The 72089-nt window shown below is 36.6% G+C and overlaps 4 protein-coding genes, 1 long non-coding RNA gene and 1 pseudogene across 17 annotated transcripts in view; 3 read left to right on the top strand and 3 right to left on the bottom strand.

The window, feature by feature from the left end:
* The window catches only part of LOC145160017 (cytochrome P450 CYP72A219-like), a 12967-nt gene extending 12224 nt beyond the window's left edge, over positions 1–743 (top strand). Inside the window, exon 5 of the mRNA XM_079079074.1 lies at positions 119–743. Within this exon, the coding sequence (XP_078935200.1) occupies positions 119–544 (426 nt within the window). The 3' untranslated portion in view covers positions 545–743. The remainder of the gene's footprint in view (positions 1–118) is intronic.
* A 36935-nt stretch (positions 744–37678) lies between these two features.
* Positions 37679–40359, bottom strand: LOC145158140 (uncharacterized). The gene is made up of 7 exons (XM_079077074.1): positions 40344–40359; positions 40134–40239; positions 39854–40048; positions 39458–39752; positions 39263–39357; positions 38283–38799; positions 37679–38176 (listed from the first exon to the last, which is right to left on the bottom strand). Exons 1-7 carry the CDS (start codon positions 40357–40359, stop codon positions 37679–37681), a joined length of 1722 nt encoding a protein of 573 aa, XP_078933200.1.
* Positions 40360–42541: 2182 nt separating this feature from the next.
* On the top strand, positions 42542–43851 carry LOC145160015 (putative oxidoreductase At4g09670). Its single transcript, XM_079079073.1, has 2 exons — positions 42542–43078; positions 43196–43851. The coding sequence occupies exons 1-2, from the start codon at positions 42611–42613 to the stop codon at positions 43811–43813; spliced, it is 1086 nt and encodes a 361-aa protein (XP_078935199.1). The 5' UTR covers positions 42542–42610; the 3' UTR covers positions 43814–43851.
* Positions 43852–43894: 43 nt separating this feature from the next.
* LOC145160014 (cysteine-rich receptor-like protein kinase 3) lies at positions 43895–57503 on the bottom strand. The gene is made up of 8 exons (XM_079079071.1): positions 56907–57503; positions 46189–46607; positions 45967–46086; positions 45479–45594; positions 45016–45226; positions 44682–44913; positions 44435–44588; positions 43895–44345 (listed from the first exon to the last, which is right to left on the bottom strand). Exons 1-8 carry the CDS (start codon positions 57320–57322, stop codon positions 44076–44078), a joined length of 1938 nt encoding a protein of 645 aa, XP_078935197.1. The 5' UTR covers positions 57323–57503; the 3' UTR covers positions 43895–44075.
* Positions 49361–52409, top strand: LOC145160016 (uncharacterized). Of its 13 annotated transcripts, none has more exons than XR_013737992.1 (9): positions 49361–49779; positions 49951–50020; positions 50151–50230; positions 50343–50536; positions 50642–50841; positions 51027–51394; positions 51719–51800; positions 52040–52114; positions 52202–52409. It is a non-coding gene; the product is annotated as an uncharacterized LOC145160016 (long non-coding RNA). The 13 variants fall into 13 exon arrangements; XR_013737991.1 differs by having other exon boundaries at positions 49362–49779; positions 50362–50536; XR_013737995.1 differs by having other exon boundaries at positions 49362–49779; positions 50122–50230; positions 50425–50536; positions 50642–50831.
* A 13383-nt stretch (positions 57504–70886) lies between the features above and the next one.
* The window catches only part of LOC145156725 (syntaxin-81-like), a 1480-nt pseudogene continuing 277 nt past the window's right edge, over positions 70887–72089 (bottom strand).

Raw genomic sequence — 72089 nt, 5'->3', positions numbered from 1 at the left:
ATTGAAATCTCTAAACAACATGTAATTTATGGGTTGGCTTTGAGTTGTTAGGTGTTAGTTATTTCTCAAAATTTAAACTAGTCTTTTAAATCATCATTTTTTTTTTCTTTCCACATAGGTAAATATGATTTTCCATGAAGTATTGAGGCTATATCCTCCTATTGTTGGGCTAGCCCGTAAAGTTGAAAAAGATCTCAAATTGGGAGGATTTTTACTACCATCTGGAACTCAGATTGGAATACCTGTCATGAATATTCATTATGATGAGGAATTTTGGGGTGATGATGCCAAGAAATTCAAACCCGATAGGTTTTCTGAAGGAATCTCAAAAGCAACAAAAAATCAAGTCATTTACTTTCCCTTTGGTTGGGGACCTCGAATATGTGTTGGACAAAATTTTGCATTGATGGAAGCTAAAGTTGCCCTGGCAATGATCTTACAAAGGTTCTCTTTCGAACTTTCACCATCCTATGTCCATGCTCCTCATATGGTTATCACCGTTCAACCCCAGCATGGGGCTCATTTGATTTTGCATAAACTCTAGCATATATTCGCTTCTTTTGGATAAGGAATTGTCATTTTCGGTTCAATAATGTGTGCCCATATATATTACTAAACTAGTTTTGTATGAAAGAGAAATATGTAATTTATTTTATATTAAAACAATTATATTTGTAAAGTAGCTACAAGACCTTTGTATTTGTAGAGTACAGGTGTGATTGTTATATTGTTTGATTCACCAATTTGTTTTTTTTTTCATTAGGAATGTGATTAGCTTTTTATTTTTTTTTCTTTTTATTTATTTTTTTTTTTTTTGAAATCGTCATATTTGGCAAGCTAAAAAGTAAGTTATAACCTAACTTTTTAATAAGCTACTTACACTAGCTTTTCAAAAAAAACATTTAATATTTCAAATATATCCTTAATTATTTATAGAAAACTTATTATCCTATATGTGTTTTTATGTTATTTTTTTTTATATTCCAAATACTTTATCTGCTAGTTTTTATCAAACGTAATTTTCTTTTTCAGCTAGATTTTAATCTAGTATGTCAAACATAGTTTAAGTCACATGCCCGAACCTAATATGGTGTAGGGTGTGTAGTCGTACATGACTCGAAATAAAGAATCAAGGTTGTGTTGACTTTTTGCAGTCCTAAAAACGGAGAACGAAGAAATCGGAAAAAATGAAACTGCCCTTCTTACCAGTTCTCAACATTCACACCCTTTTGACTAGGTGTGTAAGAAGGGTAGTTTCATTTTTTCCGGTTTCTTCGTTCTCCATTTTTAGGACTGCAAAAAGTCAACACAACCATGGTTCTTTGTTTTTTTCTTGTTATCTTCATTTTTTCAATGTCGGTTTGTTGAGATTAAAAAAATTATTTAACAAGAAGCAAACGTTAGGAATTTCAATAGGATCTAACTGACTAGAGCAGATTTCATTAACTCTTATGCTTAAAGACTATCATATCATTAAATTTCTAACAAAAAATGGATATATACACTAAAGTCCCAATATTTTCAACGATTTGACAAGAAAGTCCTAAAATTTATTTTTTTGACAGTAAAGTCCTAATTTACAATTTGACAAGAAAGTCCTTAAATTTATTTTTTTGACAATGAAGTCCTAATTACCGGGTAACCGGAAAAAAGGGTAAAAGTGTCAAAATCTGTCGGTAGTTTGGACTTTACTGTCAAAAAAATAAAGTTTAGGACTTTATTGTCAAATTGATGAAAATATTGGGACTTTAGTGTATATATCCCTTTAAAAATATACCAAGTTATAACCATATGATCCAAATACAAAATATAATGTCATCTAAATGTAAACTATGATATCTTAACAAGAAAAAATTTGATAACAATTACTAAATAAGTTTCTAAAAGATTTTACAAGATACAAATTACACATGGACCTTGGAGTGGTGAAAGTACTTTGCACAATAAAAACTTTACAAAATGTAGACATAGTCATGCAACACCTGTTTTCCTATGTAGGCCAGTTGAGAGCTTGAAAGCATCAAAGGGAGGATTGGTGGGTTGAATGCATGCCACGATGTCACACCCCCAAACCAGAACGGCGGAAATGTTCGGGGGCGGAGGACGTCATGTACAGTATCACAACAATGCATAATAGTAAAACAAGCAACAACATCATCCATTGCATTAATAATATAATTCAATAAAAGTGTGTTCTGTATAGTTTATAAGATACCAAAATATGCATCAAAATAAAAGACGAGTCTTGAACGTGCTCCGTCTTCTCAAAACCTGGTCATCGGTACCTGTCTACTTGTGACCTGAGAATACAAGTTATTTTGAAAGCGTAGATCAACATTAAAGCTGGTGAGTTCATAAGTGTTTAATGTCATTGTTTGTATAAGTTTGATGAAATTGTTTGTAAATGTTTAATGTAAACGTTTGTAAGTGTTTGAATGTAAATGTTTGAATACTTCCTAGAAAATCCTATATTTTCTACTAAAGTAGTCTTCTACCAAGACTCGACTGTTTTGTAAGTTTGTTCTTATGTAAAAGTGAGTATTTTTCCCAAGTATGACTATCATTACCAAAATATAGTTTTCATTACCGTTTATGTGAGAAGATCACAATGTGAATGAAATGGGAAAAATAAAGAAGTACTGTAGCTTTATATATAAGTAACTACCAATGTAATAACTACTTTAAACCTGTTTGTTTAATTAACGTAAAATGTGATATGATTATAACCATACTTGATTGACTAGTAATGCACGACGTTCGAGACATCGAAATGGTATGACATTCGTCACCCGTAGACCTGCAGGTCCCACTGTAGCTAGCAGCAAGGTGTAGGATGGTCAATCCCGTATAGATCTATACACAAATTCACGCTCTCCCCCCAGGAGACTCTGGTTACAAAACGTGGCACAGCATTATATTACCATGTCATGAAGTAGTGGCTCACATTAATGTTATAGTGTTCTTGTATTTGTATAGTATGTTCTAGTGTAGTGTATGTTCTCTCTGTTCTAGTGTATTGTATGTTCTCTATGTTCTAGTGTATAGTATATTCCTCTTTGTTTCTCATTATAGTATGTTCTCTCCGTTTCTCATTATAGTATGTTTGAACTGACTTATGTATGAACTGACTCTTGTATGTTACATTGTTCTAGAATTAGTGAGTAGTAATCCTCTAAACTATACCTATTATAGTTTACTAGTAATGTTGTTTGAATGACTGAGCATGTTTGTACACCTTTGCTACCCAAAGGTGTTGAATTGATGTAAGAACTTTTATGTCTATACACATATACATAATATATAACTAAGATTCAAATGACACTCGGTCAAACAACCAGTACCCTAAGTCCACAACCAAACAAGGAACAGGAAATAAGGCGAGTTATCAGTCCTAAGCCCTTTCAACCTTATTTATATAACTATATCTATATAGACATGATTTTGACAATATATGAGTTTAAAAAGAGTTTTGTAACATGATAAAGAGTTTAACATATAAAAGAGTTTATAAAACGATTTGAAGCAGTTTGATTGCTAACACAGTTTTGAAATATAAAAAATCCACTTGTTTGATAGTTATTAATCACATGTGATTGATATAATAACTATAATGTTTCTACTTGCATCCCCCCATAAAAGCATTTAAAATCATTTAAAAGATAAGTTAAGGGGTATGAACTCACCTGAAGTGAGTGATACGAATGTAAGTTCGATAAAGGATACTAAGTGTCAAGTGAAGCCTCGAGCACAAACGGATCCTATTAAGCATATAATGACACATATATGTATATAATTAGTGTATAAACAACTAATCATGCAAGGAAACCACCTTAGGGGACTAGGAAACACTTAGGTTGGAGTGTTACAATCACATATGATTGCATCAAAGGGGTTTACGGTCACACAAGTGTGTTTACGGCCTTGGTGTTTACGGTCATGGGAGTTTACGGCCATGGGAGTTTACGGCCATGAGAGTTTACGGCCATGAGAGTTTACGGCCAACACAAGAAGAAGCTAGGGTTTACGGCCCTAGATGTTCACGGCCATTGGTGTTCTTGAGAAGGGTTTACGGCCAAAGGAGATGCTATGGCCATAAACTCTTGATTAACAAGCTAAAGTGGTTGATTTCAAGGGTGTGATTCAAGAGCTTCTAATGGGAAACTAGTATATGGAAAGGATACTTACGTTTTGAAGCTTGAAGGGGTGTTCACGGTCCAAAGAGCTAGTGTGTGTTCTTGGTGTTCTTGAAGATCTAACCCAAAAGAGGTGATTTCACGGATGAAATCAAGGGATTTTACTAGATTATGAAAGGTATCAACTAATAAACGGAAGAATCACTTACAAATTTGTCGAGAAATCGAAGTGATCTTGATGATATTTGAGAGAGAAATGAAAGTTCTTGAGTTGAAAGTGTAAGAAATGAAGAATAATGAAGGAATATCCTACATAAGGGAGGAGTTCACGGCCACCTTGAGTTTACCGTCGTACACTCATGTTTACGGCCGTAAACTCCTCTTGATGGAGCTTTTGGCTCGAATGCAACAAGAAGGGACACACCGCCCGCAGCTGTAGGACCCCAGTCGAGTTCATCACTACGACTACCAAAGTGGGGACTAGTCCAACATGTCACCTCTGTGGTGGGGTAGGACATTTCAAAAGAGATTGCCCAACAGAGAAGAACGACGGGGAAGCAGGAGGAGTCTGACCTCAGAGAATGGGGAAGCATCAAAGAACTCTGCTATATTTTGGTAAGCTTTCGAAACCCCAATAATCGATTATAATTATGATTACTTTCTCGTCCACATTAAATCACGACATTCCTATAAAATTTAAGCCCTAATGGGTAAATTATGATGGCTTAGTGTATACATTAGAGTCAGTTGTAGTTATACATGACTTGTATACACCAAGCGATTATAGAGAGATCTAGTAAGAACCATTTCATAAAGAGTTCATAATTTCAAAGTATCAGAACCCTCGTATTAGTAGTACCCGCCAATTTCGAATCAAAAACAGAAAACACCAGAAACATTCACCCAGGGGCACCAATGTGCTAACAAAATGATCCTTCCGGACTAACTCAACGCGCGATCCTACGACGTCATCCTGCTTAGTACGAATGAGTCTACGTCATACCGAAACCACTTGTACCCACGAAGACCATTTTGTCTTAAATCGCTAGATCGCAAAACTCTCGTCACTTGTTACGACAAACTGGATGCTAACTTCAAAAATCGTCTCTCTTCGAAACCCGAGAGTATTCATGCGAAGAGTATGAATCGGAACATCGGATACAGCAGCGGAAATCCACTGAAACATCCACCGAGAGTCCGAATACAAAATTGAGAGACTCACCCGAGTATACCTTCGAGAAGTAATCCGTTTTCATGAAGTACCTGTATCCATTAACTCCGACCGGGTTAGAAGGTTTACCTCGGGAACTTTGCAATGTCCATCCCGTCTTCCATGTGTCGAACCTAAAGAAGTGTCCGTCCGGTGAGACACTTGTGATTCCCCTCAACGATGGGAAGCTAGACGAGAGCCTACACTTCATGGAGGAATCATTTGAAATCATGGATCAGGAAGTCCAGCGCACAAAACAAACGTCGTATCCGGATAGTGAAGGTTCACTGGAATACCAAGCGAGGACCTAAATTCACTTGGAAGCGCGAGGATATATGAAACATAAATGTCCTCATCTTTTTCCCGAACCCATAATTCGTATTCTATGTTTGAATTTCGGGATGAAATTCCCTCTAACGGGGGGATGATGTGACAACCCGAAACATCTAACGTGTACATCTAGTCAATTTAATCAATGTTAAACTCGTTTCTGTTAACTTGTAGCACTGTTTAAGGGTTCATTTAAGCGTTCTAAGCTTGAGTACAACCAAAGTCGAGATTAGGAATGCGTCAGCAAGTCATATAGTGACAAAATCAGGCCATACACCCCTTTTGGAGGAGTGTGCGGTCGCACACATGGGTGTACGACTGTACACACCCCTCATGGTCACACACCCACCACTATATAAAGGGTAGACCCCTTTCCCTTCATTCCTTTCACTCATTGGCTGCACACTACTTCTTCTCTCTCAAGTTCTTCAACCGTGAACCCTCCAAAGCTTCAAGAACGTCAGTAATTCATCCTCTAACTTGATATCCTTGAAATACCACTCTATCTAAGCCTTGAGACTGCAATATTCGTCATGTTCTTCATTTTTAGAAGAGAGTGCGGCCGCACACCCCCATAAGATGGCCGCACACTCCTAAAAGACCCTCCAAAGTGAGAGTTTGACCCCCATCTTCAAGTTGGACATGACCCTAGCCTTATTGCATCTTAAAGTCGACCTTTTGGGCATAAACATGAAGGGTGTATGTCCGCACACTCCTATGTACGGCCGCACACACACCCTAGGGCCACAAACCCACTTCCATGGCCCTTATTGACCTCAAACTTGCACCACAACTAAGCATGGACCTAGAACACTTCATGGATGCAAGTATGAACCTTGAAAACACCTCAAAGACACCTTCCATCATGAGTGTACGACCGCACACCCATGGCCACACACACCTATAAGGTGGCCATACTAATGGGTTTCGACCAATACATCATTCATATGGTGTACATGCAAACCCTAATAGCTTTTGGATCTAGTTTGTCTAATGAACATGAAATTGAATATCCAAAGCTATAAACCCTAGATCTATCATATAAGAACTAAAATAAGGGTTTAGTAATTACCTTTAATTGTTATATAATAATAACAATCAATTCCTTGCTTTGATTGGCTTGAGAAAGCTTAGTGCCTCAAGTGTTGCACCTCTAATGGAGTCACAAACACCACTAAGCAATTGGATGAATGAGAGAAGAGAGGGGAGGCACCAAAAACGGCTAGAAACCCTAAAGGAACACTTCACCACGTTTTTGGGGCATAGGGGTCCTTTATATACATGTAGGCTATTAGGGTTTGCAGCTAGGAAACCCTAATCTGACTGCTTAGGCCCTAAGCAGCCCATGGACTCCTTTAACATATCCCTTGGACGAATTCCTTATGGGCTTCCCATAGAATTTGTCCAACCTATATATTATTAGGTGATCCATAGCCCAATTGTAATTATCTTATAATTACAACTCCAGTCCCCTAAGTTTAATTAATCTCTTTTAGTCACAAAATTAATTCTTAATTAATTCTTGACTAATATTATTTAAACAATATGATTTCTCCTTTAATATATTATTCTTATAATATATTAATAAATCATAATTAAACCTTTCTCTCCTTAATTCATCCTACATATTGCTATGGTGAAGGCAACCCAAAAGGACCATGCTCATAATCGGGTCAAGTACATACCAAAATAGTTATGGACTTAGACACTAATCCAACAGTCTCCCACTTGGATAAGTATAATAACTATTTTGCATAACTTCAGAACCTGATCAGCGATCGTAGCTTTCAAAAGCCGCTGTCAACTCTGATCTTATCAGATACGCGTGTCCTTTAGATAAGGGATCATATATTTCTCCATTCTCAAGATATCGTATAGACATGAGACATGGATTTAAATCATTCTCTCTGTCTAACTATAGTTTCCCGACATCTGATTTATGACGAATGACAACAGACTACAATTGAACACATCAACTTAGTCCCGGCTTGGCCAAGCGCTTAGGGTGTCATCACTAAATCATCGAGGGGCCCACAGATATCGCTTTTATCCAACTTTGGGTAAAAGGAATGGATAAACTTCGACTCAAATGCTCGCTTGCATTTACTGATCGAATCACACACAACAATAAGTTTTATAACACCAAGTTACTGGTGCGTTTACTTATCATCAATGTGCAACCGACCAGCAAATAACAACTCACATGTCTCGGTTTCAAGAATATACAATGTTATCGTCTCACTAATCACCCGTGATAAATCCATGAAGTGATTCAAGTGAGCGTGAGTTTAATCCAATACTTTAATCTTATCAAAGCACTCATGAACTCTGCAGCAAACTTGTGCTATGTCTAAACACTTTAGACAATCTGCAGACAGATTCATGACAGTCTTCCTTCATACCTACTTCCAACGTATGACCGACTGTGGAGGTTCGAATAACCCAGTTATTCTGGAAGTCAAAACATGCAAAGTGAAACGCAATAATAATATTAATCCTATATGGCCCCAAAACTTTTGAGCGTAAATAAAACACTTTTATTTAAACACCATATTGATTACTCATTATTCATTGCTTACTGTTTCAGAAAATCAACTTATTACTCGAATTATAACCACAATTGTCCCATGCTCCAAGCATGCACACTTTGGTTTCCTATGGTCCATACTTTGTGAAATAGATCAATTGACATTTTTTTTCCAATGAAACTCATTTCACAATCCCCAATCCTTATTATTAGTATAAGAATACCAAATTCTTGCCACTTTTGAATATGTCAGATTCTAACATTTTATGCAATGATTCTTTCGTAATGTCACAGCACAAAAGTCACCAACACCCGGCTAATGAAATTACAATGTATTCTATCGGAAATTGTTACAAGACAATTCCATAGACGTGAAGTCTCACATTCAAAGTACATTCCTTTGAACATCCTTCTCGCATAAAAGTTTCTAATCTAGACATATTTCTTAATATCCAACTCCCATTAATGGAAAATTTTCCATATTTGCCATATGACAACTCATTCTTAATAGAATCTTATCTATTCATAATAATGTCAATATAGTCCATCCAGTACTATACTTCCAACTACTCACAAGCGACAAATCCTCAGTGAACCTCAGATCGTCCTTTGATAGTTGTTTAATTATTTTAGTCAAATCCAGTTCTAGTCCTTTTTCCCTCTTAATGCCCTAGGCATTTGGAAAATTTTAGAATGGTCAAATATTATAGCATATGCAATCGATCCTATACCCGAAGCGTATTGGACACGATGCATAATGTCTCACACAAAGACATGATACTTTATCAGTCTTTTGCCATAATATTTTGTTAGCCATGTTCTCACAATTCGAACTATGAAGATGGATGTCGTAATCATAATCGAATTTTGATAACGTGCTATGTATCCTTGACTAAATTTTATTAACATTTCTTGATCTAAGCTTTTAGATTTTGAAATGAAGTATAATATTCTCTCCCTTAATTATAGCAAAACAACTTTTCAACCCCTACAACTTTGCAAAGTTAATCTTTGTTTTCTATAATTAATATTGCTAACTCGCAATACTTGAAATAATAATCATGCTCCCACTAACACAATGATTATTTCCATACAAGCATAACACTTATGCTCCCACTAGCTTTGACATGTATTCAGAAAACACTTGAACTTCTAGAAAACAATGCTTATTGAATTCCTTAAGTTCATATTTCTAATACCTAATGCTTTGATAAGCCTTTATCTAAGCTTTTTAAGCTCATACACCTTTCCTTAGAAAGCTCACATGTGTGTCTAAACAATTCAGAATTTATGTTACTAAGTCCCAGATGTTCAGACTAATTGCCAAATCTCACAATTCGAACTATGAAGAGGGATGCCGTAATCATAATCGAATTTGAGAATACAATTATCACAATTGCTATCTTCTTAAAATCTCTCTTAGTGAAAGCATTTCCTCACAATCATTTTCATGAAGGAGGGAAACCTCATGACACTTAGATTTTAAAGTGTATGTGTTCCTATCCATGTGAATTTGCCAAAACCAAAGTTTGCGACAAATCCAAACTCATATGGACCGAACGTGCTCAATCTCGATTTCTTGCCTCATGGTAACATGAATGCCCACCATATCTTCCAAGCAACTCACCCTTTCATATCAATGTACTTTCCATTGATCAAGGTGCTTTGTCTTTATGCATTCAAATGAGAACTCATAGAACTCACATGCATAATTAACTCAATTGGAATGGCACAGAAAAAGAGTATGTCATCCATGATAGGCTTTAAACCTCAAGTCGTGTCCTAGTGATGATCAACTAGGTTTAACTCTTGATTTGTTCTTGAAACCTTTCAAGACCATTAAGACTCCCTCTGACTTCTTGACATATAAGATTCTCTTGTCAAGAAACATTCCTTGACAAAACAAATATTCAAGAGTTAGTGTAGTTTTTATCAAGACTATCACTTCACATAATTGGTTCTAGTTGGTCTTTGTCTTATCCAAGACATCACAACTTACCAATCTCAAATGTGCAGGAATAAGAAGACTTTTTCCAATTCCACATTCGTTGAATGTTATAAACCTACTAAAGACGTGTCACTCAAGTCATAATCTTGGAGTATGACTCTTAAGACTTGATATTGGAACGAAGTATGATTGACTTATTGATTTAACTATTTCCATAATTCTCGATTCCTCTTCTTAGACATGCAAATGCACTAAGACCCACTTAGAGGACCAATTGAGAAATAGTTCTTAATCATTAAGACCTATCATAAAACACAATAAAAGGTACTCTCCTTTTTTCTTAGAATAGAGAAACTTTTATCTTTCTGCCTACTTGATTCTTCTTATTCGTTTTGCTATTGATTGAAACTCTTTCGATCAACTCAAAATTATACTTAATCTTATAAGTATAACCATATTTACTAAACTTTTAGTAAATCATGACGAATATCTTTATCACTCTTGTGATGGACTTGATCAACGCACAACCTAGTGTACTTGATCTCCTAGTCCTTCTCTTGACACTTTGTCAAAAATAGTCTAATTTCCAAATATGAAGTTTCTCATTCATCACGCAACCTAGTTGTATGATTCCAAGTTTCTGTCCAATTGAAACTTGGGCGATGAGAATCTTCCCTTATTTGGCAAATTCTCGACATTTCCACAAATAACATAATTAAGAATCAAATCCATTATTGCAAATAATAGAAACAATTAAACATCAATTTTTCATACACACCATTGCAAGGATAAATAAATAAGACAAAATCAAAATTTATTTTATTGCGGAAAAATTTGTCCTTACAATGCAATTCAACTGAACAACTATGCTATTTCATATTTCTTATCATTCTATCCTAACTCTAGAGTAGCAGCTTAAAAAATCTGATCTTCGAATCTATGCGATCGAAATCCATTTCTTCATGATCAGATTCAACACGCTTCTTCCTTAAGCTTCCTCTCTTTTCTTTGATCCTGCAAAACAACAAAATGTAATCTTATCACATCATGTATTAAGAATCAAAATTAGGAACTTACAGAGTTAGATAATGGATTTTACCTGAAGTAGAGCCATATTCCTTGACTCTCCCATCTCTTAGATCTCTCAGGTAATTTGGGCAGCTTCGTCTCCAATGCCCCTTCTCTAGGCAATAAAAGCAAATGGACTCCTTTGGCACAGCACATGGGACAATCTCATGCTTAGTCCTTTCTGGACTTCCAATGTTGCCAGTGTCCATTGAAGTTTGGGAGTTTGATTCACCAGACAAATTTGCTTGACTAGCACGCCAAATCATTACTGATTCGGCAGCTATAAGCAAATAGGTGAGATCAATGAGGGTCACATCGTGTTCCATCATATAGTACTCTCTTACGAACTCACTATATGATTCAGGAAGTGACTGAAGAACCCAGTCAACAGCCAACTCACCTGAAATCTCGACACCCAACATCCTTAACTTGTCAATGTGTGACTTTATCTCGAAGACGTGTGCACACATAGGTTTCACATCTTCGTGTTTACTTGCCAATAGGGCTTGAGTGAGCTTAAACTTTTCAAGCCTTTGAACTTGTGGGTTAGGGAGAATAATTGGAGTAGGTGGAGGAAGTGAAGCATGACTCTCATTTCCTTGATCGTATCGTGGAACGTCATCTTCATTTGGAAAGCTTGTTCCAAGGGACTTGGGAAGACCATTGTAAGATTTAGACATCTTCAAAACGGGAGAAAATTCAAGTTAGTTGATAAGAATCCTTGATGTAACACCCAAATGAAACATCAAGGCTAGGATCCAACACAACATTCTACAACCTAGAAGAGGGATGCCGTAATCTAGTTGCAGAATATTTGAAGGTAGGTAAATGACGATTTACCAATTCCCACCATGAAAAACAAAAATGAAGTTTAAGTTTTAAATGAATTGAAACTCCTAGATCTTTTGAGGTTCATTGAACTTTTCAATGGCATGTTTAATCTCGATTATGCCCTTCTATTTGTGACTGGGATGCCGAGGATCACAAATAAGGTGTGAATAACCATGTGAATCTACGTGGTGCACTCAATGCTACCTAATCAATGTGCCGGTTAACCACATATGCTCCATTGATCTATGATAAACTTCGAGCCACCGTTCACTACCAATGTCAACCCCAAATTAGTGTGCCGGTTAACCACGCACGCTCCACTAACGTTTGGCAAGGGTGTGAAGTGTAATTACATGGATTAGCATACAATTTCACATTTTGCCTAAAGTAACTATGATTTGGGAATTTATAAAAGCATTTAGTTACTTTGTACTTCATTATACTTATAATGGAAGGTTTCGTCCTATCCTACCCGTTCGGCTAACGACCCTCCACTAGTCAAGAGTGCGGTGGGTAAGAGTGGATACCCATTCAATCGCCATTTTATAGGCAATTTCCTTAAACACCCCTTATAGACCAGCTTCGTGAATGAGGCCTACTAACGGTAAGACTGACTGTTTACTCATACATATATATATATATATATATATATATATATATATATATATATATATATATATAATATTAGACTTTTAATGTTATATAGTATAGGGTGTATTTTACACTTTTAAAATACTAGGTGGTCTAATTAAATAAATTATACTTTTAATTTAATTAAATGTAAACCAAAACTTTATGGAATTATTAACTCTCTTTTAATTATACACTTTAATTAACTAATAAAACCATAAGGGTGTAATTTCAACCTTTTCAAAAAAAAAAATACGAGGGTTTTAGAATTTAATATTTCAAAATTAAACTTTTAATCAACTTTTAAATTCCAAAACTTGAGGGCAAGTTTTGAAACATTTCAAAACATTAGGGTTTAACTATTTAAATTTCAAAAACAAAACTTTTAAGTTCAAATTTAAACTATAAAACTTAAAGGGAGTAATTTGAAACTATTCAAACTTTGTCAAGAACATTCTAGATCAACAATTCAAATAAGGCAATTATATAGTTTTGACCTAGTCTAATTTCTTGCAAGATAATACACCAAATAATTCAAATAATTAAATTTAATCATATAAGGAAGTAATTATTCAAACAATATGAAATTATCTTTTATTTTGGCAAAGATAATCACCCAATATCATAAAAATCCGATTTCTATCAATAAAAAACGTTTTGGTAATTATCCCACAGAAAAAATAGGCAAGAAACCCGAAAAATCCTCCATCTGACCCTCTGACTCGTCGAGTCAGGCTTGGACTCGGCGAGTCACCCAGTTGACTCGGCGAGTCAAGTCGAAAAACCTCAAAAAATTCGATTTTTAGCCAAAATTCGATCAAATAAGCATCAAATTCACTAACAAACAGCCCTAGGCTCTGATACCACTAATGGGTTTCGAGCAATACATCATTCCTATGGTGTACATGCAAACCCTAATAGCTTTTGGATCTTGTTTGTCTAATGAACATGCAATCGAATATCCAAAGCTATAAACCCTAGATCTATCATATAAGAACTAAAATAAGGGTTTAGTAATTACCTTTAATTGTTATATAATAATAACAATCAATTCCTTGCTTTGATTGGCTTGAGAAAGCTTAGTGCCTCAAGTGTTGCACCTCTAATGGAGTCACAAACGCCACTAAGAAATTGGATGAAGGAGAGAAGAGAGGGGAGGCACCAAAAACGGCTGGAAACCCTAAAGGAACACTTCACCACGTTTTTGGGGCATATGGGTCCTTTATATACATGTAGGCTATTAGGGTTTGCAACTAGGAAAACCTAATCTGACTACTTAGGCCCTAAGCAGCCCATGGACTCCTTTAACATATCCCTTGGACGAATTCCTTATGGGCTTCCCATAGAATTCATCCAACCTATATATTATTAGGTGATCCATAGCCCAATTATAATTATCTTATAATTACAACTCCAGTCCCCTAAGTTTAATTAATCTCTTTTAGTCACAAAATTAGTTCTTAATTAATTCTTGACTAATATTAATTAAACAATATGATTTCTTCTTTAATATATTATTCTTATAATATATTAATAAATCATAATTAAACCTTTCTCTCCTTAATTCATCCTACATATTGCTATGGTGAAGGCAACCCAAAAGGACCATGCTCATAATCGGGTCAAGTACATACCAAAATAGTTATGGACTTAGACAATAATCCAACACATACACCCCCTCACTCCATACCATAAGGTTCCAACACTTAGTGCAAGTGGTTCCAAGTCCCTAGGGTGGTTTCGTATCATATCTAGTAGTGAAATACCTTCATTTTGACTCCTATATGTTTTATTACATGATGAATATGATCTAGTTGTGTTCGAGGTTTCATTAGATACTCAGCATCTCATACCGACCTTTCATTCAAACCATCCACTCGAGGTGAGTTCATACCCCTACGCTTTTCCGAGTTTTTCATGTTTTCATGGGGGAATACAAGCAAAAGCATAAGCAATCTTGTGCTCAAAATATATTATTATGTCTAAGATAAATATACTTTAAATATACTTTGCATATGGAAATCAGTTTTACCAAATGGGTTAAGAAACCAACTTGCAAAATTAGTTTTCAAAACTTAGGAAAACGAACTTATGAATCATGAAGTAAAAGATATCATTTTATAAAAGATTCATGTTAATTAAAAAAAGGGTTTTCAACATTATTACTTGTAAATTTGTTAGTCTAATTGGAGACACGTCCTTGGGCACTTACAAACATAACTAAGTGGAGGACTACCCCTTATGAACCAGAATCTCCTGGAAGGAGAGCGTGATTTCTGTGTATAGATCTATACGGGACTGACTATCCCGCACCTTGCTGCTAGCTACAGTAGGACCGGCAGGTCTACGGGTGACAAAGTCATAAAAGATATTGGTGCCTGATTCGCGCCATATCAAGCCAAAGTATGGTCATAAGACTCACAATGTAGATAACAGCGATTTACGTAATAATAGATCAAACGAACGAACTAACTTCAGAGTTAATAACCAAGTGATTACGGAAGGGTATTAACAATACCTTCGAGATTTAGATCACCACGTTTTAATTAGTTTTATTTATGTAATAAAACTAATATACCTCACTGGGAGTAACCAGGGTTTTCAAAAGAAACTACGCTTTAACAATATAAGTATGGAAGATACTTGTACTCTTCAGTTTAGAATGGATAATCAATAACCTACTTTTAGGGAAAATATAGGATTTTCCCAGGATAACACCGTATTTTATAAACTGATGGTTTATTAATCAACTAACGGATATTCATGATCATTCCATGACTCCTTGGATTGTATGTATCTAGTATGAATCGGGAAGTCATGGAAGGAATGGGTTTCAACTATGCGTTTCATAAGAAAATATGGGATTTTCTTGAGGAACACTTTTCAAAAGAATCAGAAGAACGTCTTTCTCCAAAAACTAAATGCTTATGAACTCACCAGCTTTATGTTGATACTCTTTCAAAAGTGCTTGTATTCTCAAGGAATTAGTAGACAGGTACTTCTAGGAGTTTGGAGAAGCCGGAGCGTTAGAGTTACGTCTTTCTATTTTACTTTTGATATAAACAAAACTATGTATTAAGTCAATGTAAACGTTTTTCATATATGTATTCAATGTTTGGTTGTGTGTGCTATGATTGCTATTATACAATTGTTGTGATACTACACACAACGTCCTCCGCCCCAGAACGTTTCCGCCATTCCGGTTTTGGGGTGTGACAGATTGGTATCAGAGCTCTTGTTTATAGTGAACTAAGTATAGCGAACCTTACATGGTATACAACTATAAACACTAAGGGGCCTAAGTGCTCTAAACTAAAAGTATACTTTCAAAATATAAGTATTTTTATAAAAAGTATACAAGTATACCTAAGTACCTGAATCAGTGTCATAAGTAGAACAAAACAAAAGTATTTGGATGTTGGACATCGCGGTTAAACCTGGGCAGCTATGTAATCATGTCTAGGGTCAATATAGCCTGATCAACTATATTCATTCGAGACATGACCAACATGTGCTTGGGAGTGACTGTGGTGTTGCAGCAAGCCTAAAACTTACCTAGATACCAGAAGAGTTCTAGAACCAAACATAAGGGTTAAAATACTATAGGAGTATTTTAAGGTACTATAACGACCGAACCTGAAACTTACCCAAAAATCCATTCCTCAAGAATCAATCATGTAACTATAATACATTGGAAGTATTATTAGATTCGATGCCTATTAACCATCCCTTTACCACTATCTCGCGTAGATAGCATGGTCAGATTCCATCTCCCTGGCGAACCGTACTTTCCCAACCAAGGAAATGATGGATGGCTCGAGGCAGAGCCAGAAGAAAATCATGAAATTCCCTTGGGCGATGACTTCGCAGAACAATTCCCCAAAGAGGCCGACTCAGAATCTGAAGTCGAGAACCTACCTCAAGTAGCCCCAATACCAAATCCTAACCCCCAACTTGAGTTCGAAGGCCCAACGCCTACGTGGGTCGGAAGCCTGGATAGATGGAGTCACGAACAAGGCCAACCCCGCCCGTACGATGGGGATCACCGCTTCTACAATGGGAACGAGGGAGGCTTCACAGACAGAGCCCTTCCAATCATATTCCGCCGAGTGGCCCGCAATGTTGCACTAAACGCGGCGGCCATTCAGCGAACTGTGGAGCTTGAGGCATACTCGGATGCCAACCAGTTTCGTCTTTAAAGCATGTATCATAGGATGTACTCTTACCCTAGACGATCATTCCTTTTTCCCCATATACCTCATATCAGTCTCCGTAAAAAGCTTCGATGTCGTTATCGGCATGGGATGGTTGAGCCCTAAATCGTGCTGATATCCTTTGCTTCGGAAAGCTATTCGTCTTAATCTTCTCTCTGACGAAGCCCTCACTATTTTCAGTAATAAACTTAATTGAACCTTCGTATCATTTCACGCGCCAAAGCCCAGAAGTATCTGCGAAAGGGATGCCATGCATTCCTGGCTCATGTTGTTAACGAAACCCAAGTAGTTAAGGACCTCGAGAGCATCTCCGAAGTCTGCAACTTTCCCGATGTCTTCCCCGAAGACATTCCCGGGATTCCTCCCGAGTGCCAAGTTGAGACCCATATCGACTTGATCCCCGGAGCTACCCTTATAGCTAAATCTCCATATCGTCTAAAGTCGGCGAAAATGTAAGAGTTATCCAGCCAGCCCAATGAGCTGAGAAGCAAAGGGCTCGTAAGCTTATTGTCTGCGAACTTTATTGTGTTCAAATCTTTTCGAAAATTGGAAATTGATATCCACCAATCGAAGGTAACTTACTTCGGAAGACACTCGGTCTTTAACTATTCTAGAAAGTCACTTCTATTCTTGCTAGGACCACATCATGGGGATGTGGTTCGAATCAATGAGAACCAGATAGCAAAACGGGAAATTTTAATGCATATATATAAACATTTAGGATACATCCAGAGGCAACCATTGTTGCTCACAAGCTTCTTTTCTTGACATGTAGTAGATCATGCCTCCAAAGAAACGTAACCAACCCACTAGTAAGACACCAATCCTTCAGATGGATTTAGCTACGTTCCAAGCTACTGTCACAGCGGCCATAGCTGCCGCCCTAGCTGTCCTTAACACTAACAACGCAAATGTGGGTGGAAGTGTTAACGACAACCCGGATCTCGGTGATAACCAATTTCGACAACAAGTGCCCACTAGAAAGGACACACTTGATTTCAAACCTAACATCCTGAAACGAAAGTTCGAGAATGAGAGAGGGAGTTGTTCAACCTAAGAACCTACTGAAAGGCGGCGAACTGGGGCAGTCAATACCCCAGTCAGACCTGATGTTCCAAAACCAACCACACTCTACTCGGGAAACCTCCCGCACTGCAGCAAATGCAGCTACCATCATAATGGAGCATGCCGAGTGTTGCATTGCTTTAGATGCAACAAGAAGGGACAGATCGCCCGCAGCTGTAGGAACCTAGTCGAGTTCATCACTACGACTACCAAAGTGGGGACTAGTCCAACATGTCACCTCTGTGGTGGGGTAGGACATTGCAAAAGAGATTGCCCAACAGAGTAGAACGACGGGGAAGCAGGAGGAGTCTGACCTCAGAGAATGGGGAAGCATCAAAGAACTCTGCTATATTTTGGCACGCTTTCAAAACCCCAATAATCGATTATAATTATGATTACTTTCTCATCCACATTAAATCACGACATTCCTATAAAATTTAAGCCCTAATGGGTAAATTATGATGGCTTAGTGTATACGTTAGAGTCAGTTGTAGTTATACATGACTTGTATACACCAAGCGATTATAGAGACATCTAGTAAGAACCATTTCATAAAAAAATCATAATTTCAAAGTATCAGAACCCTCGTATTAGTAGTACCCACCAATTTCGAATAAAAAACAGAAAACACCAGAAACATTCACCCAGGAGCACCAATGCGCTAACAAAATGATCCTTCCGGACTAACTCAACGCGCGATCCTACGAAGTCATCCTGCTTAGTACGAATGAGTCTACGTCATACCGAAACCACTTGTACCCACGAAGACCATTTTGTGTTAAATCGCTAGATCGCAAAACTCTCGTCACTTGTTACGACAAACTGGATGCTAACTTCAGAAATGTTCTCTCTTTGAAACCCGAGAGTATTCATGCGACGAGTATGAATCGGAACAGCAGATACAGCAGCGGAAATCCACTCAAACATCCAACGAGACTCCGAATACAAAATTGAGAGACTCACGTGAGTATACCTTCGAGAAGTAATCCGTTTTCATGAAGTACATGTATCCATTAACTCTGACCGGGTTAGAAGGTTTACCTCGAGAACTTAGCAACGTCCATCCCGTCTTCCATGTGTCGAACCTAAAGAAGTGTCCGTCCGATGACACTTGTGATACCCCTCGACGATGGGAAGCTAGACGAGAGCCTACACTTCATGGAGGAATCATTTGAAATCATGGATCAGGAAGTCCAACGTAAAAACCAAACGTCGTATCCGGATAGTGAAGGTTCACTGGGATACCAAGCGAGGACCTAAATTCACTTGGAAGCGCGAGGATTATATGAAACATAAATGTCCTCATCTTTTTCCCGAACCCATAATTCGCATTCTATGTTTGAATTTCGGGACGAAATTCCCTCTAACGGGGGGATGATGTGACAACCTGAAACATCTACCTTGTACATCTAGTCAATTTAATCAATGTTAAACTCGTTTCTGTTAACTTCTAGCACTGTTTAAGGGTTCATTTAAGCGTTCTAAGCTTCAGTACAACCAAGGTCGAGATTAGGAATGAGTCAGCAAGTCGTATAGTGACAAAATCAGGCCATACACCCCTTTTGGAGGAGTATGCGGCCGCACACATGGGTGTACGGCCGTACAGACCCCTCATGGCCACACACTCACCCCTATATAAAGGTTAGACCCCTTTCCCTTCATTCCTTTCACTCCTTGGCTGCACACTACTTCTTCTCTCTCAAGTTCTTCAACCGTGAACCCTCCAAAGCTTCAAGAACGTGAGTAATTCATCCTCTAACTTGATATCCTTGAAAGACCACTCTATCTAAGCCTTGAGACTGAAATACTCTTCATGTTCTTCATGTTTAGAAGAGAGTGCGGCCGCACACCCCCATAAGATGGTCGCACACTCCTAAAAGACCCTCCAAAGTGAGAGTTTGACCCCCCATCTTCAAGTTAGACATGACCCTAGCCTTATTGCATCTTAAAGTTGACCTTTTGGGCATAAACATGAAGGGTGTACGACCGCACACCCCTATGTATGGCTGCACACACACCCTAGGGCCGCAAACCCACTTCCATGGCCCTTATTGACCTCAAACTTGCACCACAACTAAGCATGGACCTAGAACACTTCATGGATGCAAGTATGAACCTTGAAAACACCTTCCATCATGAGTGTACGGCCGCACACCTCATGGGCCGCACACCCATGGCCGCACACACCTATAAGGTGGCCATACAGCCCCCTCACTCCATACCATAAGGTTCCAACACTTAGTGCAAGTGGTTCCAAGTCCCTAGGGTGGTTTCGTATCATATCTAGTAGTGAAATACCTTCATTTTGACTCCTATATGTGTTATTACATGATGAATAGGATCTAGTTGTGTTCGAGGTTTCATTAGATACTCAACATCTCATACCGACCTTTCATTCAAACCATCCACTCGAGGTGAGTTCATACCCCTACGCTTTTCCGGGTTTTTCATGTTTTCAGAGGGAATACAAGCAAAAGCACAAGCAATCTTGTGCTCAAAATATATTATTCTGTCTAAGATAAATATACTTTAAATATACTTCGCATATGGAAATCAGTTTTACCAAATGGGTAAAGAAACCAACTTGCAAAATTAGTTTTCAAAACTAAGGAAAACGAACTTATGAATCATGAAGTAAAAGATATCATTTTATAAAAGATTCATGTTAATTAAAAAAGGGTTTTCAGCATTATTACTTGTAAATTTGTTAGTCTAATTGGAGACATGTCCTTGGGCACTTACAAACATAACTAAGTGGAGGCCTACCCCTTATGAACCAGAATCTCCTGGAGGGAGAGCGTGATTTCTGTGTATAGATCTATACGGGACTGACTATCCCGCACCTTGCTGCTAGCTACAGTAGGACCGGCAGGTCTACGGGTGACAAAGTCATAAAAGATACTGGTGCCCGATTCGCGCCATATCAAGCCAAAGTATGGTAATAAAAATCACAATGTAGATAACAACGATTTACTTGCGTAATAATAGATCAAACGAACGAACTAACTTCAGAGTTAATAACCAAGTGATTATGGAAGGGTATTAACAATACCTTCAGGATTTAGATCACCACGTTTTAATTAGTTTTATTTATGTAATAAAACTAATATACCTCACTGGGAGTAACCAGGGTTTTCAAAAGAAACTATGCTTTAACTATATAAGTATGGAAGATACTTGTACTTTTCTGTTTAGAACGGATAATCAATAACCTACTTTTAGGGAAAATATAGGATTATCCCAGGATAACACGGTATTTTATAAACTGATTGTTTATTAATCAACTAACGGATATTCATGTTTATTCCATGACTCCTTGGATTGTATGTATCTAGTATGATTCGGGAAGTCATGGAAGGAATGGGTTTCAACTATGCTTTTCATAAGAAAATATGGGATTTTCTTGAGGAACACTTTTCAAAAGAATCAAAAGAACGTCTTTCTCCAAAAACTAAATGCTTATGAACTCACCAGCTTTATGCTGATACTCTTTCAAAACTGCTTGTATTCTCAGGGAATTAGTAGACAGGTACTTCCAGGAGTTTGGAGAAGCCGGAGCGTTAGAGTCACGTCTTTCTATTTTACTTTTGATATAAACAAAACTATGTATTAGGTCAATGTAAACCTTTTTCATATATGTATTCAATGTTTGGTTGTGTGTGCTATGATTGCTATGATATAATTGTTGTGATACTACACATGACGTCCTCCGCCCCAGAACGTTTCCGCCGTTCCGGTTTTGGGGTGTGACATATATATATATATATATATATATATATATATATATATATATATATATATATATATATCCTATATGATAGGATGCAGAAGTAGTGGTATGCTAGTTAGAGTACCAGTAGGATGGTTATCATCTAGTGGAGTGCCCTATGGATTGTATGTAGTCATGTAGGATAACTTGAGAACTCTTGGGTGACTATCTCACCTCTAGGTACTTATAGTTATGCATTCCATGGAGGTTAGCTGGTAGCGGAGTAGTGTGTTGTGAGGAGTTTAGTAGGCGGTAGTTAGTTGTATGATTGATAATTGCATGTACTATGTGCCTAATTGATCCTTGATTGTTATATGTCGACATATGGTGGTGGATGAGGTTGAGGCGGTCCTGCTATATGTTGTAGGCCAAGATACCAGGTGCGGTTGGGTTGAGGCCACGGGCTAACATACCTGGGCTAATGCAATTCGATGATTGTGGACCCGATGTGCATGCTAGTAAGTTCATAATATGGGGTATTTTGGGGAAACTTAGTAAGCTTTATGCTTACCTAGTTTTCATTGTTTTCATGTATCATCGGTTATCGTGGGAAGGCGAAGGCGTGACTGTACACATCCATCGACAACAATGAAGATTTCGCGTTATCATATTACTCTGATTTTAATAAATGTAATCTGGAACAAATGGTTTTCTTAACATTGGTTTTATAATGTGGTGTTTTACCTTATTAAAAATGAAACTTTTTTGTTGTGAAAATGGGACGTTACAAGTTGGTATTAGAGCCCTGGTTTGAGGGATTAGGAGGAACACTTGTGTGAATCCAAACTCAAACTAGGATCCAAGAATTTAACAAAATGTTGTCGAAAAAGAAACTTATAATAAAAGGGTTGGGTTAAGGACATAGGCTCGGTCTCTTGGCATGTTCTTGTTTGATTGTTGGCTTGGGATCAGAAACATGGACCCTTGACTTAACCTTGGTATTACAGGAAGATGCGGTGTGTGTAGTTAGTCGGAGCCCGAATAGGAGAGTGTTCCTAAAATACTCGTACTTTTTATATGTACTGAATTTGAATTTGTCGATAGGTGAAATGTTATAAAAGCATGCTCATGGATAAGCTAAGTTGTTTTAGGAACTGTTGGATAGAAGGGCCTGATTTCTATGATGCCTTATGATATAAGGAATTGATTGTTATATGATATTTGATTGTGTGATTGCTACGTGTATGTTGTGTAATTGTATATGGCCAGGATTAAATAGCCTTAGAATGATTAACCTAGCCTTATTTCCTATTACTTGTTTGGTTGTGGACTTAGGGTAGAGTCAATTATTCGACAGTCTATCTGACCCCATATTGTATACAACAAGCAAGCACAAAAGCAACCAGTGGTGTGGGAGCAAGGATAATATTAGTAGGAGTGCCTAGGAATTTAGTTGTGACTCTTAAGTAGCAGGTGGGTGTCAATACACCTATTAGTGGTCTAGTGCAGTGACTTAGGGCCTTGGGTTGAATTCTGAATCGACTATGGATAGGTGTGGAAGGCAGTATTGGCCCGTACTAATGAAAGCACAAGATCCATATGAGATTCACGAGAAACCTCAAGGCTACTAAGGAACTAATGAGAGGAGGCCTGGTGTGTTGAACAATGTGTTTTGATGTTTGATCTTTCCATTGTATTTTTTCAATATGGCGGCTATTGGAGGTTTTGGATCAGGTGTTGGTGGCACCGTGAGGACATGTCTGAGTTGAGGAGATCTGCAGGATCGTTGTTGCCAGAGTGGTTGAGGCAATCATGGAGGTGATTCCGGAAGTGTTTGGGTCGGTCAAGACTACATTGATCGAGGAGTTTGACCAATGTTATGCCACCGCCGTGCAAGCTGCTGCTTCCGTAGCCGTAGCAGCCATTGTCATTGTAGGATCTCAGAGAGGCGGGACGATGCAGTACCGAGAGTTCAGTTATATGAAGCCTCCGGAGTTCAGAGGCGTCAGGGACCCGCTTATTTCATTGAGATAGATATTTGACATGGAGGGATGTTTCTACACATGTTCGTGTCCTAATGATCAGAAAGTGAAATTTGCGATGAACATTCTTTGATGGGGTGCGAAGGATTTGTGGGAGTTTGTGACCCATAGCTTTTCTCATACGGAGCGAGGTGTAGTGAATTGGGAGCAGTTTTTGGATATGTTCCGCGAGAAGTATGTTCCTCTTGCAGAGCGAGAGCGACTGACACAAGATTACCTGTCGCTCGAGCAGACCACTGAGTCGGTGGCGTAGATCACCAAGATGTTTATGGAGAAAGCTCTTTTCTACCCTGAGTATGCCGCTTCAGAGCAGGTGCATATGTCATGATACTTGAGTATGCTTAAGATGGAGATTCGAGAGTTGGTATCGACTCAACAGTATCATACCTTGACCGACTTGTAGTTAAGAACAAGGGGAAAGGAAATTGAGTTGGAGATTCAAAAAAAAGAGGAAGGACAACTTCAGGGCAGTATCAGCCGACGACCAAGCGGTTCAAGTCAGCCAAATCAAGTTTAGATCCAGCTGAGGGCAAGAGATCCGAGTGTGGTAGGTGCAAGAAGTTTCATCCCGGGAGGTGTTGATCTTTTACAAGTCGTAGGTATGGCAAGGAGGGCTATTTTGGTAGGGACTTCAGGCAGATTATGCAAGCTTGTTTCCATTGCGGCCAAAAGGGCCACATTAGAGCTCGTTATCCTTTTATCATCTTTAGTGAGGTGTTGGACCCTACGCCCATAGCATGGCAGTTACTTGACGGTCATCTTATGATGGACGGAGTTCTAGAGACCGAGGTTTGAGTAATCAGTTCTTCTATTTAGTCGATTATTGCAGTGTTGGTATTTATTGGTATTTTTTGTTATGTTTTGAAATTCGTTTGTAATCTTGAATTATCAATGGAATGGAATTATCTTATTTAGCTATGGTTTTATGTAATTTCTTATTATGAAGGATTGGTTATTGTCTTTGGATTTTTTCTTGCATGTTGGAATTTGTGAATGTTGTTTTGGGTGTAGATTTTCCTAAGCATTTGGATATTAAGGGTGGGGAGGGGAGTCAAGTAGTAGGGTTCAAGTTGGCCTTGATTTTAGTAAGGTTGTTGAAGTTGTCAGGATCTAGCATACTCCAAGTAGGGTAGAGTGGAGCCTCGCTGCAGGAAGACCTTATGCCAAGGTTCAGTTCTCAGCATGATTTCTCCAAGTTCAAGAATTCCGTGAAATTTCATAATCTTCTGATTTCACATCAAGATCATCGTCGGCTATTGGATTTCCCTTCGATTCATCTTAGTTTTAGTTGTGATAGAAATATGTAGGGTGCACTTGCATTTTAGGCTCTAGGGTTTTAGGACCCTAGGTTGAGGGTTGTGAGGAGGGCTTCCTTGCTTTTTCTTGTTTGATTGGGGATTGAAAGTCTAAGTCACGACCCAAAGGCTTGGTAGGGTTAGTTAAGTCTTGTTGGGGTCGATGTGTGTTATGTTAGGCTGAGAGTGTTGTTGTTGGTTAGCGGACTGGGGGTAAGCCTGAGTGCTGTTGTTAGTTAGCAGATTGGGGGTAAGCCCGAGTGCTATTTTTGGTTAGCGGATCGGGGATAAGCCCAAGTGTTGTCAGTGGATAGCAGGCCAGGGCTGTTAAAGCCGAGTAGGAGTCTGGTCTAGTTTAGTATGTGATCACTAGGTCTCTTTGTGTTGATGCATTTATATGTGGGGTTAGAATAACGATGGTTTTCTGAGAGTTTCGGGATTCATTTTTCAGAAGGACGACGTATGGCCGAGATGTTTTAGGACCGATCAAATCTGCGGATTTCGGTTAGCATAGTTGATAGAAGGGGTGGTTTATCCTTTCCTGCTGGGTTTTGTAAGGATTGCTCACTGATGCGTTAGTGTGGGAGGTCGGAAACTGTGTTGTAGGATGTAGTTCCTATCTCATATGTTCGAGGAGCGATGCAAGGCCATGTTACCTTGGTCGGATTAGGTTGGGAGTTTTGATTAGCGTGGGGTGACCAAATGGGTGGTTCAGTTTACCTAAAGGTTGTGCATGATTTCAAGATATGTAGGTCCTGGACCAAGAAGTGGATTCTTCTATTGCGTGTTAAGGATGTTGTGTAGAGTAGTATTTTTCTTCAGATCGCTTGCTTCTCGTTGAAGTCCATAGAGGTGTCGAGAGGTGGTTGACTAATCAAGGGATGTCATAGTAGTTATGTATCTGACCTCGAGAGTCTCTAATTAACTTGGCTCATGGGTCTGGTTTTAGAACCTTGGTCGGTGATAGTTATGAGTGCTAGCATTCAAGTAATCTCAGACCGTTAGGAAGGAGTTGGGTTTGAAGGACCCATAAGGGGTTTAGAGGGTGTTTGAAAGGAAACTTCAAGGACCGATTTCTAGGAAGAAATCTAATTTAAGTGGGGGAGAATTGTAACACCCATTTTACTATACAGGCATGTTAAGACCTTGGAACAATAAAATGCAAGATTAGTGGGTAGAATGAGTTCCATGGCATGTAGCATGGATAGCCACGACGTGTCATGAAAGTTCATGCACATGTTTTTAATGACTGACACGGCGTGACAATGGATAGCCACGACGTGGCAGCTGGTACACACAAAGGCCCACAAAGTTTTAGGGTTTTTGCCATATTTAAGCTCTTAAACCTTAGGTTTAGGGAATTCTCTTTAGCCTCCATCTCCCCATCTCAAAACCCTAGCCTCCATGCATGCTTAAGAGTGGATTTCATAAATTTCAAGCCTTGTTCTTGGATTTTTGGTAGAGCTTTGGAAGAGTGAAGTTCACAAGGAACCAAGGGGAACAAGAAGCACGTTCAATCCAACATTCTCTTCAGTTTTCTGAGTTGTTAGAGGTATAAAGTTCATACTTTGACATCTTTCCTTCTAGATTCATGTTCTAGGTCATATTTGGGTGAATTTTGTCCCTTTCTTGGATGTTATGGGAGTTTGAAGAACTCCACAACATGTGTTGACTTTCCTATGTAACACCATGATTTTTCACCCAATTTTTTTTCTTTTATTTTTAACCATTTTTATATTAGAAAACGTTAGCGAAAGTCTTATTTAAAGTTTAAAGAAAATATCAACAATGTTATGTTTATTTTCAAAACATGTCCTTCAAAATCAAGTATGGTAATTTTAAACCATAACACTCCAAAACAATTGTAAAATGAAACCATCACATGAGTCTCAAAATGGTATCATGTAAAAACATATAATAATAACTACCCCAAAGATTCCCATCCTCACCAAGCCATCAGATATCATGCTACATGTACCAATACAATCATAACAACAACCAAGAACAAGTGTTAGCATCAACACATTGAGTCTTCTTAAGCACATGGATAAGAAAGAAACATACATCATTCATCATGTTCAAACAAAAAAACAATCCATGCCACAAAAACATCAAACATCGATAGAATGATTAATATATTAATTATATATTGATCTGGACTTTCTTTCATCACAGTAATTATTTATTTTTGATCATCGGTGTAATTACTTTTTAATGTCCCTCATCTTCCATCTTTTCATTCGTATCAGCCTCCTTTGCAATTCCCATCTCGAGCAATCAAACATTATCTGGAGCCCGAACAAAGTAAATTTATGGAACAAGTGCCCTCAGTCTCGATTAACGCCCCATTCCTCAAATCAATGGCGAAACTTCCAAAGTTTGCAAAAGATGTGATGACCAACAGAAAGGATTTGGGAAAGGCCTTAAAAATATTTCTTAATGAGTTGTGTTCATCCACGATTATTAAAGTATTACCAATCAAGATGGGAGATCCAGGTCAACTCACATTGCCTTGTGAATTTAGCAACTCAGCTTCTATTAATGCTTTAGCTGATTCGGGGGCGAGCATTAATCTCATACCATACTCTTTCTACCAAAAGCTCGGATTACCAAACCTCCAAGACACAAGGATGACCATTCGAATGGCGGATCACTCGACCTCAGTTGACTTTGTGGTTCTCGACATGATGGAGGATGAAGAACTTCCTATTATTTTAGGAATACCATTTTTGAGTAGCGCAAGAGCATTAGTGGGCATCCACGACTCAAAGCTCACACTTCGTGTGGAAGATGATGCTATTACCTTTGAGATGAGTCCAAAAGTTAATCATGAAGAGCAAAGAGATGAAGTGTCAAAGATGGAGACTATTGAAGAAGATCTTGATGGGCTAGTTGCAATTGAAAAAATGATGGAAGAAGAATTGGAGGTTTGGGAGAAGCCCCATGGTGAAAAAGACAAACGAACGGAACCAAGATCCTCGATTCCCATGACATTTGAGGTGATTGCATTTATTACACCTAATGTTCAAGAGGAAGAAGAAGTTGATAAAACAGAAGATGATTTGTATGATGAAGTAGAGATAATCAATGAAAACATGGGTAGGGACTTAGAGGAGCCAACTGTGGTGAAGATAGAGGTAGAAAAGGAAGATCCTAAGCAAGATGGCATGAATGTAAACAAGGCAAAGAAGCAAGGTAAAGGGGTAAAGCGCAAATATGAAGACAATGAAAGTAAAAAGAAGAAGGAGAATTCAAAGAAGACATACAAGAGAAGAGTTCAAGCTTACAAGAGAAAATGGCAGGAGCAAAAGGAGTGAAGGGAGATTTCACTCCCAACTGCAACAACGTAGAGTGGGAAGGAGTCCAGCTGTAACATCCCCCTCTGGCACGTATCACAATATTGTCCGCTTTGGGCTCCCGACACGAAAACTTCCCAGGGGGTCACCCATCCCTGGATTGCTCTCGCTCGGGCACGCTTAACTGCTAGTTCTTATGGGATCTGTTGCCCTCACGACTTTAAAACGCATTGTGAAAAGGAATGTATCCACACCCCTTTTAAGGAAATGCTTTGTTCTCCTTCCAAGCCGATGTAGGGTCAGGTGCAACCCACCTTCACCCCCCCATTATAGGGTTCGACGTCCCCGTCGAACACATCGACACGTGCCCTAGCTCTGATACCATTTGTAACATCCCCCTCTAGAACGTATCACAATATTGTCCGCTTTGGGCCCCCGGCACGAAAACTTCCCAGGGGGTCACCCATCCCTGGATTGCTCTCGCCTGGGCACGCTTAACTACATAGTTCTTATGGGATCTGCTGCCCTCACGACTTTAAAACGCGTTGTGATAAGGAAGGTATCCACACCCATTGTAAGGAAATGTTTCGTTCTCCTTCCAAGCCGATGTGGGATCAGGTGCAACCCACCTTGTTTTGATAGGATCCGGTGCATTAGTGCTGCCGTGAGGGCAACAGATCCCATAAGAACTCTGCAGTTAAGCGTGCCCGGGCGAGAGCAATCCAGGGATGGGTGACCCCCTGGGAAGTTTTCGTGCCAGGAGCCCAAAGCGGACAATATTGTGATACGTGCCAGAGGGGGATGTTACAAATGGTATCAGTGCTGGGGCACAGATCGATGTGTTTGACGGAGATGTTGAATCTTATAATGGGGGGTGAAGGTGGGTTACATCTGATCCCACATCAGCTTGGGAAACATTTCCTTATAAGGGGTGTGGATACCTTCCTTGACAGAATGCGTTTTAAAGTCGTGAGGACAATAGATCCCATAAGAACTCTGCAGTTAAGCGTGCTCGGGCAGGAGTAGTACCGGGATGGGTGACCCCCTGGGAATTCCTCTTGCCGAGTGGCCCAAAGCGGACAATATTGTGATACGTGCCCAGAGGGGGATGTTACACCAGCTCACGACTCTCCAAAAACAAGCGCTTTGCGGGAGGCAACTCAATGTTTTTAGAGTTTGCATTTTCTTTTAATTTCTTTTTCGTTTTTAGTTTATTTTGGTTTACTCTTTTAGCCTAACCAATTGATCATGTGTGTCTCTAGTCTTCTAAATTTATTTTGCAGTATTCGAAAGAAAATATGAGAAGCGGTGAATGAGCTTAATGGATGAAGAAGTCGTGCAATTTTTGAAGATTACAATCGAAGACCATGTTTTTAGCTAAGTGTGGGGTTCCCACATGATGAAGAGAAGAACATTTTGAAGGATATTTACTGGAAAAGAAAGATCGGGGATGGTTTTAACCATTAAGAAGGGTTGAGGCATTACTTTGGTTGTTAAAGATTCTATGAGAAGACACCACAACACGGCCATCATCACCACGTCGTGGCAATTTATTTTATCGCGATTGCATTTGACTGAGCCACGACATGGCATCCTTAGACCACGTCGTGTCGATCTTATTTTTCTCAGCCATTTACAAATTCGAGTTCTTCACCACATCGTGGCGTTGCTTTGCCACAACTTGTTTGAGTTTCAGCACACTTTATTAGAATATTGGTTCTTTAATTAATTCCGACCCGACACATTGGCATTCATAAGAAGAAGGTCCAAAAGTACTTTTCCTGAAATTATATGAGAAGTTCAAGCTTTCCACACACTTTCAGAAGTTCGATCTCACCACTACTAGCCAAGAGGAGTCTGTTCCAATTCTCTCTCGTTAATTTTATGTTGTGTTATTTTTTTAGCATGCAATGGGGACATTGCATCATTTAAGTGTGGAGTAGGGGGTTGAATATAGGAATGCAAGCTTACTGATCAAAAATTTTAAAAAATGACAAGGATTTTAAGAATTATTAGAAAGATTTGAAATAATAATCTAAAAATTGAACCTAGTTTAAAAAATTGTTATGTTGAGATCTAGGCTGCTACTGTTGTGTGGGACGATCCGATGAGAGTTTCAATGTTATTTGAGCCAATATATGTTATAGTGTATTTGTGGCTTCCCTATATTAGTGAAATCATGGAACAAAAACACGACTTTGCTTAGTTTGAGGGCCGCAATATGTTTAGCATCGTGTACCTAAAATGTATACAGGAGAGCTTATGTAGTTATTACACTTAGACTAATACCTCTAACCAATAAAGGTTGAAGTTAAGTTCTCTTACTTAAGCATATGTTTTTTTAGGATTTTTAGTTTTGAATAAAAAAGTGAGAAAAAGAAAAAAAGTTGCAAAAGTTTGAAGAATAAGAGTCTACAAAGCTATGTAGATCAAGAAATATCATGAAGAAAAGCTCCAAATTATCGAAGACTCAAGAATAAGGAGAAACTTTCCAAGTTAGTTATTGTATTTTTTTTAATTTTCTAGGTTATTGTTCCATATGTATGCTTGGGGGTTTAACCAAAAATACCTTGAGGTTAAGAAAGTTTTATGCGGATGGATTCGTAGGGATGCATAAAATAAGCATTGTTCAAAAGAAGTGGGTGACTGTTTATGAATTTTGTGAGTATTTAGGATTGGGGAAGTTCTTAGGAAAAATATAGACACAAATACATGCATTGCAGTCTTGGGATATTGGAGAGTCTCAAAATGGATTGTCTTGTATAATGTTGGTAGCTAAAGTCTTGATATGATTATAATTTGCTTGGGTGCAAGCAAAAGCCAAGTGTGGGGTATTTTGATATGTGCATAATTAACTACATATTTAATGCATATTTCTAATACTTTTAGCTACAATTTTGCTTAATATGGAACAAAAGATACTTATTATGTCTAAAATATGTTTTGTAGTGTCGAAGGCTTGCTTGGGACAAAAAGGGAGCATGCGAGGAGCTAGAAGCAGGAAACGGGAGCAAAAATAAAAGAAGAAAAGAAGATGACTGAAGACAACGTCGTGGTGACATGACCACGACGTGGCGAATGGAATATTTGCGATCATCATGCTAACTTGGTAGACACAAGATTTACTCGAAGATCACAGTGTGGTCGCGGTTAACCGCGACGTGGTGGTAAGATTTCTATAATTATAAAAACCCAGACAATAGGTCGAAATCAGAGAGTTGCATTCGGTTTTCTGAGGTATATTGCGACTAAAAACTCTTAGAAACCCAGAAGAAGATTAAAATTGAAGTGAAGCTCATGGATCGAAGAAGATTTAGAATAATTCAACATTGAACTAGTTGGCTTGCTTATTCAACTTATGTCTAGCTTATTTTACTTAGATTTAATGTGTTTTTCTGCTATAATGAGAGGCTAAATACTTTTTACTTCTGTTTAGTGAATATGACCTTGATCCATATGTGTTGATTTGAATTATTGGATGATTATTATTGGTTTTATTTGTGTTTGATATATAACCCCTAGAATTGTAACATCCGGACTTTCAGGTATATTATTGTGTGTTTAAATTTTGAAATTTATGGAGTGACTCGACGAGTTGTGAGTCCAACTCGCCGAGTAGGGTCAAGTTGCCCGCGTGGAATTAATGAGTGGACTCGACGAGTCAGAGAGATGACTCACCGAGTAGGTGTTGGGCGGAGAAACCCTAATTTCCAGGGGTTGGGGCCTATATAAGGGAACTTATGCCCCCATTTCCGCCTCACCAGTTACCCTAAACCCCTGAGAGAAAACCCTAATCGCCATTAGAGCTAGAAAGTGAGTGATGAGCTAAGTTGGTGGTTGTTGGTGCATTCTTTGAAGGAGAAGTGAAGAGTATTAAGGTTGGGGGAAGAGGAGGCTTTGGATCCACAGGTTCAACAGTGTTTGCTTGAGGTAAATATGTTGACTTGCTCATTTTCTAGGGAGATCTTGATATGGGAGTTTTCTAGGGTTTTCTTCCATTGCTTAGAGTCTTTGAGCTTTTTTGTGTATGATTTGAGGTTGAAACCTCAGATCTAGAGTGTGCAGGGTATTGAGAGCCTAAAGACCTGAACTTTATTGAGCTAGAGAACATACTTTGAGCACCTAACCCTTTGTTAGACTTTGTATTGGCATTTTTGGGCATATATGCCATGCATGAGCGTAAAGGTCGAGACTTTACGCGACTTTGTGCCTTTAAGGACTAGATCTAGAGTCTAGTGTGGTAGATCTGGCCTGGGACGTCTGAATAAGAAATCAGATCGAATGGACTCGCCGAGTCCATGGCCTGACTCGGCGAGTCGGTGAGGGTTTGTCCCGACGAGTTTGAACGTGCGATAACTCGGCGAGTTGGGGGTCAACTCGACGAGTTGAGCTGGACTTTCTTGAGACTTCTGAGGAAACGAGGGGACTCGACGATTCACAAGAGTGCACTTGACGAGTCGGGTCAAACATGGACTGTTGACTCGAGTTTGACTTCTGTTGACTTTAGGGTTTGGTCAACATGAGTAATGGAGACCATGGAGGGGTAAAATGGTCTTTTACCCAATTCAAGAGTGAGAGAGAGAGAAGAATAACATTTGGTTACTTAGAGTCAAGAATCGAGTATTAATTAGAGATATTTACCCTATGTGTTAGGCGGTGGCTAGTTCGAGATTCGAGTTCGAGGATAACTGTTTGCTTGCTTGCAAGGTGATTCTTCTCACTATACTTACCATGAGTGGTACCTTTGTGTGATTGAGATGTTTATTGTGCTTATCTGTGTGTTTAATATTCTGCATTATGTCTATGTGATTTATGCTGAGTATTATTCTGTGCTTATTGAGTTATGGGACCGGAGGGTCCCACTGAGACACATTGACCGGAGGGTCTTATTGTGTTATAACCTCGAGTGGCTAAGGAGATATGTGTGGTATTTTGGGGAACTCACTAAGCTTCGTGCTTACCGTGTTATGTGTTATGTGATTAAGGTTTTTCTCAGGATCACGGGAAGGCACCGGCTTGATTGTACACACCATTGATAGAGTTATGTTTTTGAGGATCCTGGATTCTAATCAAACAATTATGGAGTTGCGAATTGTAAATTAAATAAATGAGATTTTTGTGAAATGTGTTATGAGAATTATGTGATTTTAAATGAAAAATTTGTTTTGAAAATTTTCGGTGTTACAAGAATGTTTTAGTTCTAGTTTATATTGCTTATAAATTAGATTTTGTGTGTTAATTGATCATATTAATTGCATGAATCTATCTCCTAATTGTTTATGATCATTAATTAGTTAGAGATAGAATTAATCACATCTTAGTTAAAGTAATTAAAGCTATTAACTTTAACTGTGTTAAAGACCATAATTAGTCTTAATTAGTGCTTGGTTGCTTAACGTGATCATACCAGAGTAACTAGTATCATTTATATTCCGATTGTGCTATTATCAATTTGGTTTTTAACTTGTGCATGATCATTGCTTTGTCATTCATAAATTGGTAGGCCTAGATATTTGATCATAATAGCTAGATAATTGGTAATCAATATAATATATCCATTAGAAATCAACCATATGAGAAGGTGAAATCGGATTTAGGAAGAAGTATTCTTTGAATTCTTGAAGTTACTTTGTTTTCGTTGCTCGCTTACTTGTTAGGTGATATTAAGTTATTGTGATCTTGAAAAATCAGTAAACCCCCCCCCCCTCCCCCAAAATCATAGTTTGTTTCTTAGTTTAATTAGAAGTAGTTAATTTATTTAATTGAATTCTATTCCTTGTGATCGACACTTGACTTACCTAAACTACACTATAATCTGACTATGTACACTGCCTATAGGTGCATAGTTAGTAAGAGTTTATTAGGTTATAAATTTAAGACTACATAGGTATATATTTATGCACATCACAAAGCAATAGGCTTGAAATGGATCTAAAGTGAAGAAAGAAAACTTAGGAAAATCTCAAAACATAAAGCTCGACACGTTGCAAAAGGTTTTACACAAAAATAAGGAGTTGACTTTGGTGATGTTTTTGCACCAGTGGCACGAGGAAGAGGTCTATGTCACCTAACTAGAAACATATATTGATAAAGTATTTATTGATAAGGTCTTAAGCTCTTTATGGTCTACAAAAAACTCCTTGAGCTTGGAACATTTTCTAGGATAAATTCTTAAAAGGCCTTGGTTTTTTGACATGTTGACAAGACACGACAGTTTTTGAAAGCAACCCTGTAACAACCCGAATTTTCTAACATCTAATCTAGGGGAATTATCAGAGTTTTCTTACAATTTGTGTAATTCTACTAAAATAAAAAAACACTTTACTTCTCAAGACGAATCACGGGTTTACAATAAAAATATACTACATACAAGAAGCATCAAGGAATTACAAATCAATATTCTAGTCTAGGTCTTTGTGCTCCTGCCTTCCCTTCTGATACCACGACTGCTACCTGGACTTGTAAAACATAAAATCTCTACTACATCAAACAAACATGTCTCGTGAGTTATTTTTTCTATATTAACTTATCTTTCTCTTCCTTATCTTTCTCATACTCTATAAGCTAACTCTTTCTTTCATAGCATACACTGTTATAATTTCTATTCTTATCTATCCCTTCTCCTTTAATATCATTTTCCCTTCTCTTACTCTTTCTTATCCTCTTCTTAGGCTCGTCTCATGCTCTGCACATACTTTATTTATGTCTCTTCTTTACCCTGTCTCTTCTCTACTATGTCTCTTCTCTATTCCACCTCTTCTATACATTACCTCTTCTTTACTCTTTCTCTTCTTTGCTCTATCTCTTTTTTCTCTATCTCTTGTCTATTCTTTCTCCTCTCTACTCTCTCTCTTCTCTATTTTATCTCAGGTCTAATGCCTCAACATTCTTTTTCTATCTAGACCCAACAGTCGCATCTCATAACATACTCTAAGAGAACAACATCCCACTATCATTACTGGGCACACTCATCCAGATTTACTCCTTTCATATTATCCCTCGTGGATCCTTAATATTTATTTTTCTCTTGAATTCGTCACAGATTCCTTACTCTTAATCCTTCATGGATTATCTCTATGTTCTTACAAAGAACTCTCTTATCTTGTTCCTCTCAAGAAAACTTTCTCTGTCTTATGTAACCATACGCAATCTGGATTCCCACAACAATCATTTATATACATTCGTAAATGGAATTATCATCTTTTTCCCCATATGGATAAAGTCTCATTCCCGAAGGAATCATACTTTTGTCTCTGTAGGAACCATACTCTTATTCCCGACAGAATCTCTATCTCTTGTCCCAGAAGGAACCATACTTTTGTCCCCATAGGAAGCACACTCGTATTCCCGAAGGAATCTGTATCTATTGTCCCCGAAGGAACCATCTTCCTCTACATCTCTATCTTTTTTTATATGACTCGTAACATAACACTTGTCCCATGGACAATCTATCTCTTTATCTCATCACATGATTATCTAATCTTTCTCTTCTAGTACTTAATCTATATCTGTGTCTAATAATGTTTAAGTATTCTACACAATATCATTAATGTATAGACACACATACATACTCTTATGATTATACCATATATAATCATCTTACATCTCTACCTATAATCTCTTAGGTATCCACATATAACTTTCTCATTATCTATTCATACATACATACTCTAGGTATACTTACATGCTCTGCTACATGTTTCTAACATATACCTCATACATACTATACGTAAATGCTTGGATACATGTTCTTACACGTATATTATTAATCTATCTTCATCTCATTACTTGGGTACATTCACTTAGTGCCCCAAGATTTAACACTTACACACACACACACACACACATATATATATATATATATATATATATATATATATTAAAAATATAAAATACATAATGTAAAGAGAGATTGAGAGTAATAACTCACCTTATTAGTTAGTAAAGACTAATTATCTCATTTTCCTCTACTCTGCCATTGATGCATTCGAGATCGATCTTCTTTGCTCTTAGGCCTAATCATATATACACATACACAAGCATCTTAATACCCGTCTTAACCTATTAAGAGCTTAATGACTCTTATTGTCAAAATGACCAACTAATGCATAAAAACTCTATTTTTTCATTCTCTATCTCTTATTCCATTCCAGTTAATGAAGTAAGCACCCCATAATACTTAATTCATTATAATCTACTCTAATACATCCATGCACATGATATCACTAGTTAAGATTTAAACGCTAGCTTCACATACATATATTTCAATATGGAAATCACATACAAATCTTGTTTAAGGCTTCTAAACACCTTCATTAACACTACTAACAAGCTTTCTTAATCTAATCTAACATCACTAGCTCAATTCATCAAAATCACCTTCAGTAGCACCCATATACCGCACCACGGGGACAAAGTAGATTACTCTTTACTTACGATGAAGTATCATCTAGATCATCGTCATCGTTTTCCGCACCATGGTGATCCTCATCATGTCTATCTGAATTAATAAGGGTATTAATCCTTTAAGTCACAAAGTTGTCCCCAAAATTATAAAATTCCCATTTTACCCTTTTGACCAAAAATGCATCTTCTCATGCATTCTTTCTCTTGAACATACTCATCTAATTGTATCTTAGCGACTTAAACTCTTCTTGGCCATTTTGATGAAGTCACAACTTCATATTCTCATATTTTTTTTCATAATTGACAATTTTGTCCTTTTGGTCAATATTTGACTAAAAGTCAACTTTCTTTAAATTTGAGGTTCTTACAAACTTGATTGGGAAAAATCTTATTTTTGGTGTCTATGCTGATGAATTAGCCATTACTGGGTCAAACACCGAATATATTGTCGAATTTAAGGAACAAATTAAAAAGTATTCGAAATGAGTGACTTGGGTTTACTTTCTTACTACCTTGTAATTGAAGTTTTACAAAAGAAGTGAGAATGTATTTACGACAAATGGCTAATATTATGCAAAAACGATTTTAGAGAAATTTAGGTTACCAGATTGCAACCTAGAAACTTCACTAATGGATCTGAAGTTGAAGGTCAAGAAGGAAAAAGACAGTGAAAAAGACGATCCAACCGACTCTAGGCGAATGGTAGGTTGTTTGAGGTACTTGACACAAAATCAATTAGACTTGTCATTTGTGGTTGGGATTGCAATTCATTTCATGGAAGAACCCAGGGCCGGTTCTGAGGGGTCAATTGCCCATGACGAAACGGATAAAAAAAGGCCCTTATGCCTTAATGTGTAACACTTTAACGAATTAAATTACATAAACTAATTTTTTTATTAAAATGACGATAAACCTTATAGCAATAAACATAGCAAAATCAAAGTATTTTAATGACTAATAACATATCCTAACAGCTAACCGACGATCGTTGAAGCTCTCCTAGCATTCTTGATTGCAAATTGGTTGATCAACTCTTCGTAGTCTATACTCTCTAAGATTTCGTTCTCGATAGATATCATCGCCAAACCGCTAAGTCTTTCTTGGGTCATTGTGGAGCGTAAGTAAGATTTCACAAATTTCAATTTGGAAAAACTCCTTTCAGCAGATGCGGCCGTTACTGGAATAGTCAACAATATTCTATATGCAATGCTTGCATTTGGGAAATAATCAAGTTCTTTCAAAAACTTCAAAACATCTATAAGGTTGCTAAATTCATTGGTTTCCGATGTCTTAAATAATTTCAACTCCGTATAAAGTTCCTCGACATCAATATCCGATCTTTCTTCAAACTTGAGTGCTTTTTCAAGACGATGACAATATAACTTAAGATATTTATCTTCAATTCCCCTCAAATTATGTGGAAATAAAAAACCAAATACTTTATAATACTCTTTGAATTGTTCAAATCTTGTCTCAAGAGAAGAAATAGCTTGATCAACAATGTATAAGAAATAATTGACTCTGAAATTCTCTTCAGGTGTAAATGAAACTTCTTTGCTACTTGAACTCTCATCAAACCTTTTTTTTCCTTTCAATCCAATGCTTTTGTGGAAATATTGGATCAATACCCATTTCAATAGAAATCTCCTTAGCTTCAACAATCGCTTTTGAAAAACCAGTTTCTCTATAATCCTTGAAGTACCCAATCAATTTGTTTATTTCTGTAATAGCATTATCAAGATGCAAATCCTTAGATTGTAACTTCTTACTCACAATATTCACATGGTTTAGTACTTCATACCAAACAACAGTTGATACCAAAAATTCAAAGTCACTAAGTTCTTTTTCTGCTAGTGAAGTTGCTTCACTTGCAATTGCAGCATCATTATCTTTTTCTCCAACTTGAAGTAAAGCTTCCCGTACATCCACAAGTTGCAGTTTAATATCCTTTACACTCTCAGCCCGGCTTTCCCAACGAGTTTGACACAATGACTTAAGACTCCAAGCTTTAACATTATCTTTCAAAATTTCCCACCTCTTAGTAGAATTTGCAAAGATAGTATAAATACGTTGGATGAATCCAAAAAGATCTTTCCTTTAACATACTTGTTAGCCATATCACATAATGTTAGATTAAGATAATGGCAATCACAAGGAGTGCAAAATGCTCTAGGATTTATATCTAAAAATCTCTTTTGCACTCCTTGGTGTTTTCCTTTCATGTTTGCCCCATTATCATAGCCTTGACCACGCATATCATCAATTTGAAGACCAAGAGACTTTAACTCCTCAAGTGTAATATCAAATAATCCTTTTCCGGATGTATCATCAACATTCAAAAAACCTAAAAAGGACTCCTCGATAGTAACATAATTATATGATAACTTTAAATACCTCACTATTATAGTCATCTGTTCTTGGTGACTTGAATCGGGAGTACAATCAAGTATGATTGAGTAGTAATTTGCTTCCTTTATCTTCTTGATAAGTTCTTTTTTAATTTCTTCAGCTAGCAAAGATATTAGTTCGTTTTAGATTAGGTGGCCAAGATAATGCACATGAAGCCCTTCACTTGTGATCCGTCGCACATTCTCTTTGATAACCGGGTCAAACTCTTCCAACATTTCAATGACACCCAAAAAAAATTCATTACCTGTTAAATACAATTAACAAATAAGAAGTGGAATCAGTCATCATAATTAACAAAAAGATTTTTGGTGGAACTGGAACAAAAAAATACAATTTATAGTTACCTTTTTATACAACTTTTCATTGGATCCACGAAATGCTAAATTATGTTTAGCAAGAAACTTCACTACTGCAATAATTCTTAAAAGCACTTGTTTCCAGTAATTTCTTTCTTTCTTGAACTGCTCATGTTGAACTTTATCAATTGTTTCGTTCAAGTTCAATCTTTTACGCATGTCAAACCACTTATTCCTATTTGTAAGATGATCCAATGAAATTTCATGTTCTTTAACCCTAGTGGTAACATGGTGGCAATCTGCATAATCTTCACCATCCAATTTACCTTTCGAAATCCCTTTTCTAAACACTTTACAACAGAAACAAAATACCTTGTCTAGCTCTTTCGAATATACTAGCCATTCTCTATCACACTTCTCCAAATTTGATATGTTCTTGTATACAAAGCTGCAAAAAATCGTCTACCAAATTTATCGTAGGGACCATACATAATACTATTATCTCTTTTAGGACCTTTCTCAACCAAAATTTTAATCTCATCAGAATTAAGTTTTTCCCACCTTCTTGGATCATATATATCAACAAGCTCTTTAACAGGCTCATGCTCTTCTGTTCTTCTACTTCTACATGCTCTTGCTCTTCAATGTGCTCTTCAACATGCTCTTCAATGTGCTCTTCAACAGGTTGTCTATGGATAAACTTATCTAGAGTACCGACGTCAACCTTTCTCTTTCTTCATCTAGTTTTCTCTTTTTACGTTTTTGATAAATGGATGGTTGTTTAGACTTCATCACTACAAGTTCATAAGTTTCAACTTTCAAATTTTCAACTTTCAACATTCAAGAAATTACAATAAACATAATTTGATAAACAATTTTACAATAAACATAAACTCATAATTTAAACTACTAAATTGGTTTCTGTGAATCTTACAAACTAATTCATTCATTCACTATTCTATTAAATTGATTTCTATAGTAGATAAACTGATAATAAAATATTAAATTCATTCAATAATATTAAATTCATTCAATATTCTATTAAAATGATAATCTATGAAAGTATGAATCATTCAAGTATGCAATTGACAACTATAAACTTGATAATCCTCAATTTCTCATAAATCTTATCTGATTGGTTGATCAGCAGGAGATAAAATCAGATAATTGACCCTTGAAATCCTCAATTTCTCATAAAAGATCATCGACCCTTGCTGAATGGCGCTGAGCCGCTGAGTTGCTGTCTTGTTGTTGCTGAATGCCTGAATCGGTGAATCGCATTAACGATTCACCCTTCTCCTATCTTTGTCGATCACTTTTTTTTTTAAGGAACGAACGAATAAAGAGTAATCGACTAATCGATGATCGTGAATTGTGATGTGGCTTCCCGCTTCTTTTCGTTCCTTCGTTCTATTGATCAATTCCTTCTCCCAGATTAATGGGCTGCAAATTGCATATACTACAAAAAAAAATTGGGCCCTTACGATTTTGGGCCCTGTCCCAAGCCGGCACTGGAAGAACCAATTATGTTACATTTCCATGTAGCAAAACATAGTTTTTGATATGTACGTAAAATGAGCCGTCAACTATGGGCTCAACTATAGAAAATGATTGTGAAAAAGAACTCTTGGTTGGGTTTACTGATGGTGATCTTGGGAGTGACACGGTTAATAGAAAAAGTACAAGAGACATGTTTTTTTTTTCTTGGTAGGAATGCAGCTATATGGAAGTATCAAAAGAAAAAGAGTATTTCTTTATCCACATGTGAAGTCGAGTTCATGGAAGCCACGATGGCTGCATGTCAAGCTATTTGGCTTGGAAATCTCATGAAGGATCTTACGGGACGTCAGATCGTGCCTATAACTTTATATTTCCATAACAAATCAACAATTGCCTTGATAAAAAAATCTCTTATTTCATGGTCGAAGCAAGTATATTGACGTTCGCTTTCAATTCATACGAGAGTGTGTTGAAATGGACAAATCATAGTCTAATATGTTAATTTGAAGGATCATCGAGTGGACATATTTAAGAAAGTATTGGCACACATGAAACATAGAGAAATGTGAAATATGTTTGGTGTAACGTATACCAAGATTTGTCTGGTTTAAGTGTGGAAATATGATATATAAACCTAGAAATGATAGATTCAACAATGATAGCTCAAGAAATTATAACACTCTCTCTCTCTCTCTCTATATATATATATATATATATATATATATATATATATATATATATATATATATATATATATATATATATATATATATATATATATATATAGACTTCTCTCTATGGAAGGATAGCCTTTTGGAAATATTGCTTTTTGGAAATTATGCTTTATGGAAGGATAACTTTCTTTTGAAAAAAAAAAAGTACACATGCCGTATAATTTTTTTAATAAATTTTAGTCATACTCTCTGAATTTGTGACATATGTCTAGAAATGGATAAATTACCTTTTATTACTTTAGCATTGTAATCATGAACCCCGTATGCTATATAAGGAATGCATGTTTCGGTTTGTAAAATTCAAGCCTCGTAATCGTCTATTTTCATTCTTAGTGAAAAGTAATATTTTCATTAAGCATTCTTAATGAAGAGTAATACTTTACTACCTTAGTATTCAGTTTATCCTTTTCATGTTCTTTCACAACTATAAAGCTCATCAATTAGAAAGTGATTTTCTGGAATATATGGGTTTTGAAGCCTCACTTATGTTAGATGAAGCCTTAAAAGGTTGTCACTTTATTTTAGGCTTGTCTCGGGGCCACAAAACAGAGGTTTACACCCACCATTACACCTCATGCCACCATTTATATGACGAAGGTGTACATATATGAATTTTACTTTGACGGATAAGGGAAAGAAGTGGAAAAAAGAAAACATAAATAATGAAAACAACCAAAAAATGTCGAGAACTTGAAAAAAGGAAGAAATAATATATGTCACCAAACCCGAAGGACCATTTCCATAATTTAATGAGATACTCGTTCCAATAAAAATTTAATAGGTCAAATGAGTGGTGAATTGAACTTAGTATTCGAATGGACTCTTATGCCCCTATTCATTTGCCATATTCTCATAGAAATGTATCATTCGCAATGATCAAATTTCGTTGGTTCACATTGGTTTTCAATTCTTGATATCTTATCTTTCCTTCCCTCAGCAACAAAGCAAAAACTGTGCATAAAAAAACATGGCTCATGAGGAAAACATAGTACGTTTTGGGATACTAGGCTGCGCTGAGATTGCCAGGAAAATATGCAGAGCCATAAATCTCTCTCCCAATTCAATTATACAAGCCATCTCCAGCCGTTCAACTGAAAAAGCAAAACAATTTGCCATCAAAAACAACTTGTCGGAGTTAGTGAAGGTATATGGCAATTACGAGGCAGTGTTGGATGATCCATCAGTGGATGCAGTTTATATTCCATTGCCAACAAGCCTTCACCTGAAATGGGCTGCGTTAGCTGCAGAGAAGAAGAAGCATGTGCTATTGGAAAAACCCACTGCTCTAAATGTCGGAGAGCTTGATCAGATACTTGAAGCTTGTGAATCCAATGGTGTGCAATTCATGGATGGAAGTATGTGGTATCATCACCCCAGAACCTCGTGGATGAAAGAGTTCCTTTTGGATCCTAATCTCTTCGGTCAAGTTAAAACGGTAAATAACATTCTTGATTTCTTGAACTTCTCAACATAAATTTATACTAGCTATAAATTTTGTTAACCAATTGACTTGTTAGTTACATTTGTTAACAAGCTTTTATCTTATATGAAGATCTACAGTTCCTCGTCATATTTGCCACCCCCACAATTTTTTGAGAACAACATCAGAACAAAAGCAGATTTAGATGGCTTGGGAGCTTTAGGAGATGCAGGATGGTATTGCATTGGAGCTATTCTATGGGCAATGAACTATAAACTACCAACCACTGTCACAACATTACCTGCAACAACTCTCAATTCCAATGGAGTCATCATGTCCACAACCGTTTCCCTTCATTGGGAAGAAGAGGAAACCACTGCAATCTTTTACTGTTCGTTTCTATCACATGAGACAATGGAAATCTCGGTTTTGGGATCCAAAGGGTCATTTCATGTTGAAGATTTAATCATTCCTTATGAAGAGATTTCAGCTTCGTTTAAGTTTACATCAGGTGCACATTTTGCTGATCTTCATATTGGGTGGAATGAAAAAGAGAAAGAGGTCCGAGTACACAATGAGCTTCCACAAGAGGCTTTGATGGTTAAAGAGTTTTCGAGGTTGGTTAAGGGAATAAAAGAATCAAAGATTAGACCGGATACAAGGTGGGGTGGCATCAGTAGAGCAAGTCAAGTTGTTTTGGATGCTGCAAAAGCATCTGTGGATGGTGGTTTTAAGGCTGTATATATTTAATCGCTCACTTACAAAATAAATGAGGATTTTTGTTAAGAAATGATAGCTACTGTTTGAAATAATGAGTAATACATAGACATATAAATATCAATTGATGTGCTTCAACAAGTTCCTTATAACATATCATCGATCAATTCCAATTTTACAACAAGTAAAGGCTCTAGTGCTCATGTTCCGACCTTAAAAGAACACGCCAACACCCCAAATCTAGATTTGCGATTTACAATGCAAAAAGAAAAACATTTGTCCTCAATATATCTATTTATTTATTTTGTAACCCATTTCCACCTCTGTGCATCACCCTACGTGCATTAATGAATGTAGGTTTGATTAGCTGTCCTAGTCCCAAAGATTGTCCCCTTGACAACAATAGCACAACTTCAGACATGGTTGGTCTTAAGGAAGCTGGTGACTGAGTGCACATGAGAGCAATCTCTATGGTCTTCATCACATTTGCTTCATTGTATTCTTCTTTACCTAATGCTTCATCAATCAACTCTTTGTGCATGCGTTTCTCATACAACTGCCATGCCTATCGACCAAAAGAGAATTGTCACACATTTGCAATAATTTATGTGTCATGAAAAAGAAGAAAAAAAAATGAGGTTAATTGTATGTTACATGTTCAAGGAGGTGAGCTGTGTCAGGTCCACTGAAGTTTTGATCAGTACATATTCGACCACTAATGATTTCAAGGGCCACGATACCGAAGCTATATGTGTCAACCTTCTCTGATAATTGTCCACTGGTTGCATATTCTGGTGCCATGTATCCTCTATATTGATTACGTCATAAAACATAGTCATTTGAAAAGTAAGGAAGTTGAATAAACTGGAAATAAATACATAAACAATATAAAGAAACATACAGGGTGCCAACAAGCTTTGTGCTAATATGGGTTTGATCCTCCGCTTGAAATCTTGCCAACCCAAAATCTGCAATTTTGGGTTGAAAATCCTCATCGAGGAGAATGTTATTTGACTTTATATCTCTGTGAATTATTTTGACATGGCATTCATTGTGAAGATGGGAAAGACCCCTAGCAATGCCAAAGATAATGTCAAATCGTTTTTCCCAATTCAGAGTGCCTTTTTTGTCACCTGTACATGATGAATGAAATTATTAACTACACATTTGGTCAAAATTAACTTTCTTTTGGGTGGTTATATCTTATAAACAATACATGTGCGAAACTAACTTACCCCATAAGAAGTTGTCAAGGCTTCCGTGTGGCATGTATTCTAGGACAAGAAGTAGCTCAGGTCCTTCACTACACCATCCTAGTTGTCGTACAAGATTCCGATGTTGAATATTACTTATAAGTTTCACTTCATTGTCAAATTCTAATTTTGCGCTACCATAACCAACATGAAGTTTCTTCACTGCCACTACCGTTTCATCATCTATGATTGCCTGTTATTACTAAGTAAAGTCCTAAAGCAATTCCATAAAATAGTAATAAAGTTATAAGAGCACGTATTAATTAAATGTTGTGCAATCCTTTACCAGTTCATGAATAAAACAGGAGTTTTAATTCACTTCGGAAACTTTCTCTTGATAAAGTTTAATTTGTGCTAGACATTTATATTTAGTTGTTCCAAAATTCGAAAGCCTTTATTTAGACTACGGACAGATAGTTAGACAACAATTTAAATTGTTAATTACCTTGAATACTTCACCAAAACCTCCTTTCCCTATTCTATACTCATCACCAAAATTGTGTGTTGCTAATCGCAAATCTTGGTAACTGTAACCTTTTTCCCCTTGTAGTCCAGGTTCCTCTACAAGTATCACAAGTTGCAAAATTTAAGCGATTAATAGTTGTAATCTAAGACGTATATGTTGAGATGCAACATACTATAATTTTGAAAATCTGTTAAATGAACAGAAAATTTTAAGAACTTACAAAACTGTAGGTATGAATTTAATAAGGGCTATCTACAATGCTTAACCATAAAGATGTGGACAAAACTTTGGGATAATTTTTTTTTTGAAGAACAAAATCATCAACCTTGGTTATATATTCTTATTATATTTGAGTTACCCCTCACAAAGCCCATATAGGTATACCTGATGTATCTCATGTGCTTCGTATAAAAATATTTCTTAATTGAACCTTTATTCAACATCAAAGGTGTAATATCTATGGTTACCTTGTTCAACATTCTTTGACTTCTTCCTCTGTCGATACCATAACCACAAAACAAGTATAAGCAAAAAGAGACCCACACCACTACATACTCCAGCTATCATGCCAGACTTGCTTGAACTTCCTAGTACAAAGAACATAGCAAATGTATAATAATGTATTCAAACATATTCAATAACTGCAACTGAAAATTATAGCTAAATTATTGATGTATAAGAAACTTCACCTGTACTTAGGAAAGATAAGATGTTTGTTGTCTGGTTGCTTCGAAAGAATGGAGTCTCAGAATATCTCATAAAGCATAAAAAGTCAATTGCCCTTCCTTCCGTATTGGGGAGACAACCATGTAAATTGTCATATGCTGTATTCAAGCAACTTTGACAAATGGCTTGGCTTACGTTTCTGACACACTGTGCAATTGCATACACTGTCGTGTTTCCGGTTGAGACTTGCCTTGTGGATGCTACATAGAAAGTAGATGTTCTTGGAGTAGCGACTTGAATATCAGATAACAATGCCTCTACCATTTGGTTGAAAGTAGTTATCGGCTGAGATATTGACTCCATGCCGCATATTCTAGCTGGAGTGGCATTATCATCCAATATAACATTACCGTCATTAAAGTTTGCACCATAATTCTCGTACCTTTCACAAAAGAGGTACACTTTAGTATGCACACATAGATACATGTGTTGGCGATTTAAGTGTCATTATATGTCATATTGGATAATTGAAATTTCCAAATTGGACTAAGACTATGAACGTGTACAAATCACATGGTGCGGAGTGCACACTTGTATAAGAGTGTGTTTGATATAGGTTCTAATTGAGTCCAAAGGTAGATTGTGTCCAAAAAATGCAATTTAGCATGTTTGATATGATTTTTAAACTCATGGACTTGATCCAAGGTGTGGACACGGTCGAACATGTGCAGCTAATTCGGTCCCCACTCTAACAATGCAAGACAAGGACAAAAATTTACAAAAAAAACTTGATTTCCCGTTTTGCCGTATTCTTCTATATATGCATCCACAGAAAGAAACACAATCGAAGCAATCTCCCCTGCTTCCCTGCTATCGACGACCATCCTTGACTCCATCGTCTTCCTATGAAAACACAACCAAAGACCAACCTTCTTCCGACCAACCTTCTTCCGACCAGGTGCGTTTATGAGTTTTCTGTTCCTGATATTTCCATTGTTGCTGAGATTTTTTATTTGCTCTGATTTTTTGTTGTTGTTTATGTGGTGTGATTTCTTTTGTTGTTGTTGCTATGATTTTTTTGTTGTTGTTGATGTGCTCTTATTTTTTTGTTGTTGATGTAATGTGATTTTTTTACACGAATGTATGGTCCAAATTTTATGTTAAATGAGTAAAAATGAGTTAAATTATAGGTGCCTTGTTAAATTAGTTATAAGTTGTTGTGTGTATGTGTATATGTATGTGTATATTTGTGTGTATATTGGTGCGTATATTTATGTCTATGAGTGTATATTTGTGTGTATGTGTGTATATTGGTTTAACCCTTATGTGTAAGTATGTTTGTTTCTTAATCTTGCTCTAAAATGTAACATTTTTATCATTCATTTATTCGTTAGACATGACAGAAAAGAGAGATAGAGCTAGTTGGTCTTCGGATATTGTGAACAAAAGTTTTCTTAAAGCATGTATACAAGAGTTAAAAAGTAACGGTCGGGAGGGTAGTGGTCTCAAAGGAACCTCATGGAATGTAATAGCCGAAATACTAAAAAAAGAGCATGACTTTGTAGTTAACAAAAAATAAATGAAATATCATTATCACTAGAAAAGCAAATATTTAGTTTGTTGAAATTGAAAAACAAAACGAAGAATCTTTATAATTCTAAACCAAACATGTTTCATATGACAATGGAAGAATGGCAAGCGGAGACGAATGTATTCTTTTATTTTAAAACACAAGATTAATTTTTTTTTAAATTTTAATAATATTAATAATTTTTTCAAACAGTTGAACAAGATGGTTGACAAATCAAGAAGTATGTCCTTCCCTTTCCCAGACCTATGCACCGAATTATTTGATGCGACAACCTCGACTGTCGACACCCCTCATCCCACCAAAGTGTTTTACTACACAAGATTTTTAGGTTATTGAGATGGAAGACCCAACACCTCAGACGAATATCCCAACATCACCATCAATATTACCCTCACCTACAAGTTCCTGAAGATTCTTCTGGTTGATCAAAAACACAAAGGAGGAAAATGAAATGCACCCAAGGGCACACTAGGTGATGAGATAAGATAAGTTGATAAGGAGATTGTCAAGGTTGCACAGGTGTTCGCGTAAGCAAATAATCTTCACAAGGAGATTGACGAATGTATGGAAAAGTTGGAAGGCTTGGAGTGGGGAGAATTTCATCCGAAATACACCACTACTCTTATGATATTCATTGAACTTATAGTATCGATATGTTCTAATCCACCAGGAATTACCTCAGAATGACATAGAAGGCTAAAAGACATATTTCCTGGAGCAATAGTACACTAGATAGAACTCTTTTACAGTTGTGCCCGTTGATAAACAAATTCACTATAGTGGAAGAGGAAAATGTGAGTGTTATCAAAATGTAATATGAATGCGCTTAAGAAGACTATCGTTGATCACCTCTATCCAGAGATCCACTGTCGTCCACCCCAGTCACATCCGTTCAGATCCACCATCACTTACCTCCATATATATATCCGTCAAGATCCACTGCCATCCACCTCCTCCATCGGCGGTAGTGGTTCCCAACAAGTATGATGGTGGTTTTCGGCGAGATAGTAGTGCCCGAAGGTGACTGGCAATGGTCGACGATAGCCGGCGGCGGTGGTACTATAGATGGGAAGAGAAGAGAGGAGAAGAGGAGAGAGAGAGAGAATAGTTGGGTGAGGTTCTTAGGGGATTTATTTTACTTTTCTTTTATTTAATAATAAAAATAAAAGAAAATGAGAAAAATCACAAGGACAATATAGTCTTTTCAAGTGCATTTAAATTTTCGAGGGACAAAAAATCCGCTCGATCTTTCTAATTTTGCACTAACCATGCGATAACTTTTTTTTTACTTAAACTGCACTTTTTGATAAAACGTAGGGACAAATTTTGTAATTTACACCAAAATAAAATACATTATTATATATATATATATATTAAAATTCTGAAGACAGTAAACTTGTCCATTTTTTTGTCAATTGTGGTCTCCATACTCATGTTGGTTATTTCTATCGTATTTCTCACTTTTTTATTTTTATTTTCTTCCATCGTTGTTTTTTGTTAAAGCTGCTTCCTGTCAAATGTTTATGGTTTCCACGTGTAATTATCTACATTGGGATGGATAGGTGTTTCTGTTTTCGAACGTATGTCCAGCTCCACCGCCTTTGACTGCTTTGAAACTTTGACATATTCTCGATTCTTCTTCAATTTTTCTAGCCGTACCATCTCGGATAAACATTCACATTTTCTTCCTTCTTCTATCTAAAAAATTGTTCATTCTTCCAAAATCCTTTCATCCTTTCCACTTCCCACCTCTTACCTCCGACCCAACCTTCTCCTCTTTCCTCAACAATTCAATGTATTTCTTTCACTGCCGGTCACTTATAGATTTGGACCGATCGGATAGCACCGATCGGAACTGTGTCTCCAACGACTTATAGCCCTAAACATAGAGGGAAACAGCGACTGCGATGTAGTCCAACTCTGACGGTCGCCAACTTTAATCCCGACTATTCGGAGTGATCCATGGTCGGCGCCTGAACGTTCTTCTTCCACGGATTCCATCATCGCACTAAACAAACTACAGGTTCCAGTCCGATTTCACATTTCACAGTCTCTTTCTGTAAGCCCTACACCCAAAAATGGTCTGTCTTCTCAAAATTAGGGCATTCTTTTTTTTAGTTGTCGTTAGTTTCTTCATAAGAAGGCACCATTTATGTTACTATCGCCTAATTACCATATCTGTTTTCGATTACAGTATGGTCGAAGAAGGAACGCACTTGAACAGAGAAATGGTTGAGATTTTCCCTAACAGTTCCAAATCAGAGGTGATGGAGACAAAATATATTTCACTCGATAACTGCATCTTCTGCCTTCTGCTTCTTCTTTTCCATTTTCTAATTATATTTTGTTTGTTTCTCTCGATTAGAACCAGTAATTGAAGAATCTCCTTTCCAGGTTGCTAAAGAAACATAATACCCCTGACGACAGTTGAAGGACTACGCTTTACGTTTGGTGCTCCTCTTGATGAATCACAGGTAAGTTTCCTCTTTCTACCTCTACATCTTTCTCAACTTATTCATTCTTTCTCTACTAAACACGTTTTGGGTTCTGTAAAAGAAATCAAAAGTTTTTTTTAATACATATCAGAATATTCAACGTATTTTAGATGGCGCCTGACGGACTGCAGTGTGTATTTTAGAAGTAAGTATTTCATCTTTTGCACTCACAGCCACACGCCACTTGAAGCTTGGTCACCTGAGATGTCAACAAAGCATCGACGTCTTTGTTGATGAGGTTGAAGAGATGTTCTTTCTTCTGAGGATACTTCCAAACCATTAAAGGTACGATTTTGTTTCCTTACAATTGAATTGTTTGGAGTTTGTTGATGGTTCTATTATTGAAAGAATTTCTTATTACATGGAATTGTATTTCGTTTTGCATGCTAGGTGTTCGATGAAATGTCTGGTCTAAAGAATATTGTAAATGAAGTTTTTCTTAAATGTGTAGAGAGAAGGGATTGTTGCATGTTAATTGTTTTGTAACCTATGTTCAATTACGCCACAAGACCTAACACAAGGTCTGTGTTATGACAATGGTGAGAAGATTTTTTCTGTCTGTAGAACCAACAAATTAGATGTCAGTGCAGGTGGGCTTTTTTTTTTTTTATTTTTTTTATTTTTTTATTTTTTATTTTTTACAAACTATTATTTGGGAATCCTTTAGTTATAAAGATGTAAATGAATCTCAACAGCTTCTTACTTTACACAGCTTAATCAATATTATTTATGAGTTCCTTTGAGATATAATTTAATTGTTATATGATGATTATAGATTGAAGATTTCCACAAACATCATCAATCCATTTACAACCGTTGTGATCCAAAGAAGAGCTGAAGGCAAAAAGTTCATTCAAAGAAAGATAGAGACTCTTCTTTCTCATTTAGTAACAGGACACTGTGTAGGCTTCTGCCATCAGATAAGTTAATTTTAAACCCAAGTTAAAGATGATTACATTTTTTTGTTTTAAACATCATTTGTATTCTGTCGTTTCCTTTTTTTGGTAGGCAAAAATTGGAATGTTGTAGAGGCTTATTTTATGGATTGTTGCTTCAACTAAAGAAATAAGAAAAAAGGAAAAATGGATATCATCTTTTTTTTCTTAAGACAGGCAAAGCTTCATGCACCATCTCTCACTGAAGGTAGCATGTTCCAAATTTTTTGTTAATTTTAAATTACAGATATAAAAAGAGGACATGTCTGCTTCTTGACTCATTGGGTGGAAGGACCAAAACATGTATCATTTCCAATGTTATCACCTGTTGTACAGTCTTGAAAAGACATTGAGCACAGTAGATGGTGACCAATAAATAATAAACGATGTCTAATGTAGTAAAATTGCCACTAACAAAAAGACTCTATACAAATCTTTTTCATATATGCCCAAAAACTATGATTATTTTTTGGAATTAATATCAAAATACAATGGTTTTCATGATATTAATCATTGTAGAATTTGTTCATAGGTGATTATATAAAAAGGAAATGGAAATGCATACGTCACCACAACTACAAGAAGTAGCATCAAGAGCACAGCTGTTGCGATTTGTGGGTTTTTCCGAATTTGGAACATGTGTAAATTGATAAAAAAAAAATTGTTTAATTTTAATTTTCATTTTGAATTGAATCCATGAAGAACAAGGGTTTTTTTGGTAGATTCTAAAATTTTTGTGCTTCTGTAAGTGGGATATACTGCTTCTACTGAAGTCGCTCTCAGTTATCGAGTTCAGTAGAATCAGAGGTGAAATTCTAATTTTGTTTATTGGTTAATTTTACATGTCTCATAGGCTGGTCCAGCCACAATTGCAGACGCCATGATCCGAGGTCTCCCCATCATTCTAAACGATTACATTGCTGACCAGGTAATTTTCTTATTAAAGTTGATTTTAGAATGCAAGGGTAAAAATGTCATTTTTGTCTCAACACCTTAGAAATCTGATATTGTGCAGGAAGTTGGAAATGTACCCTATGTAGTGGAAAATGGATATGGGAAATTTTGAAAGTCACCAAAAGAGTGGTGAATGGTTTGGTCCTAAAGCACATGAACTCAAGACTATGATAGGGCTTGATCTGAATTTAAACTATCACAGATCAGTCACAAACATTGAATATTAAAACACAACATAAATTCAATCTGGGCACATATCTGTTTCTTTCTGAGAATTTTTTTAAGAAGACTCAAAAAGGATAGAAGAACAAGAGGATAACATGAGCAATGGTACACAAAAATTAGCCGGAAAAAGAAATTTATAGATAAAAGCAAATGAAAAGTCAACATACCCACAGTGTGTAAATGAGGCTAATTTTCGGTGTCGTTTTCGTGTTATGCTCTGATTTTTTCTATGTTTTCAAATGATTCATTATTAAATCATTATACTTAAATTCTGAATATGTGTTTTTGTTTGTCTGTGTAGCTTTAAGAATCCAACATATGTGTTTTAAAAAGAGAATAGATCTCAGTTACTTCTACTTTATTTCATTTTTAGGCATCATACTTTCATAGTCAACCAACTATAGCATCCTACTTCCATCACGAATGACTGATAAACGATAACACCATCTTTTACATAATGTCTCCAGTCGGTTTTCTTTGATATTAGCGGCGAATCCGACCCCCGCAAAGCGGGGGTTCCTATCTAGTTGCTATTATGCATCTTAAAATGAATATGTTGTTATAATTTATTAAAATGTTTTAAAAAATAAATAAATAAAAATACATCTTGTATTCATGTATATTTTTTAATATGATGGTTGTAGGAATTTCTTTTTGTCGAATGGCGATAAAGTTGTCGGCTAAAATAAAATAATTCACCTAAAGGTTCTTAATTTGGTATAATAATTTTTTTCATAATTTAGTATATTATTTTAGTTTTGGCTGAAAATAAAAATAATGTTTATTAACTAATGTATATACTAAAAGATAAAGGGTTGGCTGGGGTTATTAGGGTATTTATTTTATTTTATTTTTTAATAAAAACATAAAAAAAAATGGGAAAAATCATAATGCCAAAATAGTCTTTTCAAGTGCATTTAAATTTTCGATGGACAAAAAATTTGTATGATATTTTTAATTTTGGATTAATCATACCATAACTTTTTTTTAGGGGTGGCAAATCGTGCTATCGTTTCGTGTTTCTGTCACGACACGACACGACAATTCTTTTTGTAACACGAACACGACTCAACACGATGTCCTGTTTTTTTTAACTAACACGAAAACGAACGAATTAAAAAACGACAAACACGACACAACACGACAAATATAACATATACTAAAAACTAGTTTATTTAATGAATACTTTATCAAATATAACACGATAAACACGACAAACACGATAAAAAACTGCTAAATCGTGTCAATTTCGTGTCGAATTTTGAACACGACACGACACGAAATCGTGTTTTTTACAACTAACACGAACACGACACGAACACGAATTCAAAGTTTAGTTTTCGTATCGTGTATTTTTGTCTTGTCGTCTCATAAATTGACATCCCTATTTTTTTTTTATTCAAAGTGCACTTTTTGATAAAATATAGGGACCAATTTTATAATTTACTACAAAATAAAATACATTCCTGTTATGCAATATTAAAATGAATATGTTGTTATAATGTATTAAAATGTAAATATCTTGTATTCATTATATTGTTTAATAAGATGTATTCTTTGTTGTAGGAATTTCTTTATGTCGAATGGCGATAAAGTTGTCAGCTTAAAATCAAAATAATTCACCTAAAGGTTCTTAATTTGCTATAATAAATTTTTTATAGTTTAGAATTTTATTTTAGTTTGGCTTAAAATCAAAATAATGTTTATTAACTAATATGTACTTACTTTACACAAACCGTTGACTCTAATATTTTAGTGGACGAAAATGACAAGAGGGCAAGAGGTGGGCGGCTGCTTTTAAATGTTGGAACTATTATAATTTAGATTTAGATGGGCACAAAAGATTGATTTAAAAAACTTTCATTGAACTACTATTTCTGGTGCATGTTGATATAGTTTCTAATGAATATTATTATTATTAACAATACCATTAAAGGTATTATCATAATTATTATTTAAACAACAATCTAATCTAATCTGTTTCTATTTACACCTAAAATCCACATATATCTCAAATATATCTTAAATGTAATTTAAAATATAATATCATAAATAGAAAACAATCCATCAAGCCAAAAACCTTTTATTATTATTATTATTATTATAATTATTATTATTATTGTTGTTTTTGTTTAATAGCAAAATTATTATTATTGGTCATTATAATGTTATCATAAATGTCATTGTTATCTATAATTATAATTACAAATATAATTATAATTATCATCATAATAACAATCATAAAAACCATATAACCATAAAAATATATAATGGTTAATAACAATATTAATATTATTATTATTATTGGTCATTATAATGTTATCATAAATGTCATTGTTATCTATAATTATAATTACAAATATAATTATAATTATCATCATAATAACAATCATAAAAACCATATAACCATAAAAATATATAATGGTTAATAACAATATTATTATTATTATTATTATTATTATTATTTGTTTTTATTAAATATGTTATTATTATTTATATTATATTATATTATATTATTATTTTTTAAATAACAATAGTATTTTTATTTATTATTATTATTATTATTATTATTATTATTATTATTATTATTATGTTAAACTATGTGTTATTGTTTTTTTAACTATTTGTTAATTAGTATTGTTCGGCAAAAAATTGTTGTGTTTTTTTTTGCCACGGGTAAACCGACGTGACATATTTTACCGTCATCATTTACGGATGGTAATGTTAAAACACCACACCCTAATTATTTCTGTCATTGATAAAAATAATAAAAATATCACTATTAGCTTATATGTCCATCGTTAAAAATTGTATTATACCCCATACCCTCATGGTTATTAATAATACTATTATTATTATAACCGGCAATCACGACCACAGCACCACTCATACGACTCACAGGAGTATTGATATAATTATTTTATTAATGATATTGACATGTAATGGTAAATATTATAATTATGTACTATGCTTATCTTAATTTAATTTGGGATAAAAATAAGAAACGTTATTACTTTGTTAGTCCTAAAAGTCACGATGCGAACGAGATTCTAATATATTATTATGCCAAAATACAAAAAATCAAATATTAGTTTTTAGAAAAAAAATTTAGGACATGATTGGAAAAGTAACTAATAGTTGGAAGTTTAAAGATGCTACCTAAAAGGTGCTGGTTTGTAGCTAATAGTGAAATGTTTAGCTTTTATTTATACAGAATAGAATAAAAATGTTTATTAGTTTTTATGTGTATAAAATTAATTAAAATTTAAATTTTAAAAGCTTTGAACTAGTTTTCCGAATCGAAACTTTTTCTTTAAAATTATAGATAAACGTTCAAGTTGTCAAACAAAGTTTTTTGTTTGAATTAAAAAAAATAAAAAAAATAAAAATAAATAAATAAATAAATAATCAACTAAAAGATCCAAAAAATTTCAAAAGCTTTGTCTCAAACAAGCCCCAAACCGAATGTACAAATAAAACAATTTAAATGATCAGCTACTCATTAATTTCTACTCAAATCTACTATCATATACTCAATCTTAATTTTGATTTCCAGCTTCAAACCAAAGACAAATTACCCTACAACAATATATAGCTATATTGTAATTCAGATTATTTATCAACATTGCGCATTAATTAGTCAGTTACATACAAATACACAACCAGTATTTTCAAAGTAATCCAAAAATCTTTCAATACTCAATAGTAGGAGTTTTGATTCTTCATCTATAATTTTCCAACCATCAACATCTATTCTTCTACACTTCTTTACCGCAACCATATAATTTCTTTTACTTAAGAGCCAACGCAGATACATCTTAAGGGTATCCATAGACACTCTTGGTTTAGGATCTGTTTTTATATATTATATTGTAAAAACGTTTATGGACACATACTATAGAATATAGATGGACACCTGTGACTTGTGAGCAAGAGCAACACAAAACAAAACAAAAAAAATCTAATAGCTTTGGAATTTTTTTATACATTAACATATACCACTAGTTTTGGAGGTTTCTAACAAATAAAATCTTTGTTTTATTGATATCATGATTTGTATTTGATTTTTTTTTAATTTGTTAAATATATAAGTAACAAGTTCCGGATCTCATGATATTAAAAAACACAAGACAACTTGTAACTAGTTTTTAAAATATGAAAACTCATTTATGAATAATTGTAAGAATTACTAGTATTTTTTAAAGCATGTTTGATATTTAGGATTAAAGTCAATTTTATAGTTGTCTTAGATGATATTATTATGCCTTGGCTGATAACAAATTTTTTCGACCATTTTATTTTCCAGCTGATCAGTCAAATTGGACATACATGACTTTTAATTAATCATGGATTCTCCGATTGTTTTAGTGATAAGAGAAATGACTATGCATGGTAGCATACAACTATTGAATTTGGTTCATGTATTAAGTATAAACGTTGGACTGGAACACAGAACATCTAGTTTAGGTATCATTAATAATTGGCAATTATTTGAAGAAGCTAATATAGAGTAAAAGAGATGGGAAGTTTAATGTTCTAACCTGATACTGCAATCATCATAAATCACGTTAGCCCCATCAGCTATCCCACATGCTTTTGTCTCATTAACTGCGGAGTCAAAACATGCCAGACACTGCGAAGTCGACAGATACTCCCTACACAAAGCGAAGCTGTACACAAATGCGTCATTATTTGCAGCCTGTGCAAACGCATAGTATACCTGTGGATCTGATAACTGCCTCCGGAGGCTAGAAAGGGTGGTATTGAGATTGCTTAGGTAAAACTCTCCATAGGCACTGTTGTATGTTCTACAATAGTTTCTCAGAAGAGTATTATTCCTATCACTTGACTGTGAAATCACCTGCTTATCCATGGTTATAAAGATCATGATGACCATGGTGGATATCCACCATGGCAACCTATGGCATACGATTTGGTGTGGGGTTTTTTTTCCCATTGAAATACCTCGAAAGATGTTTTTTGTATCTGGATCAGAAAATCCCCCGCTCTTGAAGAAAAGCGTTGAAGCTTAATTAAGAGATGAAGAGGAAGAGCAAGAGCAAGAGATTAATCGTGTGTGGAGGCTCAGCTAAGTTAAATGATATATGGTAGGAAGAATCCAATTTAAAAATCGAAGAATCAGCTGTTTTGTAGAGGTCCTTATGGTCATTATACAAAGTGGGGTGGCTTTTTTTGTTTTATTAGTAGTATTACGTGTCTAACACGTACGGTTACCAGGTATATGTTTTCCAACAATTATATGTTTTCCAACAAACATTTCTAACAAGTGAAAAATATTTGGGACTAGTATGGGTTAATTAAAAATAAATAAATATAAGGGTCTAATTATTTAAAAACTTTAGAATTATAAAAAAATAAGAAAAAAAAATGAATTATTAAAGTTGATTTTTTTATCTTTTAAATATAAATAAATAAAATAAACTAATGACCTTTAATTTGAGAATTTTGAAATAAGGAGTTAAATCCATTCATTAAATTGATATTCATTTATTACTATATTTATTGTAATTATTACATTAAAGTATTATGTGAAATTTATTAAAATAGAAAACTCATAAAATGACACGTGTAAAAGAAATTAATTCAAAATAACCATAAAATGACATTTGGCAAATTGAATAAGAGTGTAACATGTTGCAAAAAAAACCATTTATTTATTAGAGTAGATTCAAATACAAGAAGTCTGATTAACTAAGACAAGTTTTTCGATATTTTAAAATTCAAATTCAATCAAAATCATCATAGCTAGATTTTTTTTATTTTTATTTTAGTTTAAAAAATAAAGAATTTTTCATGTTTATAGGTATACCATTATGAGTTTTTTTAAAAAAAATTCAGAAAAATCATTAGATAAAACTTTGAATTTTATAAAAACCATTACAGTTTAGAATATTTTTGGCGTAACGGTTCAAAGAAAATTTTCTTTTCGATTTAACCATTGAAAATTTGATTTTATTTTCTTTTAAGAAACCCATTTTTTAACCTAAAAAACAAGTATTCCATATATTTTTACTACAAAAAAATTGTCAATCGGTGACGAAAACAAAATGGTCACTAACAATAGAAAGAGTCGTCACTAAGTGTCACACCCGCAAACCGGAACGGCGGAAACGTTCAGGGGCGGATGACGTCATGCTCAGTATCATAACCATAGTGAAGAAAGTAACATAACCATCATAAATATAATTTAAAATGTTACATCGTTGCAAAAATACATGTTTCCAAATAAATTACATATGATGTCAAAGTATTGCAAAAGTCTGCGCCTTAGCGTCTTGTCTTCAAAAATCTTGTGGTTACATGTATTACTAATTACCTGAGAATACAAGTTGTTTTTGAAAGAGTATCAACATTAAAGCTGGTGAGTTCATAAGCAGTTTATGCATGACAAATGGATGTTGTTCCTTAAAGTTTATTACAAGTTTGTTTCCAGAAAAATCCAATATTTTCTAAAAGGTTTGTTGTATTCTTAACTGAACCAAGACTTAGTATATGTAAGTAATTCGTCATACTTATGTGTGGTTTTATATCTAAATAAAACTCCTTAAATCTCCGTGAACTGTGTGTTTTGTTAATTCCCCATGTGAGTTGTTATAACCATGCTAAAACTCAAAGACCTCGTACTCGACGTTCTTCAGGCGTCGGAATGTTATGACACTTGTCACCCCAGACCTGCCGGTCTAGCTGTTGCAAGCAGCTTAGGTGCGGGTTTGTCAGACCCAATATAGATCTATACACAACTATCACGCTCTCCCTCCAAGAGATTCTGATTATAACTACATGACTTTTCCGTGGTACTTAAGAGTACCCTGAAGGTGAATGATTCACAAATTTATTCATTAACAAGTTCACGTAATTTGTAAGAAAATACCCGTTTTGTAAATCGATTGTGTTAGTGTTTCCTTGTTAAACGAAGGGTTCAAACTATACCTATTATAGTTTATCAAGAGTGTTTTGTGTTTAATGAAACCTTGTTATGCATGACTTTGTATTTCAATAAAATGACATTGAAAGTACTAAGTGTAAATCTTACACACCTTGCTCAGCATGTCACAAGGTGAAAATAACTCTTAAAACCTGTTTTGGCAGTTTTACCCTTAACTGTCACTGTTTTTAGAGTATTTATAGAAAAATCATCGTAAGTCGAAAGCTGAATCCGTAAACTCTGAGAGTTTGGAAAAAGAGTCTATTGTATTCATAAATTTTCCTATAATTTTTGGTGGTCTCAAACCAGCGTGAAAATGTTCATCTTCACATCATGGTCCGGTTTTGTTGCTGCTGTGACAGGCAGTTTTGTAAAAATCACCATAAATTGTAGAAAAATCGTATGGAGTTGTGCAAGTAGTCATTTTAAAGGTATAAACCTGAACTACTTGCATATTAAACAGTTTTGAAAAATATTAAGCTTAAGTTGGGTAAAACAGTTCGTGAACAGGTCACAACTTTTCTGTTGTAAGCTGTCAAGTTAAGTTTTAAATATGTTTTGGTGTTTTAACTTGTATCCCCCCCCTGAAAACTAAAGAAAACTGGAAAATGTAGGGGTATGAACTCACCTTGAGTGATTTCTTGAAGAGTGGAAGGTCGAATACGAGGAGTATCAAGTCAAGAACACTTGATGAACACGTGAAAGCTTGGATGATCCAAAAAGTGAAGTAGTAGCTCAAGAACACATCCAAAAAGTGGCTGGAAGTAGAGAGAAAAGAGGTTTTCTTGCTTAATAAGAAGGGTGTAAGAAAAGTGTATAAATGTTTGAAATTGATCAAAGTAAGCCAAGAAATCCTCCAGAGATTTCTTTATATAGATGTTGTTGGAGCAAGTTGCAAGGATGAGGGGATGGTTGCATTGGTTTGTGTGATGTGGATAGGGTTGGACAAATGAGAAGATGACACATGGAGATAAGTGGGCACACTTGACCCACTTGTGATGTAGAATATTCTTCTTAATGTAAAATAATAATTTATAATTAATAAATCCTTGAGAAATAAATAAAATATGAGTTTAGGGAGTTTAAAATGATAAAAATATTAATTTGGTGAAAAATTCCCGTCAAAAACGTCAAAAACGGGCTTAATAGGCGAAAGTTGTCGAAAACCGGGAAAAAGAGGCGAAACTGCGAAAATCCGAGGGTAGGAGGCGAAGTTCGGTCCCTGGAGTTGAGTACCGAAAGTGGGTTCGGTCTGAGAAGGAAGGTGAGAACCGAAGGTATGTTCGGTCCGAGGAGACTCGCATGCGAAATAGACCGAAGGTAGTCTGAAGCGAAATGGACCGAAGTTAGGAAGAAGCGAAATAGTCCGAACCCGAAGGTGACTTCGGTCCTTTAAGAGGCTTCGGTTCCTTAAGGGCAATTCGGTTCTTATTAGGGTTTCGGTTCTTATGGGAGGTTTCGGTCCTTAAGGGTTGTTTTTCAAGTTATCTTCCCGATTCAAGGGGTTTTTGGCCAAGTTAAGGGTCGGGATGACCCGGATGACTATAAAAAGTTGAGAGAGATTTTGAGAGAGATTTGGGAGAGATTCATTTTTTAGCCATTATTAGTGTATAATATCGCAATGTAAGGTTCGTGAACCCCGTTATGCTTCGTTTATGATTGTTTTAAGTCCCCAAAAGGGTCCATAGTCGTGTTTTGATGCGTTTAACTCCCTTCTTAGCGTTTCCCATGGATAAACATATAGATTCTGCGAGACACTTTAATTTTTGACATACAAATGCACATTCTTATATATAGAATAACTTTTACATACAAGTACTAGTTAAGTTTGACCGGTTTGACTTGTTGACTTGTTGACTTTGACTTTGACTTGAATTTGACGGTTGTCACATTATCCCCCCGTTAGAAGGAATTTCGTCCCGAAATTTGCATTTTGAGTGGGACTTCAAGGGTTGGGGAATAGATGTGGGTACTTTTGCTTCATTTGGTCCTCACGTTCCCAAGTAAATTCGGGTCCTCGTTTGGAGTTACAGCGGACCTTTACGATGGGAATGCGGCTTTGTTTCGTCGATTTGACCTCTCGGTCCATGATTTCAACAGGTTCCTCTACAAAGTGGAGGTTCTCATTGATCTCAATTTCTTCCAAAGGAATGACAAGGGTTTCATCAGACAAACATTTCTTTAAGTTTGACACATGAAAGGTAGGATGAAAGTGGTTGAGTTCCTGTGGTAATCGTAGTTTGTATGCCACCGGGCCATCCTGGCGAGGATTTCGAATGGTCCGATATAACTTGGATTTAGTTTCCCACGTTTTCCAAAACGTATTAATCCCTTCCAAGGTGATACCTTTAGTAGTACTCGATCCCCAACTTGGAACTCCAAGGGTTTTCGTCTTTTATCCGCGTAGCTCTTTTGTCTGTCTTGCGAAGCCTTCATTCATTCTCGAATCTGGACGATCTTTTCAGTTGTTTCCCTTATGATCTCCGGGCCAGTGAGTGTGCTGTTAGGAACTTGCCCTCTTGCTAGTTGCGTATCGCCCACCTCAGCCCAACATAGGGGTGGTCTGCACTTACGGCCATAGAGGGCTTCGAACGGAGCAACTTTGATGCTAGTGTGATAACTATTATTGAATGAGAATTCGATAAGGGGTAAATGAGCATCCCAAGCTTTACCGAAGTCTATCACACAAGCTCTTAGCATGTCCTCTAACGTTTGAATGGTCCTTTCACTCTGCCCGTCGGTATGTGGGTGGTAGGCTGTACTCATGTCCAGCCTAGTTCCCATGGCTTTCTGCAGTGACTGCCAGAACCGTGACGTGAACCGACTATCTCTATCGGAGATAATGGATATCGGTACTCCGTGAAGTCGCACGACTTCTTTAATGTAGATCCTTGTCAGTTTCTCCATTTTGTCGGTTTCCTTTATCGGTAGGAAGTGTGCGGATTTGGTTAATCTGTCGACGATTACCCAAATGGTGTCAAGTCCACCCGTTGTCTTAGGTAACTTGGTAATGAAGTCCATCGTAATCCGCTCCCACTTCCACTCGGGTATCTCTGGCTGTTGAAGTAGTCCCGAGGGCTTTTGATACTCCACCTTAACCTTGGCGCAAGTCAGGCACTTGCCTACAAAGGTAGCTATTTCGGCTTTCATGTTCGACCACCAATACAGCTTCTTGAGGTCTAAGTACATCTTGTCTGAACCGGGATGCACGGAGTAACAAGTTTTATGAGCTTCGTTCATGACAACGTCCCTGAATCCACCAAATTTTCGTGTCCAGATCCGGTTCATGAGACAACAAACTCCGTCATCCCTGACTTCAAGATTTTTGTCCATTCCTCTCAACGCTTCACCTGCGACGTTCTCTGGTTTTAAGGCTTCTTCCTGTGCCTCTTTGATTTGTGCGGACAGGTGTGAATGGATGGTCATGGTTAACGCTTTTACTCGGCGGCCCGAGTATTCCTTTCTGCTCAAGGCGTCTGCAACCACGTTGGCTTTTCTGGGGTGATAACGAATCTCACATTCCTAATCGTTTAGTAATTCCACCCATCGTCTCTGCCTCATGTTGAGTTCTTTCTGATTGAGGATATGCTGAAGGCTTTTGTGATCGGTGAAGATAGTGCACTTGGTGCCGTAGAGGTAATGTCTCCAGATTTTTAGGGCGAAAACTACTGCTCCCAATTCGAGATCGTGCGTCGTGTATTTTACCTCGTGCGTCTTCAGCTGTCTTGAGGCGTAGGCAATGACCTTTCCTCATTGCATCAACACACATCCTAGACCTTGGTTTGATGCATCGCAATAAACCACAAAGTCCTCTGTTCCATCCGGTAAGGACAAGATCGGAGCACTGCACAAAGTTCGTTTCAGCGTTTGGAACGCAGCCTCTTGCTTGTCCCCCAGACGAAAGTCACTCCTTTTTGAGTCAAGGTGGTGAGTGGTTTTGCGATTTTGGAGAAGTTTTGAATGAACCTTCGATAGTAACCGGCGAGTCCTAAAAATTGTCGGATTTCTGTGGGTGTTCTTGGTGCTGCCCAACTTTCGATTGCCTTGATCTTTGAACGGTCCACATGAATTCCTTCCTTGCTGACCACATGTCCGAGGAAATTCACTTCTCGAATCCAGAATTTGCACTTTGAGAATTTTGCATACAATTTCTCCGCTCTCAGCGTCTCCAGGACCTGACGTAAATGCTGGTTGTGCTCTTCCTTACTTCGGGAGTAGACTAGTATGTCATCGATGAAAACAATCACGAACTTGTCTAAGTAAGGTCGACACACCCGATTCATTAAGTCCATAAACGCCACGGGTGCATTTGTTAAGCCGAAAGGCATCACTACAAACTCGTAGTGACCATAGCGCGTTCTGAAAGCTGTCTTGGGAATATCCTCCTCTTGAACTCGTAGTTGATGGTACCCTGATCTAAGGTCAATCTTTGAGAAGAAACTTGCTCCTTGCAGCTGGTCGAAGAGGTCATCGATTCGAGGCAAAGGGTATCGGTTTTTAATGGTCAGTTTGTTTAATTCACGGTAGTCGATGCACATACAGAACGATCCATCCTTTTTCTTGACGAACAAGACCGGTGCTCCCCAGGGTGAGAAGCTTGGCCTAATGAAACCTTTGCTTAGCAGTTCATTCAATTGACTGGACAATTCCTGCATTTCGGCTGGGGCTAGACGATATGGCGATTTGGCTACAGGGGTAGCTCCAGGAATTAGGTCGATTCGGAATTCGACTTGTCTAGCAGGGGCACTCCTGGAAGGTCTTCCGGGAATATGTCGGGGAAGTTACAGACCTCCGGAATGTCTTTGATGTTTTTCACTTCTTGTTTCTTGTCTATGACGTGGGCTAGGAAGGCATGGTACTCCTTGCGGAGATACTTTTGAGCCTTGATACAAGAGATGATCTGAAAGTTTGAGCTAGGTTTGTCGCCATAGACGACGAGGGTTTCGCCATTTGGCGGATTAAGGCGAACGGCCTTTTCGTGACATAGGATTTCAGCATGGTGAAGGCATAACCAATCCATGCCAATGATGACATCAAAACTTTTTATGGTGACCGGCATAAGGTCGATTTGGAAAGAGTGATTGTTTAAGGTGAGGGTACACCCGGTGTAAATGTCGTTAGTGTTCTCTGTTTTTCCGTTAGCCATTTCTACGGTGAATGTATCTTTTAGTGTTTGTGGTTTTTGTTTAAGTAAGCGTTTAAGTTGATGGCTCACGAAGCTTTTCTCTGCGCCACTATCGAAAAGAATGCATGCGTATGTATTGTTGAGGGGAAACGTACCGGCGACTATAGTTGGATCTGCAACCGCTTCCTCATGACCTATCGCCAGAACTCTGCCCACTTCACCACGGTTGGGGTTTCTTGCCTTCGGGCAGTTCCGCTTGAAGTGTCCTGCTTCTCCACAACCATAGCAGGTTCGACTTGCTCCGGCGTTGGCAGCTTGTGCGTTTTGTTGGACTGGAGCTTTACAAAATTGAGCGGTGTGCCCCTTTTTGTTACAGTTGGTGCAATGCAATTCACGACATGCGCCGTTGTGGTGAAAGTTGCATTTGTTGCACTTGGGTAGGTTCCCGGCGTATTGCCTTATCGGAGTTGGATTGGCAGTGGTTGTGGCAGCGTGCACCGCAACCACTTGTTGCTTTTTGACAGGGTCTTGAGCAGGTTGACCCTTCTTCTTGTTCCAGAACTTCCTTTTGTTGTTTCCCCCTTTAGCTTGCTCGAGGGTGGTTGCCACAATACCATGGCTGGCTTTATGGTCGATGAGTTGCTGTGCCAGTTCTTTGGCATTGTCAAAGGTAGTTGGCTTTGAGGCCAATACGTTTCCTTGAAGTTGGGGCGACAGTCCCCATATGTATCTTTCCACCTTTTTGCTTTCCGAAGGAACCATCCCTGGACACAGCATGGCCAGATCGCTAAACCTTGAGGTATAATACAGGATGTCAGAGCCTGTCATTTTGAGACCCCAAAGTTCCTCTTCCAGCTTCTGTATCTCGCCCCTTGGGCAGTACTCCTTCATCAACATGGTTTTCAGGTCTTCCCATGTTATCGAATTAGCCACCGGAAGTGTCAATGCTTTGACATGGCCATTCCACCAGGTGAGGGCCCTTTCAGAGAATGTGCATGTTGCAAATTTGACCTTGCTTGCTTCAGGGCATGCGCATATTTCGAAGATGGATTCGGTTTTCTCGAACCATTGCAGCAATGCTATGACACCTCCGCTTCCATTGAAGGTTTTAGGTTTGGCATTTGTAAAGTCTTTGTAGGTACACTCTCTCAAGCGTCCCTGACTGTCCCCATTGTTAGAATTTGTGGCACCATCACCCGCACCACCCGCATTATTGGTGCTGATCTGGGACATCGCGGCTGCCACAGCGGCTGTTACGGCCGTCTGGAACATTACTGGGTCGAATTGAGGGGGTGGTGGTGGTGGCGCTGTAGTTCCTGCGGCGCTGGCGCATCTAGGATTTCTACGAGGTGGCATTTTCTGCCATATCAAGAATGAAAAGACAATAAGTCTTTGATAACACTCGCAAGTCGAGAGTTAAAACTAACATTATTAGTTTTTTATATGCATCCTGATTCCGACTTGTAAAGATATTGTATAAATCCATTCATACTAGAGGTCTATAGATAATGAAATATAGACTTTATGAATGCTGGTAGTTTCGATTCCCATGAAATGTCTGTGATAGTATCCATACCGGGCCCATCCAACAATCGTTTGATGTACAATATTTATATATAATTAAGATTAAATAAACTTTCAAATCTAATGGGTCTGCCCTGGGCCCACAACCAAACAAGGAACAGGATCCAAGGCGGAACCACCATTTCTAGGTTGACATGGTCTTAATTATATATAACTTTGATTGATACATCAAACAATCATAAATCGGACACTAGTAAATTTAATCTGAAAACAATCCTTGCCATGAACTTGATGTAATAAAACAAATAGCGTGTCAATTTCATTGATATAACTTAGTATACAATATTCAGGAAAATTTGTCCCTACAAGGGGTCTATGCTACATCAATGTATGGGAAAATTTTGACCGCCTAACAGATCCCGGAAGTGTAAACACTTAAATCGTGAGATCCGACATAAAATACTAGAAAATAATAGTAGTATTTATCCGCAAACTAGATTAAACTGGAGCGAGCAGTGCAACACTACTTGCAGCGGTTGAAGCTATGAGGATCACAAAGTGAAGACACGAAGTTCCTTGTTTCCCTCATTTCAGCTCTGGATTCTGCCGCTTGGCGCTCTGCTTCTGCCAGACGTCCTTCTAAAGTGGCTCGGTGTTCTCGAAGCTCTTGTACTTCGGCTCGGGTCGCAGCCATTTCCCGTTGAAGAAGCTCGGTGCGGTCTCGAGTCCGATCGTGGTCATCATCCAACCGGCAAATGCGAACAGAGTTGACTTGGCTGGTGGCACCAATTTCCATGAGGTGGCGGAGGTTCACCCTTGTTTGTTCCTCGTGGCGTGCGACACGGTGAACTATGATAGGAAGGGCTTGGTCGGCTGATCCTCCTCTGCTGAGGTCGTAAAAACCTCGTTGCATGTCATAGGGAGGTCGTTGACCTTGCTCTCGGCTCCATCTATGTATAGTTTCGGCCCATTGGGGTGTCGGGCCCTAGAAGTGTTGCGGAGGAATAGGGGCAGGGTGTGGATTGTAAATTTCGGGTTCTGATTTGGTTCCATCTGAGTCTTCTTCCTGTTCGCCGTCCATAGATTCTTCCTCTTCCATGGGTTCCTCATCCTCCATGGGTTCTTCTTCTGGATCTTCCTCTGGGTCTTCCACAATCCAACCGGCATTCCCTTGGTTGGGGAAATAGGGATCACCAGGCAAGTGAAATCCTGCCATTTCGCCTGTACGAGAATAGGGATAAGAAGGATATCGCGAGAAATTTTGGGAGTAAGAAGTTAGTTATCACAATTCATAATGTGATTATTACAGTTTTTGTGTTAAAATACTCCTATAGTATTTTTGTGTTTGATTCTCGAAATTTTTGGTAAGTTGAAGACTCGTTGCTCATCATGATTCTTTTTCGGCATACATTGGTCATACCTTGGCTAAATATTGTTGATCAGGCTATATTCATCCAAGATCTGATTACATACCCCGAAGATGGATCATGGTGTCCAACTTGTCTCGATACTTTATGTTATTGCCAATATGATACTGAATTTAATGAGTGTGATAGTACGTATACTTTTATAAAAATACAAACTTTTATTTTTAAATTACTTTTGATAAGCTACGTCAGAGAATTTTGTCCCGTTGTATTTATAGTTTGTATATCTTACTTGGTTCGATATACTTAGTTCACTATAAATAGAACTATGATACCAATCTGTCACACCCCCAAACCGGAACGGCAGAAACGTTCGGGGGCGGAGGACGTCAGGCTCAGTATCATAACCATAGTGAAGAAAGTAACACAACCATCATAAATATAATTTAAAAGGTTACATCGTTGCAAAAATACATGTTTCCAAATAAATTACATATGATGTCAAAATATTGCAAAAGTCTACGCCTTAGCGTCTTGTCTTCAAAAATCTTGTGGTTACCTGTATTACTGATTACTTGAGAATACAAGTTGTTTTTGAAAGAGTATCAGCATTAAAGCTGGTGAGTTCATAAGCAGTTTATATATGAAAAATGGATGTTGTTCCTTAAAGTTTGTTACAAGTTTGTTTCCAGAAAAATCCAATATTTTCTAAAAGGTTTGGTGTAGTCTTAACTGAACCAAGACTTAGTATATGTAAGTAATTCGTCATACTTATGTGTGGTTTTATATCTAAATAAAACTCCTTAAATCTCCGTGAACTGTGTGTTTTGTTAATTCCCCATGTGAGTTGTTATAACCATGCTAAAACTCGAAGACCTCGTACTCGACGTTCTTAAGGCGTCGGAATGTTATGACACTTGTCACCCCAGACCTGCCGGTCTAGCTGTTGCAAGCAGCTTAGGTGCGGGTTTGTCAGACCCAATATAGATCTATACACAACTATTACGTTCTCCCTCCAAGAGATTCTGATTATAACTACATGACTTTCTGTGGTACTTAAGAGTACCCTGAAGGTGAATGTCTCACAAATTTATTCATTAACAAGTTCACGTAATTTGTAAGAAAATACCCGTTTTGTAAATCGATTGTGTTAGTGTTTCCTTGTTAAACGAAGGGTTCAAACTATACCTATTATAGTTTATCAAGAGTGTTTTGTGTTTAATGAAACCTTATTATGCATGACTTTGTATTTCAATAAAATGACATTGAAAGTACTAAGTGTAAATCGTACACACCTTGCTCAGCATGTCACAAGGTGAAAATAACTCTTAAAACCTGTTTTGGCAGTTTTACCCTTAACTGTCACTGTTTTTAGAGTATTTATAGAAAAATCATCGTAAGTCGAAAACTGAATCCGTAAACTCTGAGAGTTTGGAAAAAGAGTCTACTTTATTCATAAATTTTCCTATAATTTTTAGTGGTCTCAAACCAGCGTGAAAATGTTCATCTTCACAACTTGGTCCGGTTTTGTTGCTGCTGTGACAGACATTTTTGTAAAAATCACCATAAATTGTAGAAATGGAGTTGTGCAAGTAGTCATTTTAAAGGTATAAACCTGAAGTACTTGCATATTAAACATTTTTGAAAAATATTAAGTTTAAGTTGGGTAAAACAGTTCGTGAACAGGTCACAAATTTTCTGTTGTAAGCTGTCAAGTTAAGTTTTAAATATGTTTTTGTGTTTTAACTTGTATCCCCCCCCTGAAAACTAAAGAAAACTAGAAAATGTAGGGGTATGAACTCACCTTGAGTGATTTCTTGAAGAGTGGAAGGTCGAAGACGAGGAGTATCAAGTCAAGAACACTTGATGAACACGTGAAAGCTTGGATGATCCAAAAAGTGAAGTAGTAGCTCAAGAACACTTCCAAAAAGTGGCTGGAAGTAGAGAGAAAAGAGGCTCTCTTGCTTAATAAGAAGGGTGTAAGAAAAGTGTATAAATGTTTGAAAGTGATCAAAGTAAGCCAAGAAATCCTCCGGAGATTTCTTTATATAGATGTTGTTGGGGCAAGTTGCAAGGATGAGGGGATGGTTGCCTTGGTTTGTGTGATGTGGATAGGGTTGGACAAATGAGAAGATGACACATGGACACAAGTGGGCACACTTGACCCACTTGTGATGTAGAGTATTCTTCTTAATATAAAATAATGATTTATAATTAATAAATCCTTGAGAAATAAATAAAATATGAGTTTAGGGAGTTTAAAATGATAAAAATATGAATTTGGTGAAAAATCTACGTCAAAAACGTCAAAAACGGGCTTAACAGGCGAAAGTTGTCGAAAACCGGGAAAAAGAGGCGAAACTGTGAAAATCTGAGGGTAGGAGGCGAAGTTCGGTCCCTGGAGTTGAGAACCAAAAGTGGGTTCGGTCTGAGAAGGAAGGTGAGAACCGAAGGTATGTTCGGTCCGAGGAGACTCGCATGCGAAATAGACCGAAGGTAGTCTGAAGCGAAATGGACCGAAGTTAGGAAGAAGCGAAATAGTCCGAACCCGAAGGTGACTTCGGTCCTTTAAGAGGCTTCGGTTCCTTAAGGGTAATTCGGTTCTTATTAGGGTTTCAGTTCTTATGGGAGGTTTCGGTCCTTAAGGGCTGTTTTTCAAGTTATCTTCCCGATTCAAGGGGTTTTTGGCCAAGTTAAGGGTCGGGATGACCCGGATGACTATAAAAAGTTGAGAGAGATTTTGAGAGAGATTTGGGAAAGATTTGGCAGAGATTCATTTTTTAGCCATTATTAGTGTATAATATCGCAATGCAAGGTTCGTGAACCCCGTTATGCTTCGTTTGTGATTGTTTTAAGTCCCCAAAAGGGTCCATAGTCGTGTTTTGATGCGTTTAACTCCCTTCTTAGGGTTTCCCATGGATAAACATATAGATTCTCCGAGACACTTAAATTTTTGACATACAAATGCACATTCTTATATATAGAATAACTTTTACATACAAGTACTAGTTAAGTTTGACCGGTTTGACTTGTTGACTTGTTGATTTTGACTTGGACTTGAATTTGATGGTTGTCACACTAAGTGATTTATTGACCAAAATTTTAGTCGTTACGTTTCGTCACTATAGGTCCATCACTAAACTCACTAAACTGATATAGTGACCAAAATATATAATGGTCACTAAATAGTGACTAAAATATAGTCGTCACTATATTTGTGACCACTCATTCCGTCACTAAAAGTAGTCACTGATCAAAAGAAGTGTCACTATTTTATCTATTAGTGAACGCAAAAAGTCGTCACTGTTTAATCCAACTAGTGACCATAAAAAGTCGTCACTCATCTAGTGACCAAAAAAGTTATCACTGAGTTCAGTTGTAATGATAGAGTAAACAAATCAATAAATGTAAGTTCCTATTTTTTGCATCCTCAAACCTAAAACTATCTACGATGGGGTCAATTTACATTTTGATCTCTTAAAATTGCAAATAAAATAAATAAATAAATAAATAACATGCTTCGTAAGTTAAATAATGAGTTTATCGATTTAAGTATTAATTAATTATACCAGTCAAGAAAAAGAATAGTAAAAGTAAAAACAATGAAAAGTAAGAGAAAAATTATGCTATTGTTGTTCCTCTTGTTGGTCCTCTGTATGGCTTGAGTTAGTTCCTTATTACCCATCTCAAACATTATTTGTTGTTGCAATCGCCTATAATAAATAAATAAATAAAACCACTCAATCAAATGCTACTAAATATAACATTCTACTTTATTCACTACATATTGTTATTAATTATAGGTAAATAAATGTAAGTATGTTGCTATTATGGTAAATAAGTGAAAAAAACAGAGCATATTGCCTATATTGGTACACAGAGTAAAGTACATTGCTAATTCTCACCTGATCATACAAACACTCAATTTGTTAAGCGTATCGCAAGACATGTGTTGACATTAGATAATTCAATGTTGAGTTGCTGACATCTTTAACATCTTTGTTTTAGTGTAACGTGCAACATCAAGAAGTCTCGATAACTCCACTTATAAGGGTAGTATGGTTATTTTGCAGAGTTTAACAATACGTACAAATATGGTGATAAAAAAGATTAAAAGTTCTCAAGTTAGGGACCAAATCTATAATTTTGATAAGCAAGAGGACTAAACATGTAGTTTGCAAATACCTGAAGAGCACAAGTTTCATCATTTAAAACTTGTTGTTGAACTGTTGGCATAGCTTCTTGAAAGCGTACAGCTGTCAGTTGATCAAACTATGATGGCATTGAATGAAGACTTTACTTAAAATTAAAACCTCTAATTAAAAAAAACATGAATATAAAACAAAATCATCATAATTCCAAGCCATCCTTTTGCATTTGCTTCTTCATCACTTATACTGGTTTTCAGAATGCCAATTTATTATTTACATGGTTTTACAAAAACACTAACATGTAAAAAAGTTATGTATCGTAAAACTTGGAGTCAGTTACATTTTTGGTCCCTGGGTTTCGCTGATGTTTTTAATATTGGTACTAAAAAGTTCACTTTTGCAAAATTGGTCCTTATTTTGATGTTCCCTAACGGTTTTGGTTAATGTGAGTCTAAGTTAACAAACTAGTTGTTAACCTTTAAAAAATGACTATTGTACCCTTGGATCAAAGATAGTTTTTAGAGTCTTACTACATGCTCAATGATTTCTCTTTCCTCTTCTGTGGTACGATGAGGATCCGCATAATCCATTCTATTCTTTTTAGCAGAAAA

The sequence above is a fragment of the Lactuca virosa genome, chromosome 2 (genome assembly GCF_052849685.1).
Source record: "Lactuca virosa cultivar CGN04683 chromosome 2, Lactuca_virosa_CGN04683_v6, whole genome shotgun sequence".
NCBI classification, from domain to species: Eukaryota; Viridiplantae; Streptophyta; class Magnoliopsida; order Asterales; family Asteraceae; genus Lactuca; species Lactuca virosa.
Note: the sequence above shows the minus strand (reverse complement) of the source record. Positions and strands in the feature narration are given on the sequence as shown.

Coding starts and splice junctions, on each gene's coding strand:
- LOC145158140 (XM_079077074.1), bottom strand. Junction 40,049..40,133: donor CTAGATGAAGAAAGAGAAAG/GTTGACGTCGGT, acceptor AGCACATTGAAG/AGCAAGAGCATGTAGAAGTA. Junction 39,753..39,853: donor AGACGATTTTTTGCAGCTTT/GTATACAAGAAC, acceptor TAAAGTGTTTAG/AAAAGGGATTTCGAAAGGTA.
- LOC145160015 (XM_079079073.1), top strand. CDS start 42,611: ATGGCTCATGAGGAAAACATAGTACGTTTTGGGATACTAGGCTGCGCT. Junction 43,079..43,195: donor TCTTCGGTCAAGTTAAAACG/GTAAATAACATT, acceptor TCTTATATGAAG/ATCTACAGTTCCTCGTCATA.
- LOC145160014 (XM_079079071.1), bottom strand. CDS start 57,322: ATGGGAAAAAAAACCCCACACCAAATCGTATGCCATAGGTTGCCATGG. Junction 45,227..45,478: donor GTTTTGGTGAAGTATTCAAG/GTAATTAACAAT, acceptor TAGTAATAACAG/GCAATCATAGATGATGAAAC. Junction 44,346..44,434: donor CAGCTCACCTCCTTGAACAT/GTAACATACAAT, acceptor TTTGGTCGATAG/GCATGGCAGTTGTATGAGAA.